This window comes from Ictidomys tridecemlineatus, chromosome 6 (genome assembly GCF_052094955.1).
Source record: "Ictidomys tridecemlineatus isolate mIctTri1 chromosome 6, mIctTri1.hap1, whole genome shotgun sequence".
Taxonomy (NCBI): domain Eukaryota; kingdom Metazoa; phylum Chordata; class Mammalia; order Rodentia; family Sciuridae; genus Ictidomys; species Ictidomys tridecemlineatus.
In genome coordinates, this window is record NC_135482.1 from 161,665,916 (window position 1) to 161,726,863 (window position 60,948).

Here is a 60,948-nt window from a genome sequence, read left to right on the forward strand (position 1 = left end):
GCTGGGATTACAGGCACTGTCCACTATGCCTTGCAGGAATTAACTTCTTGATCATGGATCAATTGCTCCAGACCAAAAACAATGCTTTAGGAGAGTCAAGGTCAACATAACAACTCCTAACAAAATTGTGTGGATGGATTGCTGAGTATGTGCCTGGGGAGATTAGCAGAAAGGAGATTGTGGACATCAACCTGATGAGCATCTAAAATATTGCCTAATTTAACCAATTCTTTGACAATGGGAGAAGTGTCAGCTTCAGAGTTACAGGGATTAGAGCCATTGTTTACCAGCTGTGTGGATTTAGGCAATTTATTTGGTTACCCCAAGCCTGTTTCCTTACCTACAAAGAAAGAATAATAATATATACTTCATGATTCATTTAGAGAAATAAAGGCAAAAAGATTAAAAGCACCTAATGCAGCATACAAATGCTAAATAGTTTCAACTTAATTTGAACATCAAAATAATCACAAGAGATCTAAGAGTGCTTTGATTATAAATGTCACCAAACTGGGCCCATTTTGCATGCCACACAGTACACCAGTCACTGAAATGATGAATCTTGCAAAAGAGAAGGTTTATTCCTGAGGTATGGTTCTCAAGCTAAGCTTACCTAGGGCCCACTTTGAGCTCAATTCTCTGGTAGGTGATGGGTATCATCTCAGAATGCTTGGCCAGCATTATTCCATTAGGACAAAGTTTACAACAAAAAACAACCAACAAGAGCAAAACAAATCCATAACTTTTAAAATAAATAATTTAGTTCTAGACCAAAAAGAAAACTGAGGTGACAAAACAAGGAAAACCTAATCCTATCACAATTTCCTATTAAAAGAAGATCAACACTCCAAGAAAACTATCATTTAAGCAGTTTTGCATCAATGTGCCTTCAATATCAATGCTCAGCCTCTAGAATAATCTATGAATAAAGTTGCCCACTTGATCATGCATCAAATCTTTCATAAGATTCACTTCCTCTCCAAACCCCTTTTATAACTTTCTACAACCTTTCATTCCATCTAACCATTAGTTTTGTTGACCTGTTTCCCTGTCTTGTGTTCTATAACTCTTTTATAAAACATGTCTCATTTTCTTCACAGCAACGGTCTGAATCACTCAGACCGTTGAAGCTTTGAGCCATAAACCAAGCTAGCTAGCCACTGTCCTTATGATATTGGGTAATCTTAACATAGGTGTGTTGGTGCTCAGAAGATTATTGGATATTTTTCTTAAACCAACATTAAGATAAGTCTTATTTTAAAACATTTGAGTTAAAAGCATGTGGGATTCAATTTATGAGTGCTCCTTTTTTTCTAAGTTGATCTGGTATCATGAAGACATAACACCCAATATACACGTACCCATAAAAATTCAGACAGTTCAAAAAATCTTAAAGCTTTCGTTTAGATTTTTCATTCGCTAGCTTTCAAAAAGTTTTTCTCTTTTTGCTGAAGGTGTCATAACATTCCCCACTTTAAAATGGTACACTCATATATTGCTGGTGGGACTGCAAATTGGTGCAACCACTCTGGAAAGTAGTATGGAGATTCCTCAGAAAATCTGGAATGGAACCACCATTTTACCCCTTTATCCCCTTCCTCGGTATAAACCCAAAGAACTTAAAATCAGTATACTATAGTGATGTGGCCACATCAATGTTTAGAGTGCCTCAATTCACAATAGCTAAGCTATGGAACAAACCTAGGTGCCCTTCAACAGATAAATGAATAAAAAAGAAAGTGGTACATATACCCAGTGAAATATTACTTGGCCATAAAGAAGAATAAAATTATGCCATTTGCCACTAAATGGATGGAACTGGAAACTATCACACTAAGTGAAATAAGCCGATCCTAAAAAAAAAAAAAAAAAAAAAGGCTGAATGTTCTGATATGCAAATGCTGACCCATAGTGGTGGGGGATGAGTGAGGGTTTCACTGGATTGGGTACGGTGGAGTGGGGGGGGAGGTGGAAATGGGAAAGATAAGCAGAATGAATTGGACATAACATTCTTATGTTCATAAATGAATACATGACCAGTGTAACTCTACATCATGTATAACCACAAAATTGGAAGTTAAACTCCATGTATATATGTCAAAATACTTTCTACTGTCATGTATAATTAAAAAAGAGTGAATAAATTTTTTTTAAATCCCCACTTTGATAAAAACTCAATGCTAACATTTCCTGCTAAGAAATCCCTACCAAGAAGGAGTGGTGTAGTGGAGACAAGCAGAAAGGAGAACCTAGAACAGGCCCCACTTGGAATGCTATGGGTTGCTCATAAGAAGATTCGAAACCCTCACTCTGAATGGCTTCAGCCCTCTAGGAGGACATTAATCTCCAGCAGTAGGTTAAAAACAGGAAAATGGATCCAGATGGAGTCTACCTGCCCAGGTTCATTACCTTTCAATCTCTCCTAAAGCATTTCTAATGAAACAGAGAAACTGCCTGTGAATTCTGGGGGCACTGCTATGGGAGGTTAAAAGGGTTGCCTTGAGGGGGTTAGAAAAGCAGGGACTCAGAGAGGGAAAAAAAACAGAGGGGCTCAGGGAGAAGCCAGACCTTTTCATCTGTATTACCAAAAACTGTCACGGTTCCCTAACTGGGAATCAAACCCAGTTCTGGCAGCAAGAGCACCGAATCTTAACCACCAGAACACCAGGGCATGGCAGGGGGCCACAGGGGCAGGAGGAGGATGCTAACTATTTTGAAGAAATTGTCATTTTACCAACAAATTTATAGGATTTATTTGCCAGTCTCATGCAGACTATATACCAAATTTTTCAGGTTAAGCAGGCCCATAATGGCTTGGCTTTTTTTCTTTCTTTAAAAAAGTCTCTTATAATAATAATATATTTTTAAGTCTCTTATAATAATATTTAAAAGTTAATTCTTAGATGTTTGAATTTCAGCTAAAACTGGCTCAAATAACAAACTTTCAAGCAAAAATTCAATAGACTCAGACGGCTAAAATCCTTTTGTGTTACCCCCACAATTGCTGTGTAAAAATTACCTTGAAGGGGACTGTTTTCTGCCTAGTAAAGCATGCACTGGCCCCACGCTTTGCCCCTAAGGCAAGATGGCATCTAGCTGTAGCTGTACTAGTAGCTTGGGTAGTGGGGCTAGGGAGGCCCAAAGTGGCTTTCTTTTTTGGAGCAAAACAATTACTCATAGATCAATCTTAATTTAAAGACCATAGAATTCTGCAGTTAGGACTGTTGGTCTGCTGCTATACTGAAGGCATTCACAATAAATATTTAAATTAAGCATGCCAATAAAAATATATAAAGAACCTGAAGTGAATTCACCAAAAAAAAAAAATTCCTGCCTAACAAAAGCAGAGCAGCCATGAGAACCCCCCACTAAAAGTATTCCTAGGAATTCTGGTGGCAGCTTACCTTGATGGGTTTAAATTGAATTCTGCCCAGTACCATCTCTAGGACTCATTCTCAGGCCATATGTCTCCTGATTCCAAAGAAAATGGAGGCCAGGAAGTAACGGAAATTCACTCCATTTTAGAGAATGCAATCCAATGGGCCGCATGTGGGGCTCAAGTTAACACTTCCTGTTGACTCAGAATTCAGACACTGTTCATCAAAAGTATATACTCATGTTACTTATGATGCACCTAGAACTAGATTCCAGAAACCAAATAAAACCAAGAGAACTTCTGTGAGTGGAGATTCCCTAATCCTTCCCAAACATTGGGCATCCCCAAACCAGGCCCCTCGCAAAGAAGGCCAGAGCAAGACTTCCTTTCAAAGTCAAATATCTAATGACCATTAACCAAGACCATCACAATAAAGTCTAAACCAGAGGGAATAGAAATAAGAATTCACTTATACTGAAGTTACTCACCAAATAAGATGTCTTCCAAATCCAAAAACCATCTCTCTATTGCAAAAGTGACATTGACTGAAGAGCAGGGGCACCAGGCTGGGAATGTCCTGGGATAAAAGACACAAGCAGAAATCATCTATAGATAATCAATACCAGGAAGAGGTCAACCAGCCACAGGCAAAATGTCTGTCAGGACTTGCTTCCTGAGAAATCATTACTGAACTAGGCAGGCCTACTTTGCCATATGAAGAGTCCTGCAAAAGAACAAGTTTGTTCACGAGACAGCCAAGTATGAGAAGACATGAAACTCAAGCCCCACATCTGCCTCCTTCAATATAGGACTTGGGAGTATTTGTGAGAGGAACAGGGAAAAGTGATTGGAAGTTAATTAAAAGGTGAAACCAGGCACGTGGCACGAACCTGCAATCCCAGCTGCTCAGGAGGCTGAGGCAAAAGGATCCCAAGTTTGAGGCCAGCCTGGACAATAACCAGACCCTATCTCAAAATAAAAAATTAAAAGGGCTGGGGGAATAGCTCAGTGGTAGAGTATCCTAGGTTCAATCCCCAGTGCCAAAAGAAGAAGGAGGAGAAGTAGGTAAAGTGAGTTAAGTTGAGAGGTTTATTCAGGGTTTACCTTGGTTTAAACAATGAATTTTTTGTGTTGTTGAGGTGGAGGTTTACCCACTCTGTGGAACCAGTCAACTTATCATATTGCATTTCCCTATGACATCTCAAGTTTAAAAAAAAAACACCCATAAATTATCTTACTTATCTTACTGCTATTACTAGAAAAGTGAGAGCCAAGAGTGTAACATACCATGGATGCCCTATCTAGACCCTCCCTCTAAAGCAGATAACAATAAACATTGTCTTTAGGATGTTTGGATTTGTTGAATGAGGAGTAGTAAGTATAGATATTTATCAATAATAAGCTATAAATAAGAAAGATCCAAAGAGGCCAAAAAGTTTATCAGACCACAGGAAGGGACTTCTAGATGTCAGGAAAGACAGGTGGGAAATATCTCTTTTTCTTCACTTTTAATAGAGCAACAATTTCTTATTTTATGAAATCCTGGACCTTCTAAAAAAAAAAAAAAAAACATTTTCTAGGATTGAGGTGGTACCTTGAACTAGCTCCACATCATCCATATAAAGAAGGCATTTTCAAAAGACAACAGATGTTTACTTTGAACACAACATGTCAGGGATTTGAGAAAGTGTCTTGTTAAGAGAAAAGGCCAAGCCAGGCTCGGTGGCGCTGCCTGTAATCCCAGAAACTCAGGAGGCTGAGACAGGAGAATCTTGAGTTCAAAGCCAGCCTCTGCAAAAGCGGGGCACTAAGCACCTCAGTGAGATGCTATCTCTAAATAAAATACAAAAATAGGGCTGGAGATGTGGCTCAGTGGTCAAGTGACCCTGAGTCCAATTCCCAGTACCCACCCCCAAAAAATAGAAAAGGCCAGTCTCTTGTAGTTTATGCATTGGATAAATCTTGGTTTAGGATTCCCAGGACTTATGACTTATGTAGGAATCTTTGAGTTATAACTGCCATTCTCTGAGGCTGAATGAATACGGCCAGAGAAATCACACCATTATGATTATGATTTGTAATCATATCTAGAGTGGAATTTTAGGAACACTTGTAAGCAATAACCCAAAATTAATTAAAATTTTATCTTGAAAAAATTATTCTGCTGTTAGAGGAACAATCTATCTGCAACCCCAAATTTTAGCCCACTTTTTGCTATGTGAAAGGACACAAGACTTCTTTAAACCATTGTAAATTGACAAAGTACACCTCAAGAAAAACAGTGTGCCCATAGGAAAATCATAGATACCCACCCAGTACAGGAAATCCCTTCACAACAGTCCTGCAAATCCTTTCAGATGACAAGAAGCAACCCACTAACTTGTAAGGTGTCCTTACCATCATCTGCTTTATTTCTATATCTACCATGCTTCTCAAGTAAAACAGAACAAGCCTATTTTTCAAAACAAAATAGCTTTTCAAATATATGACGATGGTCATCATGCCTGCCAGATATGATCTTCTTTACATCAATCTAGACTTTTGCAAGAGTCCCAACAGGATATTTTTTTCTAGGTCTCTTAACATCTGGCACACTTTCCTCTAAGCCGTGACCGTCTCTCCTGAAATTCCATGATGGGAACTGGATTTCAGCAGAGGATATGAAGCAACTGTCTGATGGTGGGTTGTGGTGTGAGCTTTCTTTAGTAACCACATCATACCCTTGGCTACTGCCTTAAAAACAGCAGAAAATGAACTGCTTTTCTTTGCAAAAGTACAATTATTTGCATTTTTCTTTAAAGTTACATGCACTTAAGTCATTACCTAATAATCCAGCATTGACCGTAAAGGAGCTGATTGCTGTTGCTGGTCAGGAAATAGTTCTTTTGTTGGCAAGAAGGTCATGAGAGGGCCTTTACATAAGTAAACTAAAGAAAATATCTTTCAAATTGGACATGTTTTTTAGTAGATGGAGAATAAGAAATGATGTAAACAGAAGTTTCCTATATTGGAGGAAAATAATGAACCATGAAAAGAGGTAAACTCACATTAAATTACATTTGCTGTGTTAATTAGGTGACATACTGCACCAGAGACTGAATAAAATAAAAAGGAATGAAAAGCAACATGTTGTTTTCTTTTCTTTTAATTGGCATACAATAATTGTATGCCCTTGTGGAGTATGCCGTGATAATTTGATGCATGTGTGCAATGTGTAATGATCAAATCAGGGTCATTGGCATTTCCATCTCCTTAAACCTCCTTAAACCCAAACACACCACTCCTGCAACTCACCTCCTGATTTAAAAGCAAGGGTCAGCTCAATCACCTCTCAGCCAGAGGATGTACTTCAAAGAAATATGCAGAAAGGAAGACTTGTTTTCTAATCAAACTGTGGATGTGGCCCCCACTATCCTAAAAAAGTTTACAGTGAGCAGCATACTCCTGGAAACTGCTCTTCAATTTATTAAAAAAAAAAATTCCAAAACATTCTCAATTATAGGTGGGTATGGTAGTCCACACATGTAATCCCAGCAATTTGGGAGGCTGAGGCAGGAGAATCCCAATTTAGATGACAGTCTCAGCAACGTAGCGAGATCCTGTCTCAAAATTAAAAATTAAAAAATAAAGGGCCAGAGATACATCTCAGTGGTTAAGCACTCCTGGATTCAATCCCCAACACCCAAAAACCAAAAATATTCTCATTCCTTTTTTCTATTTCTCCTTAAATATTTCTCAGCCACAATTGGTGAAACTATAGATAAAAGGATAAGAACTACTTTACAAAGAAGATTTCCTGATAAAACACAAGTATGCAGCATGAAAATCAGAATGATCTTTGTTACTTGTTGGTCAGATGTTATAGACTGTCCAACAATGATGACCTAGAGTGCTATGGAATTCTTCCAGAAGAGAACCAGGAAGCACGAAGTCTCACCAGACTCATACTCCTAGGAAACAAATAGGAGTTCTTGTAAACATGAAAGCAGCTCCTGGTTAGCCTAATGTCAAGAGAATTCCCTCAAGTTATTGTTTGGGAAGACACCTTTACCCTCTCCCCCGACACACATGTAAATCCACGTTTCAGCACTTCAAATAGGGAATATCTGAAGTTACAGAAAAACGTGTGTACCAAGAGTGATTTGAAGAAATGGTTATAACAGAAACACACTGTTTGGCAAAGATAGTAGTATGAAATTTTACGTTCTATATCCTGGGCTACCTTAGTAGTTAGCATCATCTCATAATTTTCTCTCCCAAATACCATTATTCTATCACTTTCTACTCTGTCATCTCTCTGTCATCTCCAGTGTCCTCTGGCACTAATCATTCCGGCTGTATCTCTACACCACAGCCCATGACATGAAATGTTCTATGTCCTTGAACAACTTAGAAAATTATAGTCATTCCCAGTTATGTCTCTGAAACCAGGGGCTTCCACCCAGCTGCACACTAGAATAACCTGAAGAGTTTTTAAAAATTTTATTTGTTCTAATTAATTATACATGTATAATTAGAACATATATTTGTTCTAATAATTATACATTATTTTGACACATCATACATAAATGGAGTATAACTTATTCTTCTGGTTATACACGATGTAGAGTTACAATCTGAAGAGCATTTTCAAAATGCTAATGTCACTGAACTCACCCTGAGAGATTCTAATTTAATCTGTGAGTCTTAAAAGCCTTTCAGGTGATTCTATTCTGTAGCCAAAGTTGGGATTTATTATTCTATTGCCCAGCATCCCTGAAAGACGTGAAGCACGTCATCAGTAAGAGGTTCCCATCTCTGTAGCTATTTTCATGGGGCAGAGGGAACAAGATTCATAGAGACTAACCCTTTCTAATAATGAATCCCAGAACATCCTCAAGAGTAAACACAATCAAGAATTTAAATGTCTGATAAAAGCTGATAATAAATGTAAACACACAAGAACGATCAAGAAAACACAAGTAGAGCTCAGAGGGGACTAATCCAACCAGATATTAAAACACATTAAAAGTCTCTATAATGAAAACAGTAGAGCACTGGCACATGAGGACATGAACAGATTGAAGAAATAGAAGGGAAGGTTCAGAAACAGATCTAAGCTACATTTAAAGATCAAGCAGATAATAAAGGTGATATGTCAAATCACTGAAGCAAAGAGTCATCTGTAGTGAATAATACTATAACACTTGAGATAACGCTGGGTAGCCATTGGGAAAATAAAACAAAATTAGGTCTTTCCTCAGACCCTAATGCTCCCTTGAGCCCCAGGCTTTCCTGGCTGCCAAGAAGCTTAGAAACGAGTGAGGAACACAGCTGCCTTCTCGTTTCACCACCCAGGAGCTGCCTCGCCCACCTCCATTGCCAAGACCTACTTCCAAACTAGATAAGGAGTCAGTTGCCTGTTACCTGAAGGGTTTCTCTCTCCAAAGCATCTCAGGTCACTCCCTGGCCAGTGAAGCCCTTTAACTGAGATACCATCATGGGGTAGATAACTTCTTCAAGATCGAGCTTCAAAAACCTTCCCGGGCCTGGACAGAGGCAGCACACACCTGAAATCCCAGATCCTCCAAAGGCTGAGGCAGGAGAATCTCAAAGTTCCCTAAACCATCCTGGGAAACATAGCCCAACCCTGTCAAAGTAGGGGGAGGGGAGGGGAAGGAGGGGGGAAAAGGAGAAAGAAAGCAAATGAAAGAAGGAAAGAGAAAAGGAATTGAAAGAATGAATGAAAGAGAAAGAAATAAATTATTTTAAAGATTTTCTGGTCTCCCGGAGTGGAGCACTGTGGGGTCTCTAGATGGCATCTCTTCTCCTCCAGCACCCTCATCCTGCTCTTGAACTTGTGGAAAATTACAGTAAAATCAGTGGATTATTTTTTCCTTCTTTCCCCTCTAACCTAGAGGGCGAGACCATGCCTTAGCCATCTTTGTACCCCCAGCTCCTACACAGCTCCTACTGTGTGTTGTTATAAGCCACCAGAAATCCTTTTGTGGAAAAAGACTGTAAATAAAATTGAAATATGAAACACAGTGGATATGAGCTGTAGCTCTCCTTCTCAGAAAGAGAAACAATCCTTCCTTACAAATGCCATTTTGATACTAATGTCACCAACCTAGCTAGGTGTCATAGTAGAAAATCAGAAAGAGAACTTTAACTGATAATGAACTACACAGTTTGATGAGAGGAAAATAAACTCTGGTGCTGTCTTGCAAGGAGACTGAGATTTTCACATGAGAAAAAGCAACTATTATTGGGTGCTTAATTGGAGCACTGTCTTGTCAAGAAGTGGAAAAGCAGTATATTGAGCAGTGCTGACCTAGGGTGACAGCATATAGTGACATGAAAGCAGGTTTTAGCCTTAAATCATATTTACTCCCCAGATGCATATTCTTTGCTGATGAAAGCTACAGTGGCCATGAGTTATTTGAGTTACTTTTAGCTGGAGATGGAAGTTTCTTATCCTTGCAAATTAAGGGACGATATATTTGATTTTGCCACCTTGGGGGAGTTCATGTCACCTTCCACCTCATGAGGTCTGGTGTTCTTCCTACTCTTGTGCAACATTAACAGCTTTTCTAGAATGTGATTATAAAACACCACCCCCTTGTAAGTTTGGTGTCTGTGTCCTTATAATACTTCAACTTTGCTATATTTACCAAGTATATTTTCCTTTTTTTCTCATCACCTCCTATCCTCTGGAGCATAAAATCTATAGCTGGAGCAATTTCCCCCAAATGTTTCCATTTGGTGACTTAACAAAAATGTTTATCATTGCAACCCCACCCCCTGCAAATTCAGAGGTGGGTAGGGTTTGGTCCCTGCTCCTGCCAATCTGAGGGGACTGACCTTACCAATCTATAAGATTAAAACCAATGTATTAGCAGAAGATGCCATGGTTCTCCTTATATTCAGAAAGGGGACATTTGGGGGTTGAGTTCAAGATTCTTCCAGTAATGATTATCAAAGGAAAAAATATCCTAAAGCCTAATATCATTTTCATTTGAAAACCAGTAAGGTTATGGAGGAGACGTGCAATAGAACAGTATGAAAACCACAGAACTGGAAGGGAGAGGACCTGGTTCAGGCCACAGCACTATGAGACTCTGGGTAAGTCACTTAACTTTCCATTTCTTCTCACCTGTTAAGTGGACAACAATTATGCAAGATTGTGGTTAGCACCAAATGACTATGCACATGAAAGGGTCAGTTTTTACTTCAGTCATGGGTGAAAAACAGTTAATATGCCTATAGTTCAAGGATTCTAAGAACTAAAGGATAAATCCACCCAACAAGCCAAATCAAGATACATGATTAAATTATATTCATGTACATTTTTAACAATTATTTCTACATATCAAAAAAACAAAATGCTCTTGAAAAAAAATGGGAAGCCTAAAAAGGGACATGTGTATTTTTCAAATATTCAAAGGGCCACCATATGCAAGAGGAATTAGGTATATACAGAGTGGTTCAGAGATAGATATTCAGACTACAGGGTAAAAGTTACAGGCAAAAAAGGCTTGGATCAATATAATAAGAATCTTTCCAATAATTAGAGCTGTTCAATAAGAGAATGAGCTGATAGTGAAATCGTTATACTGAAAGGATTGATCTACTGTCCGGAGACCATTAGATGTTGGGTCAAAACATGTAGTTCCACAGGGCAAGGATATACATCTGTTTTGTTCGCTGATATAATCCTGTGCCTTGTCCATACCGTGCACAAAGAAAGCCACTTTAATATGAAAAATAAAGAAATGACATACCCTGTGATCACTTTGAATCGAAGACTAAAATTTCATGACAGGTATGTTGGATGATAACTCTCAGTTCTTACTGAATCCATGTCAATTTAGCACCTCATTTGAGGGTCTCAAAGTCAACAACCATTTAAAGATTTTCAAATCCAATTCACAAACATACAAGGATGATTCTACAACCAGACAAATGGGTATCAGAAAGTCCCGACTGTTACATACAAAGAGTGTAGGATGAACAGCAGGTAAAATAGCCAAACTTACATAAATCAATCCACAAAGTCAAATGGAAATTAGGACAGGTATAGGTGTTATTTAGGTACATTCACTAGTAGATTAAAGGACAAGAATGTTCTCTCACTCGTCTCAGTATTTATAAGACTAAGCTTAGGACCTGGTACAAAGTCAATGCTCAAAAATCATTTTCTGAATTCAATTACACTGAAATTTATACTTGATGATTATTAATCTATTTTCCTTTTAGGTTCATAGTTCATTGGTCATATATTAATTCATATGCTGGTTTTGATTTAATTACTTAATGTCTTATCTCCCCCACTGCATTATAAACACCACGAGGGAGCCTATCTCTCATTGATCAGTGGCCCCTTGTGTGGTACATAGGAGTGTACAATTAATATTTGTCAAATGAATACTGGAAATCAATCTCTAAAATAATTCTGCACTTGAAAGAATTCTAGAATCATATGTCTTTCAGGAGAAGAGAACTTGGCAATTCTTTCAGATATTATTTTATTTTTATTAAGTCTGCCCATTATGTTGAACAATTTTTAGACTTGAGGCAATATAATCTACAGAAAATAATTGTAGATACATTAGTAATAACAAACTATTTCTTCTAAATTGATGTCAAAGTGCTAATGTCATCCAAATTGCTCAACTGGTGGTCAATCAACTATCAAATACGTTAGATGTTTGTGTTCAGTATGGCAACAAACAAACCAAATCAGAATGTTCAGGCCACCCTTGGCCCTTTCAATGCATCCTCCAACTTGCTAAGCTTAGTACTTTCTGTGTTACTATATTGGCATTGACTAGACTCTAGGGTATACAACAAATCATGCGGCTTTTTTGATTAATTGCTTTTTTGACAATTGCTTCACAGATTTACCACACAGTGAGTACCATAATGTTGACTACAAACTATTTGATGCCAAGCCTCTCATTCCCTAGATATATGTTTATGGCCTACTTCCTATTTGTGTGTTTACATCCTCATAAATTGAACTTGATGGAGCTTTCTTCAGTCCTGCTTAAAAAGAAATCTGTGGATTCTGCTGATTCACAAACAGCTCATAAGACTGCAAGAGATAAACAGATATTTAGATTTTTTTCCCCCTGGTTCTGGGGGAAAAAACCCAAGGACTCACACATGTTAAGCCTGTGTTCTACCACTGAGTTACATCCCCAGCCCAACATTTAAAAACATGTATAGCAATTTGATAGAGTAATTTTGTGCTATTGAATAAAAAATAAATTAGCTTATATTTTTCATACTTTTTAAAGTTTCAGTTTTCTAGTAATCACTTTTTTGTATTTTATTTTAAAAAGTGAAATATTTTTTTAAATTTCCAATTTTTTAATTTTATTTTTTGTTGTAGTTGGACATAATACCTATTTTTTATTAATTTATTTTTATGTGATGCTGAGCATCAAACCCAAGGACTCACATGTGCTAGGCAAGCACTCTACCACTGAGCCACAACCCCAGCCCCTAATTTCCAATTTTTAAATAAATACTTCCTCTCAGGTTGGGAGGAGCTGGCTTATAAAATTTACCTAGAGCAGCAACAGATATGATAGTATTCTTATTCCTTTACTTTTGTCTCTTCATTTTAAATCCAACTTTAAACAAAAACTGATTTACCTATCTTGTACTTTTCTTCATTTGGCAAACCTCTAAATCTTGTCTTTCACCACTACAAATTAAATTGCAGAAATCTGAAAATTGATTTTGCCACAGGAATTTTCTCACCCCTTTACTTTCCACAGGATGCATGTATAATTCTGATTACAGCACTCTATACTTGCCCCATTACCTAACATTTACACTTGTGATTTTTAAATTTCTTTAAATAGAATTATTTGCCAGACAGAAACTAATCACCATAATATTAACAGCTTCAATGTCCTGCTGGACTTGTGAAGTTTGGTTGCCTCTTCTGATTTTGCTTACTTCCCCCCTTAACATGTGTACCTGCTACAAATCACAATCAAGCAAACCTGGTATCGTATGCTTTGTAACTGTTAAGTTGATATAATAGTCAACTTAACAGTTAGGGCTGGAGGTATAGCTCAGCAGTCAAGCACTTGCCTAGCATACATACGTATGTTCCTGGGTTCAATACCCACAACAAAATTTAAAAAACTTTTTAAGGTCATAACTGGTTACAGTCTCTAATGAAGTTATAGTTGTCTGTATAGTTGAATCAGAGAATTCAAATGTAAAGTAGGGTTTTTTTCATCTGAACTAAATAATGTAATAGGGAAAAAAAATACCAACCTGCATAAAGAATACTGAAGGGTGAGCTGGAAGGGGTGGTGCACACCTGTAATCCAGACACTTGAGAGGCTAAGGCAGGAGGATGACAAATTTAAGGCCAGCTTCAGCAACTTAGTGAGGCCCTAGGTAACTGAGTGACCCATGTCTAAAAATAAAAACACAAAAAGGGCTGGGGATGTAGCTTAGTTGTAAAGAGGGAGGGAGGGAGGGAGGGAAGGAAGGAAGGAAGGAAGGAAGGAAGGAAGGGAGGGAGGGAGGGAGGGAGGAAAGGAGGGAGGGAGGGAGGGAGGAAGGAAATTTTTAAAATGAGAGGGAGGAAGGAAGGAAATAAAAGAAAGAGAGGAAAGAAGGAAAGAAATTAAAAAGAAGGAAGGGAGGAAAAGAGAAGGAAAGGAGGGAAGAAGAAGGGAAAAAAGGAAGGAAAGGAGGGAGGGAGAAAAAGAAAGAATACTGAAGAATACTGAAGAGGAATGTGTTTAGAGGATGGGGGGAGCACCAGGTATATAAAGAGCTACCAGCTCAAAAAAAAAAAACAATAAAATACTTGGAAATCAACCTAACAAAAAAGGTGAAAGACCTCTACAGTGAAAACTACAGAATGCTAAAGAAAGAAATTAAAGAAGAACTTAGAAGATGGAAAGATCTCCCTTGTTCTTTAATAGGCAGAATTAGTATTGTTAAAGTGACCATATATCAAAAGCACTATACAGATTTAATGCAATTCCAATCAAATTCCCAATGACATTCCTCATAAATAGAAAAAGCAATCATGAAATTCATCTGGAAAAATGAGAGACCCAGAATAGCCAAAGCAATCCTTAGCAATAAGAGTGAAGCAGGTAGCATCACTATATCAGACCTTAAACTATACTACAGAGCAATAGTAACAAAAACAGCATGGTATTGGCACCAAAATAGACTTGTAGAACAATGGTACAGAATAGAGGTCAGAAAGCAAACACATAAATACAGTTATCTCATACTAGACAAAAACATATATTGGAGAAAAGATAACCTCTTTAACAAATGGTGCTGGGATAACTGGAAATCCATATGCAGCAAACTGAAATTAAACCCCTATCTATTACTCTGCCCAAAACTCAACTTAGAGTGGATCAAGGACCTAAGAATTAGACCTGAGACCCTGCAACTAACAGAAGGAAAAGTAGGCCCAAATCTTCATCATGTTAGATTAGGATCTGACTTCCTTAACAAGATTCTTAAAGTGTAAGAAATAAAATCAAGAATTAATAAATGGGATGAGTTCAAACTAAAAAGCTTCTTCTCAGCAAAAGAAACAACCAATGGGGTGAAGACAGAGCCTACAGAATGGGAGCAAATCGTTACCACACGCACATCAGATAGAGCACTAATCTCCAGAATATATAAAGAACTCAAAAAACTTAACACCAAAAAAAAAAAAAAAAAAAACCAAATAACCCAACCAATAAATGGGCTAAGGACCTGAACAAATACTTCTCAGATGATATTCAATCAATCAACAAATATATGAAAAAATGTGCAAGATCTCTAGCAATTAGAGAAATGCAAATCAAAGCTACTATAAAATTTCATTTACTCCAGTCAGAATGGCAGTTATCAAGAATACAAACAACAATAAGTGTTGGCGAGGATGTGGGGGGGAAGGCACACTCTTAAATTGCTGGTGAAACTGCAAATTGGTGCAACCAATCTGGAAAGTAGTATGGAGATTCCTTAGAAAACTTGGAATGGAACCACCATTTGACCCAGCTATCCCACTCCTCGGTTCATGCCCGAAGGACAGCATACTATAGTGACGCAGCCACATCAATGTTTATAGCAGCACATTTCACAACAGCTAAATTGTGGGACTAACCTAGATGCCTTCAGTAGATGAATGAAGAAAATGTAGTATATATACACAATTGAATATTACTCAGCATTAAAAGAGAATATAATCATGGCATTTACAGGTTAGTGGATGGAGTTGGAGAACATTATGCTAAGTGAAGTAAGCCAATCCCCAAAACACAAATGCTGAATGTTTTCTCTGATAAGTAGATGCTGATCCATAACAGGGTGGGTGGGGGAGCATGGGAGAAATGGAAGAACTTTGGATAGGGCAAAGGGGAGAGAGAGGAAGGGAGGAGAAATGGGGGTAGGAAAGATGGTGGAATTATGGACATCATTACCCTAGGTACTTGTATGATGACATGAATGGTGTGACTCTGTGTATAATCAGAGAAATGAAAAATTGCACTCCATTTGTGTACTATGAATTGAAATGCATTCTGCTGCCATGTATAACTAATTAGAATAATAAAAAAAATAAAGACTACCAGGTAGTTGCTTCAACTTTTCATTCTATGCAACACTTTCTCCCCTATTGTTTCAGTATAATCATTCTTACCAAGATTAGTTATACCTTGTTTCAATTTTACTACAAACTTTTTACTCTTAATCTTGACATCTATATTTGACACTTTTTTTTTTTTTTTTTTTTGGAGAGGGGGTAGTGGGGATTTAACCCAGGGGCAATTTACCACTGAGATACATCCCCAGCAAACCACCACCACCACCACCCCCTTTTTGAGACAAGGTCTAAGTTGCCTGAGGCCTTGCCAAATTGCTATGGTTGTCCTTGAATTTATAATCCTCCCATCTCAATCCCTAGAATTACAGGCATGTATCACAGTATCTGGCAATTTGACACTATTGATCACTCAGTCCCTGAAACATCCTTCCTTGCCTTCCCTAATATTGTGTTCTTACAGCACTGCCCAAGCATCAGAAGTCTTCCAAGTTCCTAGATTCAAATTACTACCTAAATTCCAGTAGCTATAAAATTTCCAGGTTAAGTCAGAATTTACTATTTGTTTCTTCAATTTACCAACATGAGTTGTGATGGTTTTGAAACATGTTACAACTTCTTTTAGACATCACCCTTCAATAAGTGGAGCTTAATTCTTCCTGTTTATGAGCTGGACTTAGAAATTCATTTGTAATAAACTGTGACATACGTGACAGGTTAGAACATAAAAGGCGCTATGGCTTACTCTTTGTCCCTTTGGATTACATGCTGGGGAGAAGCCAGCTGTCATATTACAGACACCAAAGCAGCACTGTGAAAAGGCCCACATGGTAAGAAACCAAGACCTCCAACCATCAGCCATGTGAGTGAGCCATTTTGGAAGTGGGTTCTCCAGATTAACATCTTCAAATGACTGCAGTACCAGAACCATCTCAGTTACACTGCTTCCAAATTTATGATCCCGAGGAAATTAAATAAATCACTAACTTTTGGGACAGTTGTTCAAGAGTAGATAACCAAAACACTAGTGTTACCAATACTCTGTATTATACCCTCTCTGAATACCAAGCATTGCTCTTAGTTCCTGACTAAACCCCAACTAATACAAATGTCAGTGTTTTCTGGGATAATCACTGGCCAGCATTCTTTGGTATTCATTTTTAAAAATTAAGGCTAAAGGACTAGACTTTTAGTTATAGCTTTATCATAATTTTAAATGGTTTATGGCATAAACCATTCAACTTTCCATTCCTACAACATGATATATTTCATTATTTCAACTGAACTGTCAAACACATATTTGGCTTAAATATTTTTTCTTCCTTTTTTTTTTTTTTGATGTGCTTTGAATTGTGCCCTTCAGTAGATAAATAAAGAAAATTTCATCTCACTCCAGTCAGAATGGCACCAGGGATTGAACCCAGAGGCACTTAACACTAAGCCACATCCCCAACCCCTTTTATTTTTTTATTTTTGAGACAGAATCTCACTAAGTTGCTGAGGCTAGCTTTGAACTTGGGATCCTCCTGCCTCAGCCTCCAGAGCCTCTGGGATTATAGGCATGTAGCACCTGGCCATATTTTGTTTTCTCTATATGAATTATCTCATGTGTTCCTTCTCTCTCACTATTCTCTCTCTCTCTCTTCCTCTATAAGTAGTTCTATTGGTGAGAAAGAAGTTAAGGACACTAAGGTACACTAATATTACCACACCTAACCAAACTCTTATCTAGTAAGTAGTGAAGCCAAATTTTGTGCTCATAGTCACTCTGTGATACTCTCTCTCTCTCATAGTACAAACATCTAATCACACTTTAAGAACAACAAAATAGGGAGAAGTTCTCTTTTGTAGTATTAGTTAAATAATAACACTGTTTTATGCAATAAATAAAAACTATACACACATATGGGCACAAAGGACAGTGTTTCCTTTAGAAGATGTATCATATGGCATGCACCTAAATAGAAGAATTCCAGTGAACTCTGTAGATAGCTTTATAATATGTACTGTCATGTCATGTATATGATCTACAAATTGGTCCCTTAGACCTATTTAATGAAATGAGGAACATATTATCTTCTACTGTTTGCTTCAAATTAAAAAAAATAAAACAGAATAAAACCCCAAAACAAAAGCAAACATTAATACAAATCACATTGAGAAACTTTTATTAACTTAAATTGACATTTTAAATTTTATCTACCAAGTCCTTGGCAAAAATGCCTTTATTTGATACAAACCTACAGAAGTTTCTTACCACAGAATCACAGAGACTTGCAGTCATCATTGTTTTGTAATAATTAAAACAATGTTCAAATAATTAACAAGTTACTTCACTGAAATACTTAAAACAACATTCTGAGGAGTGTTTGAAAGCTCTGTTTATAAATAGTGATTGATACATTTATTATGTATTTGGTGCTGAAGATAAACACTTCTTATATAAAACATTGTTTTAATACACTGCTCTACTAATGAAGTTAGTTATTTGATATAATATATTTTAATGCTAAAGAATAAAGCTCTATCATCATATTTATTTTCTTTATAGGACTCTTATCAGGAAGAACTTTGTATCCAACAACAATAAACAGGCATAATCCAAGTGACATTCTGTAGAAGAAAGATGGCTGCCAACAAAAGAAACTCTGCATTATGCATTCTTTATGCAAGCAGTCCATTCTGAACAGCAGAATTAAATGTAGACCAAATGCTTTTAAAGTTTTGTGGGCCTACATGGCAATTACAATCTCCACATACTAAAAAGAACAATAACATAGGACACAGTATTTTTAAGGATTATAGCACATTTTAACACCATTAGCCCATCCGCTGGCATCTTAGATCAGATTGGCAACTGAAATTTCACATCCACATGAGCTTGCTTGGCTAAGGTCACTATTTCAGAGAGTTTTACAACCTGAAAAGAAAGAACAAAGCATCTTTGTCTCTATTTTCATAAAAGGGTAAATTCAGAACTATAGCTCAATGTAAATTAATCCACAATCTTTTCCATTTAAAACATCAGCGCTATTCTGACATTCTTATAAATCACATTGCATTCTTACAAGAAACTGACATTAAAATAGGACAGTCAAGTCTGATACACCCCATAACCCATACTGCAAATAAATACTTTCTGATAAAGATAGACATGTAGATGATTAAGTATGCATATATCTTTTTAAATTTTATCTTACAGAACAGTAAGTGTCTTTGTGGGATACTCCACAATTCAAAGCACATCTAAATAAAAATTTATTTTGAAAATGTGTACAATCTTAGCTTATTGGGTAGGAGTTCAAATAAAGGAGTATTCTACTTTCTATCAATAATTTAGTAATTTCTATGTAAAATATCAGTGCCCTCTACAATCTGAGAATATCTATTTCCATATAAAATATCACAAATTAGACATATTTAAATCAAAAAATGATTTAGCTTCTCTCTTTCCCAGAGTATTTACAAAAAAAAAAAAAAAAAGATTGGAGGCTTACGTATACTCAGTGGTAGAACACTTGCCCACCATGCACAAGGATTTGATCCCCAATGTTGCAAGAAAAAGAGTTTAAAGATAGACATCTTGGATTCAAATCATATTCTGATGATTATGACATATGACTCTGAATAGGTTAACTTACTGGTCTATAAAAAAATTTTATCACCAAACTTATATTAAATCTTAGAAAAAAATAACCTATTGCATGTACATAAATACTAAAAAAAATGGTAGCAGGTAGCAGTTGCTAATATCATCATCATCACATTTATTATTGACATGACTTCTATAAGAAAGAAACATTTCAGTGTTACTTTTAAAAATAAAACAAAATAAAAATGCCCCCAATCACTAAAAGCCTCAATTACAACTTAAATCAACTGTGCAATTTTCATCTCGTGTAGTCTATCTAATCAAGGTCCTACTGATTTTTTTCCTTTCTTTCCAAGGCCATCTAGCTTTTCAAAATTCAGGATTTCATTGTAAACATATGTTTTCAGAAATTATAATCTATTCCTTACCTTTGCCTTACTTTGTTTCTAATTATTACACTAAACAAAACCCTACTATCCCCCTCATGTCTTCTCCAACTTATCTCACACCTTGATGTCAAAAAACAAGCTTTCTGAAACACTTTCCCCCTACCATTTTCTTACTCATAATCTTTAATTTTAACTCAGGATTGAATATAAATTCCAAATTTTATTTGGTAATAAGTAACTTTCCAAAGAAGGACATAAAACATTATTATTCTTATGAAGTGACACATTAATTCAGCAAATCTCAAGAGTCTATTATTGATTAAACCACAGAGCCCTAAAGACGACTCAATAAAATATCCACGAAAATAGAAAAAAGTCAAAAGCTGTCATCTAGAAACATCCCTGTATTTGCTGTAAATGTTCTCCAAGATTTATTGTTGGTAAGCAAAAGTAAAGTATGTGCTACCATTCACTGAAGGTAAGGGAGGGGAGGGCTTCTCATCTATGCCCATCTATACATACATACATGCACAAACATGCATATATACACTTAAAATTTCCTTAGGTATAAAAATAACTACAGGACAAACCAAAAACTATTTTTAAAAAACAATGCTGGACGGCGCATGCCTGTAATCCCAGCAACTCAGGAGGATCACCACTTTGAGATCAGCCTCAGGGACTCAGCAGAGCCCTGTCTCAAGAGCTAGGGATGTGGCTCAGTGCTTAAGTGCTCCTGGGTTCAATCCCTCGTACCAAAAAAAAAAAAAACAAACAAACAAACAAAAAAAAAAAAACTAATGGTTACACACCTGTGAAAAAAGGAAAATACGAAAGATATAATAAGCTAAATTCTCTAAACATACCTTGATTTTGGATTCATGTAAATATTTACATAAAACAAAGGTTTTATTTTTTAAAGCAACCTTTAAAAATAAAATTAACTAGATCAAGCTGAGGCAAAACTCAGAGAACTATTCCACATGAATTTAAAAATCCAATAAAGTTGTGAGAAATACCCTAAAAGACACAAAGAACCTCCGATAAAATTAAAATGTACTTTGATATTTCTATTGTAAAACTGTCATATCTGTGCTGAGAGACAAAGCAATTAAATAATGATTATGGTATGGCATAGGAGAAATACATGTCAGACAAAAACCTGTCTTCCTACATTTGCTTTGGAAATATTAGCATGAATTTACGTTAGAATCTATCTCCTTAAAAAATGTTTCCTAGGCTTAAAAAACCCTGAAACAATAACTAAACTAAGTAGACATGAATACTCATTAAGTTGAATTGTGGTCTCTACATCTGGCTCATTGTAGGCCTGAACCAATAATACAAAGATGAACCTGAAACATCTCATCATACCAGAAAGCATATCAGAGAGTATGTTAGAAGCACTGAGGTACCAACCTGAAGAGGTTCCCACTGACCAAAAAAAGACAATTTGCATCAATAACAATAAATGAAATTTATCAACCTCACGTAATATATTAATACATGACAACATGGTCTGCCACCAGAATGGAAATGAACACATGAAAACAAACAAACAAAAAAACCCCAAAATACAAAAAGTAAAAACTAAAAGAGCTGGGTCACCTTTATAGGATATAATGGAGCAAAACCACTATTTTGAAACCTGGCCAATAAAGGCAAAGAGTCAAGTAATTATCATGAATTTTCTATTTAAAAAAAAAAAAAGCAGTTCATGGTAACAAATAGTTTATCTAAGAAAGTTTAACTTTTTAGACACATTCTAAAAGAAGAATGATAATTAGACTATCACTGCCTTAGAACGAAAAACAAAATACTAGCTCTAAAGTATGATCATCAGTGGTTGCTAACACCACTAAAAGAGAAATAATTATACATTATATACCTCCTATGGAATTGAAAAATACCAACCAACTATAAAATATTAGTGTTCCCTACTCCCCCTAGTCTAATACAAACATGGCCAATATTATAGATTGAACTACCAGTTTAGAGGAGATACAGGAGGCAGAGTAACATGCTAAATGCATGACACCCAGGAATGTAACCATTAAAATTGAGATTATGGAAAACTCTACAGGATCATTGACATGAATTTTCTGACAAGTATGCTGGAGAAGAATTTTAAAAGGAGGGAAGGACCTATAGATTAAGAAATGTAGCTGGGCATGGTAGCACAGGCCTATAATCCCAGCAGCTCAGGAGGCTGAGACAGCGGGGATCTCAAGTTTAAGACTAGCCTAAGCAACTCAGTTAAGACTCTGTTTCAAAATAAAAAACATGGGCTGGGGCTGTAGCTCAGTGGTAGAGTGCTCGCCTAGCCCACATGAGGCCCTGGGTTCAATCTTTAGCACCACATAAAAATAAAATATTGTGTCCACCTACAACTAAAAAATAAATAAAAAATATTTTTTAAAAATAAAAATAAAAAACAAAAAGGGCTAAGGATGTGGCTCAGTGGTAAAATACCCCTAGGTTAAATCTCCAACACCAAAAAAAGAAAGAAAGAAATGTAATGACCTATTAACCAACTGCAATGAGAGACATTTTGATCCAATAAGAATGTGGACAAAAAAAATAAGATAAACAGAGATATTGCAATACTGAGTAGATTCTTTTTAATAAAATATAACCCTAATACCATTATTCTCCTTAAAACAAATAACAGTAATTCTTTCATATCATGACCAACATTTTATCTTTTACAGATACGAGATAAAATGATAAAACATGTGGGACTTACTTCAAAATTATCATAGTAGGGGAAAAGTAGAAAAGAATACAGATGAGATCATACTGGGCATGAATTATTGTCTAACATGGATCATAGGTACTAGAGGTTCTGAGAAAGATACTCTTCTTCAGCAAATTCTCATAGGCTCCTCCAAACTCTTTTTAGCTGGGCACTGACTTTTGGACTTCCATGTCTGACTCTGCATTGTCCAATCTGAGTAACAGTTTAGCCAAAATTCAACCTTACCCATAATGTTTAAGTAATTTTCCATCTACTGACCCCCACCCTACTCCTTGGTTATAAATTCTCACTTTTTCTTGTTGTGTCTGGAGTTGAGCACCATCTTTATTTCCCCCTGCAAAACGTCATCTCATCAGTCTCTGTATTTATTGTAATACTCCTCCTGAATAAAATTTGCCTTACCATTTTTAACCAACATGAATAATTTTAACAGTTCATTATATAATATTTAGCTGAAGCGATAATTATTAGTAATATTAACAATTAGCTGGTCCATTTTAGAATCAAAGGGCTTATAAATTCTTTACACACTAAAAATTTGTCCTTGGATCAACAAAGCCCATTTACCATTCTAGCAGCTTCATCCAAGTCATCACAAGCAAGAATTTTAAGTCCACTGTCTGCTATCAGTGCCTTAGCATCATCAACTCGTGTACCTAAAAATGATTTTTGCAAATATAAATAAATATTGTTTTAAATATATACACAAAAGCATTTAAAATCTCTGCTACAACAAGTATGAAACTTCAACATACAAATACTTCCATCATTTATCATAAATCAAAGAAAATACTACAAAAGCCTGGAATTATCTCATAAAATATTTCACCTCACCATGTTCATGGTAAATAAGGCAAGTCAAAATTCCAGATAAATCACAATAAAAAATATATCAAATTACATTAATTAAAACTATAAACATTTTGGCCCCAATGTACAAATTGTTTTGAAAACATAGCTTTTGAATTTCATATTATATAATGCTTTCACCTAAAAGACATGACTATTTGTAAACTGTAATGAACTGAACTCCTTGGAATTATGAATTTCTTAGCAATTAGGAAAAATAATTACCAAATATCATTAATACTCACCTTGTAACCGTACCACAACAGGTATTTTAATTTCTAAATCTTTTACTGCCATGACAATACCCTGTGCAATGACATCACATCGCATGATTCCTCCAAAAATGTTGACCAGAATGGCCTGTACCTGTAATAAAGTGTTTTTAGTAAATTAAAAATTTAAAGGAGCCAGGAATAATGGCGCACACCTGTAATCCCAACAGCTCAAGAGGCTGAGATAGGAAGACCATGAATTCAAAGCCAGCCTTCAGCAAAAGCAAGGTGATAAGCAACTCAGTAAGACCCTGTCTCTAAATAAAATACAAAATAGGGCTGGGGTTGTGGCTTGGTGGCTGAGTGCCCGAGTTCAAACCCTGATACCCGACGCCCCCCAAAAAAAAAAAATTTAAAGGACTAAGTATTTGTCCTTGCCTCCCAAGAAAATACTAGGTTCTGTGCCTTATAAAAATTTATTCCATGGAAATATTTTCATACCAAACCACCATTTCATCATCTAGCTCTTAGTCCACTGCCCACCAGAACTTATTTCCACTTTCTTGGGTAATTTCAACACCTGGTTTATATTCTCTTTTCTACTGGATCTCCCTAGTTTCACTTACTTTTTCCTATTAAATATAACCATTCACCAACATGCATGATCTCCATTAGAGTCCATTACCTATCATCTCTTCACTGCCCATCAGAATCACAACTTCTGTATGCCCACTCTTGGCTACACTAAAGCTCTAAACCTCGGGGCCTATTTGGGTCAACATTCTTTTACCATCACACTGATACTTCTGAATCAGTGTTCTTCTGCTCCACCACCTCCCCAAAAAGAATTTTAAAGAGGTTTAGTTCAATTAGCTATTACTGAGCCTCTCAAGTGGTAAATACAAATGTCTACAGATATGTCAAAATACTGTTTCCCTCAACTTTATGGCTGCTAGGAAGGCTCTGGGACAGCTGAAGAATTTAGGCCAAAGGATTCTACTATTAGCAACCTTCCCAATCTCTAGGACCCACTGAAATATTTTCTATGATTGTCATGTTGTGAAAATCAATAAAACACAATGACCTATATTACACCTTCCTTTTCTTTGCCGCTATTATTTCTAGACCTTCAGAAAATGAGCTCTAGAATTTCCAATAGACTAGAACTTGTAGTGGACTTTGGCTCCTTTCTTATTCCTTCCCATTTCATTCTGGATACATCAATATTCATCATAAAACATCATCTAATACTCTGAGCTTAAAAGTTATTGGATCTCTACCACGCCACTTTTACCTCAGTCCATTTCTACTTGCTAAATACTACCAAGGATTAATTCTAGACTTGACCAAAATGAACATCTCCAGAATATCAAATGTGTAAATCTCACTCTCTGCTTAATGTCCTCCACTTTCACCTATAGTGCCTTTCCCCTCTAACTCCATCAAACCCAATCTTTTCTTCTTAAAATTCTTTCTCTAGCCCCTCAATACCTTTCCAATCTCCTGGTCTATCAGCTCTCAACTGACCTTTCTTCACTCTAGAGCATGTATCCTATAAAGCAGTCATTCAATGACACTGTCCCTTGCCTGATCAATACTGTCACACCATTTCCTTCACTGACCCAGTTCAAACACTACATCTTTGAACAATTCTAGCCAACTTTATCCATCCTAACTTCAAGTAAAAGCAAAAATGTTTAAAAATGAATAAACCCTGAAACACTAGCATTACCTGAAGAATCAACAATGATTCATCTGCAATTCTTTCAGCAGTCTGCCTCATGACTTCAACTCTCTCCATAAACATCTGTCCCACTTTTAGCATATAATTTTCCTTACAAAATTCACACTGGTCACACAATAGATGTACTCCTTAACAAATATCTGATGGGTAACAATATATGTGTCTTCTAGATTATGATGCTTCATATCCCTTTTATTTCAATAATTGTTTATAAATGCATAATTGTAAATAATGGCACATCTATAAGATAGATACAGACATCAAAATAAGTTTTGGAAAATACATTAGTGTTGCAAAAAGTGTTCAAGATATGTTAGTAATAAAAATAAAGACTCTCTCTCTCTCTCTGTATGTGTGTGTGTGTGTGTGTGTGTGTGTGTGTGTGTGTGTGTGTGTGTGTATTAAAAGATATATACAAGTTGCGCATGGTGGTACATGCTGGTAATCCCAGGGACTAGGAGGATGAGAAAGGAGGATCACAAATTCAAGGTCAGCCTCAGTAACTCAGTGAGATCTTGTCTCAAAATAAAAAATAAAAAGGGTTGGGGATGTACCTCAGTGATAAAATATCCTGGGTTAAATCCTCAGTACCACAAAAACAAACAAACATACAAACGTGTAAACTGCGTACTATGTGAATTATATCTTATGATAGTTGTTTATAAAGTAATATGTGATGTGTTTGTGTGTGAAATACATATCTATTAACAAGCCTTAAAGAAAACATCAAATCAATAATAATTAAAGTTATCTCTAGATAGAATTAAAGGTGATTTTTTAAAATATTTTTTTAGTTATTGATGGACCTTTATTTTTTTTGCTTATTTATACGTGGTGCTGGAAATTGAACCCAGTGCCTCACACGTACAAGGCAAATGCTCTACCTCTGAGCTACAACGCCAGACCAAAGGTGATTTTTTTTTTTAAACTTTCTTCTTTGTAGCTTTATATATTTTTCTAATTCCTGGGCTTTCATGATCAACTAAATGGGAGTTACAGAAGAAAACAAATAGGAATTATGAAATTATCTCCTATATGGAAAGCTCCCATGCCAGATCATCATCACCACTTAGAATATCACCTAGTAATTCTTTACCTGGTTTGCTAAATCACAAAGCTAACTGGGCAACTTTGCCAAAAGTTCTCTTTTATTGCACTAATTTCAATTCCTTTTTCCAAACTGTTGAGGTCTTTCGAATTTTAGCCCAACTATCACAATGATAACATCTAATAATTAATCAAGTTAACTTCTCACAATTCAAATTCTAAAACATAAGCCCTGCGCTTACCTTTTTATCTGAAGTGATAAGCTTAAATGCCTCTGTTACTTGATGAACCGTGGCGCCACCACCAACATCAAGAAAGTTGGCTGGAGTCCCTCCATGAAGTTTTATTATATCCATTGTGGCCATAGCCAAACCAGCACCATTTACTATTAGGAGGAAAAAAGATTTGTATAAGCAACAAACACAGAGAAAACAAATTAAGATTAGCAAGACCAACTCCAACATAAAGACTTGTGATACCTAGACAGCCTATATTTCCATCAAGGCCAATATAGTTGAGATCTGCCTTAGCTGCATCTTTGTCCCTCTCATCTTCTTGGGTCCAGTCCCGAAGGTCAAAGATTTTCTTTTGGCGATAGGCTGAATTAGAATCAAAATTGATCTTTGCGTCCATACATAACACTTTGAAGGGGAAAAAAAAGAAAACAATTAATGTCAAGACAGACACAATGAACTATCCAATAACCTTGTTTAGGGAGAAAGCACATTGTAATTTAGCTTCTTAAGTATTTCAATGTATGTTCACAATGAATTTTTTTTTTTTTTTTTGGTACTGGGGATATTAAATCAAAGGGTGCTTAATGCAACCTTGAGCCACATCACCATCCCCGCTTTTTTAATTATTTTTTATTTTGAGACAGTGTCTTGCTAAGTTCCTTAGGGCTTTGCTAAATTGTTGAGTCTGGCCTCGAATTTTCAATCCTCAAGCCTCAGCCTCCCAAATTGCTGGGATTATAATCATGTGCCACTACTTCATGCTCCACAGTTGCTGTTTCTATATCCTGAGCACTAGATAAAGATGCAAATAATTTTTTAAAAATCTCCAAAACATTTAAAATTTTTAAAAACTTTCCAGGATTTACTGCCCATGTTCTTAGCTACCCCTTCACTTGGGCCCCATATCATATATCGCCTCTCATCACTCAGGTGCACTGTTCTAGCAATTCTCTTTGCCAATTAAAAATCCCCTCCCTCACCATGAGAGAGGTGGTGCATGCCTATAATCCCAGTGGCTTTTGAGGCTGAGACAGAAGGATTGTGAGTTCAAGGTCAGCCTCAGAAACTTCAGGAGGCCCTAAGCAACTCAATCATACCTTCTTAATAAACAAAAAAAGGGGGGGGGATGGGAATGTGGTAGCAGTTAAGTACCCCTGGGTTCAATCCTCAGTTCCAGAGGGGCAGTACAGACTCCCCTCTCTCCACTTTTCTAGTGGTTAAATCCCTCTGACTTGTAAAAATACTATTATTTCTCCACCTTAATATAAAGAAAAAATATTACCCAACTCTACCTTCCCCTTCTTCTTTGCTTCCTAAAGAGCAGAACTCCTTAGAAAACTTACCTGTTTAAAAGAGGGGTCAACAAACTGTAGCCTATGGGCCAGATTAGACCTGTGCCTGTTTTTATTATGGCCTATGAAATAAGAATAGGACTTATATTTTTAAAGGATTATAAAGAAAAAAGAGGTGGAAAGGAAGAAAAACAAAAGTAAGGGAAAAAATAGTAGAATGCAAAATCATATGTGGCCCATGTAATCTCAAATACTTATAAACTACTAACTCCTATGCTGAGACTTCTTATACCAAAACCCTCTATTGCCATTCTCTCTCACACCCACTCCTATTAGCTTTTACCTCCAGCACACAATCAAAATGGCTCTCCTGAAGGTCACTCCTCTAATCTCATTTTTTAGTAAGTACTCTGACCTTTCCTCATTCCCTTTTTTTTTTAAGTTGTAGATAGACACAATACCTTTATTTATTTATCTTTATGTGGTGCTGAGGATCGAACTCAGGGCCTCACATGTGCAAGGTAGACACTCTACCACTAAGCCACAACCCCAGCCCTCATTTCCTTTTTAATTACAATAGTCTCTGCAGTTCCTGAACGACAGATGGCTGAAGACATGAACAGTTTCAATTGCCACACAACACTGGAGATAGTTAATAGCCAACGATAGAAAAAAAAAATCAATATTCTTTCAGAGGAAGATGACAGAATCCATTTCTCCCCAAACATACAATATATAATTAAAAGCAGTCATATGAAACCAAACCCATGATGACCCAGATTTGAAATTATCAGGACTACAAAATAATTATTTTACATGTTTAGGATTTAAGGGAAAAGATGGTCATAACAAATGAATAGTTAGATAATCTCAGCAGAAAACCAAATGAAAAATTTAGAACTAAAAAGTACAATATCTTGAAGTGAAAAATTCATTGGATAGCCTTAACAGATTTGTAATGGGTCAGTGAATGTAGAGAAGTTGTCCTATCTGAAGAAGGAGGAAAAAAACATACCTTGGTGACCTATTGCATAGTATCAAGAAGTCTATATAAAACTTGAAAGCAAAGGGAGAAGAATAGAGGAGAAAAAGGGTGAAAGAAAAATTTATCAAGCTAGAATTCTATATCCACTCAAAATATGCTTTAAAAAAAAGGCAAAGTAAAAACACTTTCAAGTAAACGGAAACAAAATCCATCACTAGCAGATTTACATTAAGAGAAATGCTTACAGGAAATTCTTCAGGCTCAAGGGATATAACATGTGAAAACTCAGATCATAGCAGTGGTTCTCACAATCAGGAGCAATTCTGACTCACAGGGGACATCTATAAATGTCTTAAGTGCCATTTAGTAAACATCCTGTTAAATACCCTAAAATGCATAGAATAGCCCTCCCTAACAAAAAATAATCTATCCCAAAATTTCAATAGTGCCAAGACTAATAACTCTCTGGTAGGAAAAAAGACCAGAAGTAGATAAGCAAATGAAGATAATGAAAGTCAGTTTTATAAATGTTGTATAACAGAATGTCAAATATCAAAAATGGCAGAACTAGAATGAACCTCTAGGAATTAGATTAGAATTAGAGATATCAGTATAAATTTCAGATATTTTGGCCTGGGGTGGTGGTGCATGCCTATAATCCCAACTACTTGGGAGGTTGATTCAAGAGGATCACACGCTCCAGGTCAGCCTCAGCAACTTGGCAAGACCCTTAGCAACTAAGCAAAATTCTGTCATTCATAGATAGATAAACAGACAGATGATAGGGCTAGAATGTAACTCAGTAGGTAAAGCACCCCAGGGTTTAATCTCCAGAAACACACACACACACACACACACACACACACACACACACACACGCGCAAAAATGTAAATTTTAAAAAAGAGATAGACATAAACATGTCTATATGGTATTTTCTTTTAGAGACCTTTATGACGATGGTGGGAGTGCATTTATAAAAGATCACATGGCAGGATAGGAAACCAGAGGGATTCAGGGGCCAAACTTTTTTTTATTATATTTCACTTTCAGAGGTACTAACTAGTGTTCCATGAGAACTATGTTAATTAATTGTTCATCCTGTTGGAGGTCACTGCCACCAGTGACCTAACTAAATTTGATTATAGACACCACCTTTTAAAGGACTTTTAGCATTTAAAACTGTGAACTAAGCAAACTTCTCTTCTTTATACATTATTACTCAGTGTCAGGTATTTTGTTTTAGAATCAGAAAGACTAAACACAACGGATTAGTAATTTCACATCAAGAAACAATTATAGGACTACAGGTTTCAAGAGTTTCTGCATGTGTACAAGCTCACATGAAAATACTGGTGCATTTTCCTTGGGTGACGTTACTTGGTTTCATGCAGTTTTCATCTATTTTTCTAAAAGTTATTGACCTATAAATCTAGAAGAGTAAATAAAACCTGGCCCTCCTTTAAATATTTTTTTGTTGGGTTGGTTTTGAGGGGAATAGGGATTTATCTTTTCCAGCTTTATGGAAGTATAACTGACAAATAAAAATTATACATATTTAAGGTATACACATGACATTTTGATATTTGTATACACTGTGAAATGATTACCACAATCAAGCTAATAAATATATCCATCAATTCACACACACATTTTTGTGTGTGATAAGAATATTTAAGATCTAGTATCTAAGCAAATTTTGAGTATGCATTATTATTAACTATAGTTATCATGCTGTACATTAGGCTCCAAATTATTCATTTTAAAACTAAAAGTCTGTACTATTTAACCAGCATCTCCCAATTTTCCCCATCCCCTGACCCTGGTAACCATCCCTCTCTTTTTCTATAAGCTCAACATTTTGAAAGTTCCATATGTAAGTAAAATCAAGCAATACTGTCTTTCTGTGTCTGACTTATTTCACTTAACAGAATGTACTAGAGGTTCATCTGTGTTGTCAAAGATAATTTCTAAAGAAGGAAATTACCGTACAAAAACAATCAGATCTGTGAAATAATACTTGAAAATGAAGGGAGAGGGCACCAAAAATCAGTTGGGAAAGTATACTGTGTTTAACACTTTATTTGACAATAATTTTAAAAGCTGGCTGTTAGAAAAAAGAAGTAATGCTAAAGTGAAATCTTTAAATCTAGTTAAAGTCTTAAACAAAAACACACACATTGAGGATGAACAGTTGCTGATCTTAGGAAAAAATAACAGCATGAGAAACTAATGGAAGTCAAAGTGAGATCTGACTATATGCAAAACAAAAAGGTTTAGTATGTACCCCCCTCAAAAAAAAGCAAACAATATTAAACAACAAAGGACAAACTCAGAAAAGAAAAATATTCATGCCATGTGCCAGACAACAAGTAACAGTCTTAATAAATAAAAGCCCATTCACATGGGAAAATCACCAGAATCTGTCATTAGATAAATAAAGCAAGATGCAAATTGTATAGTTTGCAAGCTTTTCTGTACTTGCTAAAATAAACACTAGGTAAAAATAAACAAGAAACAAACAAACAAAAAAAGACAGGGGGGTGGATAAAGAGAATGGAAGTAAATAAGGATGGGAAGACTAAATTTCCCAGTAAAGGAATAAGATGGGCAGAAATTCATTATATGTATTTTTTAATCATATAAATAAATTAAAATAAAAAAGAAATAACAACCTCATGATATTAATGAGAAAAACTACCCATGTTGTGTGTGTGTGTATGCGTGTGTGTGTGTGTGCGTGTGTGTGTGTGTTTACTATAGGAAGCTACATAATGACCACCCAAAGATTCCAGGTCCTAATCATTGAACCTATGAATGTTACTTTATATATAAGGCAACATTTCTACAGATCTGATTAAAATAGGATTTTGAGAAGAAGAGATTTCCCTGGATTATCTAAGAGGGCTCTAAAAGACATCACAGATATCCTTGTAAGACAGAGGCAGAGATTGAAATGAAGAGACCAGGGCAAAGGAATGCCACCAGAAGCTGGAAGGAGCAAGGAACAGATTCTTTCCCTAGTGCCTCTAGACAGTGATACTTTGAATTCATGTCATACCAAGTTTTGACTTCTGGCCTCCAGAACTGCGAGAGAAAAAATTTGTTGTTTTAAGTGACCTAAATTTATACTAACGTGTTACAACAACCATAGGGAACTAAAACATGTAGCTAAGGATATCAACAGAAAATTCACAGAAGAAAGAGTTCAATGAAAAAGTCTCAACATCCTAAAATCAAAGAACTAAACAAACAAACAAACAAAAACCCACCCAAACAAGTCACTCTTTCTTCATTATCAGATTGATGGAGATTAAACTCAATGTCTGTCAGAGTATGCAACGAGACAGACACTCTGGGTATATATATTATAACAACAAGCGAAGGGAAGGGGAAAGAAGAAAAAACTACCTGGTAAAATATATCTAAAATGTTATAAGTCTGACATAAAAATTAAACATATATTAAAAATACTACTACTCTTTGATCCAAAAATCTTGCTTGTAAGAATTTATATGAGGGGCTGGGGATGTGGTTCAAGTGGTAGCGCGATCGCCTGGCATGCGTGCAGCCCAGGTTCGATCCTCAGCACCACATACCAACAAAGGTGTTGTGTCCGCCGAAAACTAAAAAATAAATATTAAAAAATTCTCTCTCTCTCTCTCTTTAAAAAAACAAAATAAGGGTTTTTTAATACCTATATTTCTTTATATCTATATCTGCATTCTGAAAATTTTCTATAATAAACATATTCCTGTATTAGGGAAAAAATTACCTCTAAACATATATAAATGTGTACTAGAAAAAGGAAAAAACCTGGATACATAGAAAAAATAGTTATTAAGAGGACAAAAACATTCCTTATGTGACTACTGAATTTCACAGTTGTAAAGTATTCTGTGGGCTTGCTTTCAATGTTAATTGGTCTCTCTAAAGTTACATAATCAGGAAAATGGTAAAAAATGTGTTTTACACAGGTAATTCTTCACTGAATGCATTTTTAGAATGTGTCTTATACCACACTCTTCAAAAAGTTTAATTATGTTCAGTTTTATAGACTATATTATCACAACAGAATTTACTCATTATTTATACTATCATATTATAACCAACTGAAAGTTGATTTCTTTGATAAAGAACAGAACTTATTAGAAATATAAAAGTGAAAAACAGGCTACAACTGCTTAAGAAGATTAGAATTGCCCAAAGAAACATGAAATGAACAATAAATTAAAGCAGAATCAGATAATATAAAACAACAAGAAAAATAGACTAGAATAGAGCAACATATTAAAAAAAAAAACTACACATGGAAGGGATGATGATTCAAATCTGATTTACCTTTTAAGCATATGCAAGAGAAAAGCCATCAAAGTGACAAGCTAAACTTATTTCTCTAGTAGCTAAAAATACTACTCCAGCATCTGAACATATCCTTTTGAACAGCAAAGATCCATCATCTCTGAAGTATAAATCTCACGGAGACCCAGATGGCTAATTCCCCCAAACTAAAGCTATTTACTACCACCACACTTAATATTCTAACCCAGCATTGCCCAATAAAACCTTCTGCAATGATGGAAATGTTTTCTATATATGCTACCCAGTTTAGTTACTGAACTCTTCAAATATGACTAGTGTGACTAAGGAAGTGAATTTTTAAATCTTATATAATTTTAATTAAAATAGCCACATGTGGATGATGGTTAACATATTAAACAAAGAACTCTGATCTGTGTATGTGTATACAGTGTTTATTTTAATGGGTTTCTCTCAGATTTATTCACTTTCAATTCATTATAAAATAAGCTTCTACATAGGAATGAGTTTACTTCCTTATGAGTTCAACTTCCTTAGTGAAGCATGTGACAAAGACATAAATGCATAATCAATGTTTGATAAAAGAAGATACTTTACCAGCGCCATCTGAATCTTCTACCATTGGATTTATTTCTACCATAGTTGCATCGTATTTCAGAAACAGATTATAAAGCTTGACCATGTTTTCTGCTGCAGAATCCACAATATTAGGTGGAAATCCCATCTTCTGTGCAAGCTGAAACAATTTGTCTTTTTTATTTTAAGTACTCTGTATATGCTCAGTCAGCATTAAAGTACTATAAATAAAAAACCTTGTAATTTATCATTTAAAAAAAATAAGCATGAGTCACTCATAGTCAAACATTAATCACTGGAATTGCAGCTTCTATCACTACATGGTTAAACAAAACTTAATATTTAAAAGTATTAATACCTGACAAGGCAGGTATTATGTTCATTTCACAAATGATAAATGAAAAGTCAAGTGACTTGCCATTCACCTAGACTACAATTTGTTTTCATAGACTCCATACTGCCACTAAGCCTGATGGCCAACCTAAACTAAAAAGAGAGGCTTTTATTTTTTTAAAATACATATAAAGAATTATTTGACAATCCCAATGGTTCTAACAATAGACAAAATATTAAAACACTCTATTTCCCCTTTTAGGTAATTTAGGACACATACAGTCAAATGAATATTATCCTGTTCATTTAAAAATCTACTGAATACCTAACATATGCCAGGCACTGTGCCAAAAACCAAAAGATAAAGGAATTTAACCATTTAACCTAGTAGAAGAGTTTACAGTTTTGAGCAGAGATTTCTAATTAGAGTATTAGACACTGATTATACACAAAGTATTTTCACACCATTCAGAGTCTTCATACATATACTTAGGATAATGATGTCTAACTCCTTCCACCATATTTTATAGCTTTTTAAACAAAATATCAATATCCCAACCCATAAGTTCTGGTTCAAAATTCTACAGCAGACCAAGCATCTATCACTTTAAAGTTCCACAAGCAATTTTGAAACACTGCTACAGAGAATATGTATCTGTATGTTTATCCTAATGGTGCCATCACTGCTCAAGAACACCACTGAGAATTCCTTCCTCATTTTCAACTGCTACTTAAGCCTCCAACACATTCTTTTGACTTTCAGTAGCAGAAAATATGAAACTATGAGAGTAAGTATGATTTTTGCAAAGAGTCAAATGCCAATAAATAACTGGCTGACCAAGCAAAAAAATATAATTTTTGGTTAAGATATTTTGAATAAAGAATAATAAAAAATAAAATGCCATTTCATTACAAGGTTGTGACTTATTACTTTCATAGGTTTAAATATTTGAAAATTGCAACATAATTCTGATAAATCATTATGACATTAATTTGCAAACACTGTGCTAGGCATCATTTCTGCTCATTAGTCAAGATGATATATAATCTCACTAGATTATTCTTTGAAGTATTCTTGTAAATCAAGTATTTTCTTCCTCATATAAATTTTCCTCTGCAGGCATACTCTCATACAACTACCTAATGAGTCAAATCTCTGTCCCTTTCAAACACTTACACTATTCATTTGCCTAAATTATTGGCTTCACTATTCATCAGGAAAATATCACTATCTCCTTTAAATCTTGTGCCAGTCAAAATTCTTGCTCTTGCTGTACTTCAATACCATAAACTTATTCTGACATTGTTTTCTAACAGAGGTTAATTTCATTCAAAGTTTAATATTCAAACTTTTATGATTAGTCACTTATTTTTATAATCAAACTGAATAATTTAATTCAATAGCAGAATTAAAATATTATCATGATTTTTGAGAGGGGCTAGAGAAGGACAATACAGAAAAATAGTGAAATTATAAGCATAAATTTATTGTATATGTGGATACCTTGAAAGAAAATCCATACACTTCATGAAATTCTTAATAGTATCCGTAACACCCCCAAAATAAAACCACTGATCTCTCACAAAGATATATGAGAGAGTCTTCCTACCATTCTGTACAATTTACAGGAAATAAAGGGGACACAGGAACATTTAATGGCATACTGGGAATGTAAAGCTCAAAAATCTATAAATGATGAATGATAATCACCTCAGTTTCTTCAACAATTAAATGGAAAAAGGATGGAAAGAGTGAGAAAAGGGAAACCTATAAATTTGGAAAAGACCTACAAGACATATTAGCCAATAGCAATGGAAAGCTTACATGAATCCTGACTCAAACTATATAAGAAGCAATAATCTGAGACAATTAGGAAAAACTGAATGGCAGGATAAGCAATGATATTAAGGAATTATTGTTAATGTTACGAGACACGGTAATGGTACAGTGACACTTTTAAAGGAATCCTTATAATTTCATGATATAAACTGAAATATTTATGGAGGATATAAAGAAAAATATTGTGGATACTTCTAAAAATTGCAATTTCAATATACTTATCCTGACAACTGAGGTTTGACAATTATTTCATTCACAGAAAGTTGATTATCTTTACTTACAATTATCTAGTTACAAACTAAACATTTTTCAGAATATAACATACCCGAACAGCTTGTTCCTTTTTGATGCCTTCTATAATATCAACAGGTTCTTTAACTATGGCATCAGGAGTCTCAGCAGCAACATCTTCAATGTTAACACCACCTTGTGAACTTCCTATTAATACAGGACCCTGACAAAGGGGAAATAGCCAAAATATTTAGATTTTATTTTGGATTCATCAATAAAATTTTTTAAATTATCTGTACACACTATTAGACTTAAACATCTACTATTTCCTACTCTCATTTTAAAATTTCCTTAGAATTTGTCTCATCTCCCACACAGTGTCCTTATAAATGCTTAAATGAAACCATGGAGAAGTAAAAAAGAAGACAAAGATGATGACTTGCCTGAGAAGGAAAAAAAGATTAAAAATACACACAAAAACTTACAGAAAAATACATAAAAATAAAATATTAAATACAACCTACATATTTTTCTTAAGAACTAAAGAGACATTAAAGTAGTACTTAAAGTAGAAACATCAGAAAATCATGTATAAGGGATTGATATTTGAAAGAGAAATTATAAGGAAAAAGTTGTAGGTTTTTTCTGAGCTTTAGCTCTACTATAACTCATAAGAAAGAAAGCTAAACACCTTGAAAGAAAAGGAATATCTCTGGCTATTATCTTGAACAATGTAAAAAGTGAAGATGTAAATACAAAGTCCTCTAAAACCAATCAAACAAATCTTAAAGCAAATTATCTAGTAGATTTGCTAATCCATGCAAAACAGGGAAATGGTAAAATTCCATTACTAAATATTATCAAATCACATAGGAAAATACTTATCAATGGTGGGAGATATATATGTACACACAGAGTTATGTAAAAAAAGATAAAATCCTAGAGTATATTCTCAACTGTTTTTTAACATAGTGTTTGACACAAAGGAGAGAAATAAAATATAAAAAGATAGATGTTATTTTTAAAGTATTTTCAAAAAATATTTATAATAAACAGTTTTGCACTCAGAAAAGAAGAACATGACTTCTATTAAATTTAAAGACTAATCTCAGGGTTCTATTCTAGGATCTACTATTTCCATAACATACTCAGCTTGGGATCACAAAAGAAAACACAAGCCTTCTCCCCTGAGAGTGAAAGAAAAGAGTGGAACATATTTTCAACACTCTGGCTCTTCAGGAGCTGTCCAAGGGACTGGTTTCTGTCTCACCTGACTCCACATGCAGATGGAGAACCAGCACACTTTGGATGTCTGGGGGCCACTGAGAACAAAAGAGAATGTAGAGGTTTGTGGCAGCACCAGAAAACTTTCATATCCTCACCAGAAACTGACACAGCTCACCATAATTGAGAAAAAGCACCAGCTCATGACTTTTTATTTATACCACAAGGAAATAGAAAAAGAACAACTAAGCTTAAAGCTAGCAAAGGAGGCAAATCATAAAAGAAACAAAGATTCAAAAAATAGGAAAAAAAATCAACAAAACAAAAAGCTGACTTGGTGAAAGACCCAACTAACTCAATCAACCTTTAACTAGATAAACTGAGAAAACAAAAGACTCAATTAACAAAAATCAGAAATAAAAGAGGAGATATTACTACTAATAATATAGAAATAGAAAGAACATGAATAAGATTACTATGAACAATTATACACCAAAAAACACTGCATAACCTAAAAGAAATAGATAAATTCCTAGAAATACAGTCTACTGCTATTGTTTGGATGAGTGTCCCCGAAAAAGTCTGGGTGTTGAAGGCCTGGTCCCCCACGGCAGTGCTTTTGGAAGGTGGTAGAACCTTGTGGAGGTGAGGCGTTGTGGCAGGCCCAGAGGTCATTGATGATATGTTCTTAGAGGGGATCACCGGCCCTTGGTATTCTTCTCTTGCTCTGCTTCCTAACTGGTAATGTTAGCAGTTCACTGTCACCCCACTCCCCATTGTTGCTGTCTGGCCCAAAACAATTTAGCTGCCAGATCTTAGACTGGAAACTCCAAAACAATGAACTAAATAAAGCTTTTCTCTTTATAAATTGATTATCTCAGGCATTTCATTATAGTAATATGAAACTGACATACTATGAAGACTAAACCAAGAAGAGATAAAAAAGAAAAAGAGAGAACAGACCGAATAAGAGGAATGACATTGCATCAACTAATCAAAAACCTCCCAGCAAAGAAAAGTCTAGGAAAGGACTGCTTCACTACAGAATTCTGCCAAACATTTAAAGAAGAATTAATACCAACTCTTTTCAAACTCTTCAAAATAAGTGAAAAGGATGGAAAACTTATATACCCATTTTATGAAGCAAACAGTACCCTGAATCAGACAAAGACACTACAAGAAAACAAAACCATAGGCCAATATCCCTCATGAACACTGGTGCATAAATCCTCAACAAAATAACAGCAAACCCAATTAAATAACAAGTAAAGAATTATACATCATAATCAAGTGAAATTTATTCCTGGAATGCAAGAATGGTTTGATATATGAAAACCAAAAGATAAATATGCTATAGTAACAGAACGAAGGACAAACACCACAAACATTTTAATTGATGCAGAAAAAAACAGTAGACAAAATTCAACACTTTCAGGATAAAATACAATATAGTAATGACTATATGCAAAAAGCTCAGTCAACATCACACTAAGTCATACAAAACTTTTTGAAAGCTTTCCCTCTAACATCAGATACAAAGGTTGTCAGCTCTCTGTACTTGTATTCAACATAGTACTAGAAGTCCTGGACAGAAAAATCTGATAAGAAAAAGAAACAAAAAACACCGCCCCCCCCAAAAAAAGAAAATTAAAATGATCTCTTTCACAAGTGTACATAAAAAATTATCTTTTTCACAAATGTATATAAAAACTCCTGACAATCCCAACAGGAAAAAAAAAAAAAAACTAAACAAGTTCAGCAAAATTGTAGGAAATAAAACAAACAACCAAAAATCAGTTACATTAACATATTAACACTATGACCAAGTTGGTTTTATTCCACAGATGCAAGGATTGTTTAATATATTCAAATGAATGTAATTCATCAAGTAAACAGAATTAAGGACAAAAATCAGTTGGTTATCTCAACAGATGCAGAGAAGGCCTTTGACAAAATTTAGCACCCATTCATGATAAAAACACTGAAGAAACTAGGGACAGACAGAACCTACCTCAACATCATAAAAGCTATAGATGAAAAACCAAAGCCAACCTTATAGTAAATGGGGAAAAACTGAAAGCATTTCCTTTAAAATCTAGGACAAGACAAGGATGTCCACTCTTACCACTCCTATTTAATATAGTGCTAGAAATTCTAGCCAGAGAAATTAGGCAAGAAGGAAATAAAGGGATTAAAAAAATAGGGAAAAACAGGGATAAAAACAGGAAAGGAAGAAGTAAAATTATCACTGTTTGCACAGGATATGGTTCTATACATAAAAGATCCAAAAAATTCTAACAAAAGGAGTTAATAAACAAATTTGGTGAAGTAGCAAGTTACAAAAATCAACATACAAAAATCAATACTTTCCTATATACCAACAATGAATCTGCTGAGAAAGAAATCAGGAAAACAATTCAAATCACAATAGACTAAAAAACAAATATCTAGGAATAACACTAAGCAAAGAGGTGACAGATCTCTGCAATGAAAACTACAGAACATTTAAGAAAGAAATTGAATAAGACCTCAGAAGATGGAAGACCTCTCATGTACACGGATAGGCAGAATATTATGGCCATACTACCAAAAGCAATCTACAAATTCAATGCAATCCCCATCAAATACCAATGATATTCTTCACAAAAATTAAAAAAAAAAAACAGTCCTAAAGTTCATTTGAAAGAATAAAAGGCCCACAAGAGCCAAAGCAACTTTAAGCAAAAAAAGCAATGTTGACAGCATCACAATACCTGACTTCAAATTACACTACAGAGCTATAGTAACAAAATCTGCATGGTACTGGCAAAAAAAAAAAAAAAGGGACACATAAACCAATGGTACAGAATCAAAGACACAGAGACAAGCCCACACATCTATAGTCATCTGATCCTTGACAAAGGTGCCAAAAACATACAATGGAGAAAAAACAGACTTTTTAATAAATGGTGCTGGGACAACTGGTTATCCACAAGTAGAAGAATGACACTAGACACTTATCTCTCACCCTCCACAAAAATCAACTCAAAATGAATCAAAGGCTAGATGTGGTGGTGCACACCTACAATCCCAGTACCCAGCACTCAGGAACCGGAGGCAGGAGGACCTCAGCAGTTCAGCAAGGCCCTTAGGAACTTAGCAAGACCCTGTCTCAAAATTAAAAAAAAAAAAAAAAAAGGGTGGGGGGGTTACGATGTGGCTCCATAGTTAAGCACCCCTAGGTTCAATCCCCAGTAGCAAAATACCAAAAAAAAAAAAAAAAAAAAAAAGCAAAGACCTAGGAATTAGACTAGAAACTATGCAACTCCTAGAAGAAAATGTAGGGTTAACAAACCCCAGCATAAAGGCACAGACAGCAACTTCCTCAATAGGACCCCTCAAGAAATAATGCCAAGTGTTAATAAATTAGATGCCATCAAATTAAAAAGCCTCTACACTGCAAAGGAGAAAAATAAGAATGTGAAGGGAGATCATACAGAATGGGAGAAAATCTTTGTTACTCTTCTGATACAGGATTAATAGCTAGAATACATAAAGAACTCACAATATTTATACCAAAAAAATCAAATAACCCAATGAATAAATGGGCAAAAAGAATTAAACAGATACTTCTCTAAAGGAGAACTACAAATGGCCAACAAACAAATTTTAAAATGTTCAACATCATTAGCAGTTAGGAAAGTACAAATTAAAACAACACTGAGCTTTTACAACACACAAGTCAGAATAGCAGTTATCAATAACACAAACAATAATAAATGTTGGGGAGGATGTGGGGAAACAGGGACACTTTGACACTGTTGGTGAGATTATAAATTAATACAACAACTATGGAAATCAGTATGGTGGTTCCTCAAAAGAGGAACCATGTGACCCAGCTATACCACTCCTTGGTACTTATCCTGAAGAATTAAAGTCACCATACTACAGTGATACACGCAGCACAATTCACAATAGCCAGACTACGAAACCAAGCCTAGGTGTCCTTCGATGGATGAATGGATAAAGAAAATGTGATACACACACACACACACACACACACACACACACACACACACAGGAGTTTTATTCAGCCAGAAAGAAAAATTAAATTATGACATATGCAGGAAAATGAGTGAAACTTGAGACCATGATGTTAAACAAAATAAGTCAAACTCAGAAGGTCAACAGATATATGTGGATGCTAGAGAGAAAAAGGAAAAGAAAGGTGGAAGCAGATCTCATGAAAATCAAGGGGAGATCAGAAGAGGAAAGAAACCAGTCACTGTCATGTATTTAAAAAAAATAAAATCAACTAAAAAAAACCAAAAAACTAAAAAAAAAAAAAAAAAAAAAAAAAAAACAGAAAAAAACTAAACCCAAAATTAGTAAAAAAATAATAATAATAATAAAGACTGGAACAAAAAAAAAAAGAAAGAGAGAGACCAGTCAGTGGGAGAAACAGAGGGAGGAGGGAAGTGCTGGGGAGTTATACTGGCCAAATTATATTGTTAATATTATGTGCATGTGTAAATATATAACAACAAATACCATCAGTATGTACAACTATAATGTAACAATAAAAAATGTGAAAAAAATGAAAAAAATTAATTGTATTTCAGTATATTAACAACAAACAATTTGAAAAGGTAATTAAGGAAACAATCCTATTTACATAAATTCAAGAAGAATAAAATATTTAAAAATAAATTTAACCAACATGGCTTATGCACTGAAAACTACAAAAGATTATTGCAAGAAATCAAAGAAGACACAAACAAATGAAAAGATTCCTGTTTTCATGGATAGGAAGGTGCATGTTGTTAAAATGTGCATATTACCATTTTTAATCTACACATTCTAGGCAATCCCTATGAAAAGCCCAAAGGCATTTTTTGTAGAAACAGGAAAAAACCCACCCTAAAATTCATAGGTAATCTCAAAAAGACTTAGAACAGTCAAAAAACTCATAAGAAATAAAAAGCTGGAGGCCTCACACTTTCTGGTTTCAACAACATAACACAAACTACAGTACTCAAAACAGTATCATACTGGCATAAAGACAGATGTAAAGACCAACGAAAGAGAAAAGAGCCCAGAAATAATCTCTCACATATATTATTAAATGATTTCAACAAGGTGGTAAGGATACACAATGAGGAAGAAAATAAGTCTCTTCAACAAATGGTGGAGGAAAAATTGGGTATCCATATACCAAAGAATGATGCTGGACCTGTACTTTATACTATATTCAAAAATTGACTTAAAATAATTAAAGATTTAAACATAAAAACCCCAAACTATAAAATTGCTAGAAGAAAACAAGAAAAGCTCCATGATATTGGATTTTGGTAATGATTTCTTATATATGACATCAAAAGCAATAATAAACCAATATGATTATATCACTTAATAACTTCTACACAGCAAAGTGAAAAAGCAATCTACAGAATGGAAGAAAATATTTGCAAACCACACAGTCCAATTAAAAAATGAGCTAAAGACTTGAACATTTGGAATGAGATTGACCAAATTATTTTATGTGCATGTATAAATATGACATAATGAATCCCACTATTATGTAGTTATAATGTATCAATAAAAATAATTTTTTGAAATGGGTAGGATGATAAATTTTACGTTGTGTTTTTAACCACAATTTAAAACATTTTCTTTAAATAAGAAAACCTCTGGGCTAGGGTTGTGGCTCAGTGGTAGAGCATTTGTCTGGCGTGTGTAAGGCCTGGGGTTCAATCCTCAGTACCACATATAAATAAACAAATAAAGTAAAAAAAATCTATTGACAACTAAAAATATTTTAAAAAGAAAAAAGAAAAGAAAAACAAAACTTCTGAACCCCAGAAGTCTGGTGATATTGTCACACATCTAGAAGCCAAGGGGGTAATATATTTTTGAGAACAAAGAAAGCTTCATATCGGAGACTCTCCCAGACATTGCCCTATATGTCCCTCCAATTAGCTGATTCTGATTTGTATCCTTTGGCTACAATAAAACTATAATCCTAACAATAGCATTTTCTTGAGCTCTTGAAGTCCTTAAATCAGAGGGATAGTGGGTACCCCAGAATTTGTGGTCAGCTGGTCAGAAGTGGGGATCCCCAAACTTGAGGCTGGTGTCTGACATGAGAGGTGTCATATGCATTATCCTCTGAAGTTTGGTCTAACTCTGGGTATTTGGTATCTGAAGTCATTACAGTTAAGTGCTCTCCTACCAAGGTTTTAAGAATTCACTGAGCCTTTTGAAACTAAAGGAGAAAATATACTAGCAAGTCTAAGGAAAGAGAATGCTTGCAATTATGGTCTAATTTGAAGATCCTCTATAAATTTCAAATGGAAGGGTATTTGTCATTTCCTCTCTTGCAAGGCAGTTCATAATTATAGGCTTTTACAGAGATCTAGAGAACAGGAAGAGTCATATTTAAGAAGAGCCTATCCAATTGTTAACATGCTACTGAAGTAGGATACAGATACATTAAATCTACAAATAACTACAAAATATGTTCAATATGAGAGGTAGAGACCAACAAACTTTCAAAGAATTTGAACATTTATTTTAGTTTTATTTTTTAAATAAACTGATAAAAGAAATAAAGGGTCTCACTACTGGCACTAAGGGCAGCACTACTGGCAGGAAAAAGATAATATTAAAGTCTCACTAAAATAATAAGTATCTAACAAAGCTAGGGTTAAGGCTTTAAAAAATATATAAAATTATATAAAAGAAAGTGAACAACCTTTATTTATGCTAATTCTACAACCACTTGCATTGATTAAATAAAGGATCAGTTAAAACAATGAGTATAGATCTGAATTTGAAAATCAATACAGAATATTAGTTTAATTTTTAAACCTTAGAAATAAATTTTCAAACCAAATTAGTTTAAGCAAATAGTTATAATTTAAAATAAACTAGTAATGCTATTTTCATAATCTTAACCTAAATTTTTCTTATTGGTTTTGCAAAAAATGTTTGCCTTAAACGAGATCTGAATTTAAAAGTGTATGCTAGGGGGCTGGGGTTGTGACTCAGTGGTAGAGCTCAAACAAAGCACATGCGAGATCCTGGATTCGAGCCTCAGAACCACATAAAAATAAATAAATAAAGGTATTGTGTCCAACTACAACTAAAAAATAAATATATTTTTTTTAAATGTATGATAAACCTGATACAGTGATACACGCCTGTAATCCTAATGGCGTGGGAGGCCGTGGCAGGAGGATCACAAGTTCAAAGCCAGCCTCAGAAATGTAGAGAGGCCCTAAGCAACTTAGCAAGACCCTGACTCAAAATAAAAAAGGGCTGAGGATGAGGCTCAGTGATTAAGCACCACTGGATTCATTCCCTGGTAACAAAATTTTTTTTTAATAAAAAAAAAGTATATGATAAAGCAGCCACTTAATATAATAAAGATACTTTTTTAAAAAGAAAGTTTTGGCATTGCTGTAGCACACTTTATATCTATTTTAAGCAAAGTTAAAAACTGACACAGTTAAATGTGCCACTCATTTTCAGCAGACCATAATGTTTCAGTAGAAAATGAAAATAGCAAATGTGGTTTGTTAAATTAGATTTGTCTAAGACCCAAAGTAAGTACTAACAGGCACTAGGCAAGTGTTAACAAATCTGATTTAACAAAAGTGCCAAAAAGAGTAGGCACTTAAATTGATCTTTTTGGTACACCAACCCTATTATAGATACATACCCAGGTATGATATGGATACTAAAGAAGACCAGTTGAGCTTATGATTCATCTCTTAGAAACAGGTAACAAAAGCAATTTTTAGTGATCAGTAAATTTGTATGCATAGGATTTTAATTAAATCAAAAATTCTCTTTCTGTTTTGGTTTAAATAGTAAACTGATTTTTGTCATTTAAAAGAGACCTTTTTCATAGAGATTCCAAAAAAAAAAAAAGGTTGGCTATACCCCAAAAAGCAACAACCACAATTCTACTCTGAACTAGTGTGACAATATCAAAGAACATTATAATATCTTTGGCCAAATAGTTTTACTAATATTATGCTAGTTAGCCTGAATTATTACAATCATGTAATCATGTAATGCTTTTATAACTGAAATAACATTTTTTTCCTCAACAAGACTCAAATAGTTCTCTGAAAATTCAAGTTCTTAAAATGAACTCAAATTTGATCTACCTCCCAAACATTCTAATGTATATTTAATAACATTCCATTTGCTACATTGACTGCAATCAAGATGATTACTCTGGATAGAACACCTATCTCAATTTGTCCAGACATTTTCACCTTGGTTCTGGCTATAACAAATATAAAAACATAACTAAGAAAATGATAGGTGCTGATAAATAACATTAATGAAAAGGAAAAGAAATTGTTGTGAAAATAAATAAGTGTAAAAAATATGATTTCTGCAAATTTGTATAATATATAAGATTTGTGTCATTTAATTTCTAAAATAACTTATAAAACTAAATTCTACCACATAAAAACCTATAGAGATAAAATTATTGCTTAAGAATAAAACATTTTATCTTGTATTCTGAGTGGGTTTTTACTACCACCTAGTGTATATCTTTAGAAATACTTTCCTATAAAAATTGAAAATTGCAAAGGACACTTTTACTTGAAAATATAATTGCAAGGGGAAAAACAATATAGAAAAAAATTATGGAGTTTTTTTGGATTTTTTTTTTGGTTTGGTTTGGTTTTAAACAGGGTCTTGCTAAATTGTTAAGGCTGACCTCCACTCCAACTTGAGAAAGATCCTCCTGCCTCCACTCCTAAGTCTCTGTGCACCACTGAACCTGGTCTAAAAATTGCTATTTAAAAAAAGTTGTTTTAATATAAGACCTGTATGTAACTCTTGAAACTCTGAAACAACTAGAGGAAAACAAAAGGGAATCATTTCAAGATATTGATATAGGCCAGGTAAACGCCTGCAATCCCAGCAGCTCAGGAGGCTGAGGAAGGAGGACTGAGAGTTCAAAGCCAACCTCAGCAATGTAATGAGGCCCTAAGCAAATCAGTGAGACCCTGTCTCTAAATAAAATACAAAAAACAGCTGGGAATATGGCTCAGAGGTTAAGTGCCCCTGAGTTCAATTCTTAGTACCAAAAAAAAAAAAAAAGAAAAAAGAAAAAAGATATTGGTATAGACAATAAAGAAATTGTTGTGAAATTTCTTCTGACAGCAAAATAAACAATCAACATAATAAAAAGACCACCTACAGAATGGGAGAAAATATTCTGCCAGCTATTCACCAGACAGAGGGCAATATACAGAATATATAATATAGAACTCAAAAACCTTAACAACAAAAATCAATTATTCCAGTTAAAAAATGGGCAAAAGATCTGAACACACATGCTCAAAAGCAGTGCAAAAGCCAATAAGTCTATGGGAAAAAATCCTCAATATCATTAGTCATAGGGAAATGCAAGCCAAAGCTATAATGAGACACCATCTCACCCAAATTAGAATGGCTATTATCAATCAATCAATAAATAAATAACAAATGCTGACAAAAACATGGAAAAAAAAACATTATCACTGTTGGTAGGAATGTAAATTAGTAAGGCACTATGGAAAACAGTATAGAGGTTCCTCAAAACACTAAAAATGGAACTACCATGTGATCTAGCTATCACACATATATATACAAAGTAAATGAAGTCAGCTCAGTGTAAAAAAAAAGACTCCTACATACCCATGTTTACTGGGGCACTATTGACAATAGTTTGGAAATAAATGCCTGTCTAGAGATGAATAGATAAAGACATAAAGAATGAAATCCTGTCATTTTCAACAAAATGGATGGAACTGAAGGACTTCATGTTAATGCAAAATAAGCCAGACACAGAGAGACAAGTTAACTCATTTTCTCTTACATGTAGAAACCGGAGGGAAAAAAGGAAAAAAAGGGCAACCTGAAAGTAGAAGAGGGATTATTAGGGAATAGAGACTAGGAAAGATATCAGTAGGTGTAGGGGATGGAATTTAGAAGAAATTTAGATGGACATGATAGATACGTAATTATACATGTATGAAAATATCCCAATGAATCCCATTTATATATATAATTAACGTGTTAATAACAATAAGGAAAATCTACTTAAAAATTTAATAATGAACATCAGTATTTATTGTATAGGAAAGATGCCTGTTATATGATAAGTTTAAGAAAAAATGATTAAAAAAATATTTTTTAAAAGTTTTTTCGGGGGGCTGGGGTTGTGGCTCAGTGGTAGAGCACTTGGCTAGCATGTGTGAGGCACTGGGTTCAATCCTTAGCACCGCATACCAATAAATGAATAAAATAAAGGCCCATCAATATTTTATTTTTTAAAAAAGTAGTTTTTTTTTTTACATAAGAAACTATTTTCAGGACCCTCAAAATTTATTATTCTAAATTAAATATAGTAATATTCTACATCAAATTATGAAGACTTCCTCATATGTACCGTTTGTTTCCAAGAAAAGCTAGTTAACAGAGATTCAGCTTATAACACCTGATGAATGCACTCAAGGAGGCAGATAATTATAGTATAAAATGATTATTAATACTCTCTCTAAACACCAGGTCTAGAAAGGATTTTCATTGAGCTTGATGACTATATCCAATGCTAGAATTTTAGTCTCCATAAAGAAAAAATAGCAGGGCTACAGTCATGTTCTTTAAAACTATACTGTTTGCTACTTAATGTCACCTTCAATTTACCAAGTACCAAATCATGTGGTGAAACAGAAACCAAAATATAAAAAATACCAAGAGGTGGAAAAAGAAAAAGATGAAGCCATAGATACACCTTACTAGATTCTTTGCTAGAAATTACGTTCCGTCAACAAAATCTCAGAACCAAAGATGATCCAGAGATGATTTAAGTTGATCTCAGTGAATTAATAATTTGGAAATTCCATATTTATTACAGCAGGGGTTTTCCTATAGTTTAAGTACCAAGGATTGAACCCAGCAGCACTTAACCATTGAGTCACATCCCCAGCCCTTTTTGAAACTTTATTTAGAGACAGGGTGTCACTAAGTTGCTGAGGTTGGCTTTGAACTTGCAATCCTCCAGCCTCAGCCTCCCAAGCCTCTGGGGATTATAGGCGTGTTCCCCCACACCTGGCTTAGTGTTTTTAATCACAATATTATATATCAAATTTTATAGCATTTATCATGCTGTTTTTTAAAATAACATAAATATTATGCTCATGACATAAACAAATGGATTCATGCATAACACTTACTTTTGGTAAAGATATTTCTTTTTTTAATTTTTTATTTTAGTTATATATGACAGTAAAATGCATTTATGGACTTTGATATATTATACATAGATGGAATGTAATTTATCATTTTTCTGAGTGTACATGTTGCAGAATCATATTGGTCATGCAGTCACGTATATACATATAGTATATGTCTATTTCATTCTACTATCTTTCCTATTCCCATATCCTCTCCTCTCCCCTCCCCTCCCTTCACTTCCCTCTTCCTAATCTAAGGTAACATTATTCTTCTCTAGTGCCCCCCCACCTTAGCATCCACATATTAGAGAAAACATTTGGTTTTTGGTTTTCGGGATTTGATTATTTCGCTTAGCATGATATTCTCCAACTCCATCCATTTACTGGCAAATGCCATAATTTCATTCTTCTTTAAAGTTGAATAATATTCCATTGAATATATATACCACATTTTCTTTATCCATTCATCTTTCAAAGGACACCTAGGTTGGTTCCATAGTTTAGCTATTGTGAATTGAGCTGCTATACATATTGATTGCATAATACTTTAAAAATCTAAAAATCTTTCCCATATATTCAATTTTAGAAAAGAATGTCATAAATTTGTCCTAATTGTGTCATGTCTATAGTTACTCACCTGAAATGACCTTTCCATTGTTATTGCAAAGTAGTATTCTCTCCTGGGATATTTTCGCTCACAGACCAAAACTTGATTGCATATTCTGCCCTTTTCTCCTGTTTGCTTGGTAAACAATTTTTTCCCAATCATCTGTGAGGAAACAGCTTTTGCTTCTTCTGGACTAAAATAAAAAAAAGAACTCAAATTCCTTTGTCTTCCAATTGAGACATCACAGCCAAAACCTATCTCATTTAAAATTTAAATCTCAGTTTTTTATCAGCTAAGTTAATCAATCTTTAATAATGATGATTTTTCTTTAAAAAAAAAAATGTGACTTACGAGAAAACTATCTTTACTCCACCTTTAAGGCCACTTTCAAATGTTCCTTTTCCTCTACCACCAGCTAAAACCTGTGCCTTTATTACAACATCTTTTGAACCTAGAAGAAAAACACTCCTATTAGATATCAAGCAGGGAGCCACATGCAAGACACAGTATTTTATTTAATATACACAGCAATAGATGTTAATAGTCTTATTTAGTCATAATATCAAAAAATGAGGCATTCAATGTACACAGATTTTCTTGAATCAAAAAGTATAACATTCATCATCTAAAAGATCCATGACTTTTAAAAAATTAGTCACTCAAATCATTTCTTAAAGTACTATATATTGAAAATAATTTAACCACTCCTTAACATTTCAAACTGCTAGTGCTTTGGAAGGTATTAAAAGTACAAAACTGATACTCAGATGTTTTCTTAATGCCTCCCTGTCTCTCACATGTAAACTTGCTATCCTGAGACAATCTGAACAAATATGACAGACAGGACATTACAAAAATGGGACAGAATTCTTGTAAATCTAGACTTTATCACTGCTCTTACAAAAACTCAGAATTGAAAATTTGGGCCCATAATCCTGCAACGAGAGCAGGATTGTGATTAAAAGCATTTTGTTTAGATAAGATCAATCTTTTCAATAGGCCACATTCTCTATCATTCACAAGTATTTCAACATCCAATATTTATAGGTAAAGATTAGAGGCAATTTAAAAATTTCATTAAAACCAACAATAACTTTCTTATTGAGAAGACAACTAGTAGTCTCAGGGGCTACAGAAAATTAGAGAAATAATGTGTGGGAGGCCAACCTTACAGGTGACTGAGTTACACTCCCCAGCTGGGTGCTGAGGTGTTCAGTCACAGAAATGGGTGTGTCTTGCTACAGCCCCATGGGTGAAGCTATGCTCACCTGTTCCTTTGTAATATAACCTCTTGCCCTGTTTAGGATAGAATCTTCCATGGAAGTGCCTTGTGTGTGTCCCCTTCTCTTACTGTGCCCTTGGGTGTGGCCTACCCAGGTGTCAGTCAACCTGCTGACAGTGGACATCATGAAGACAGACTCAGCCCCCTGAAACCTGACCCCTTGCCTCATTTGAATAGCTTCTCCTCAATAAAAGAGGTCAGCGCGTGCTCTCTCTCTCTCTTTCTGCAGACCCTTAAGGTCAGAGGAGCCGTCACAGCGACCCCAAAGAAAAAGGTATTTGTGTCTCTTGTGTGGTTATTTCGTGCAGCCCAGTTAGACCAGTTTAACTAGAGTGACCCCTGAGCCTTTTAGTCGCGAGAACAGAAACCTGGCAATAATGTCCAAAAAGGAGCAGGCACTATTTATTTTACCTGTTGCTGGTTACCTGCCAAGTCCTGATTTTCTAGTACTTTAAAAATATTCACTTACATCCAAAGAAGATAACTGAAATACAAACAATGTAAACGTAACATAGCCACATTTACATGTGGCGGCACCTGCCTGTAGTATTTTTAAAGACAGTATTGGGATCTAAAAAAAGATCCTGGACCTTGTCTGACTAGAGAGTAGTGCCAAATCTGTAGTGTACTAGAAGACTATAAGCTCACAAGACTGTAAGCAACTTGGAAGGCTGAGGCAGAAGATTCCAAGTCCAAAGCTAGCCTCAGCAACTTAGAGAGAGAGGCCTTAAGTAACTTAGCAAGGCCCTGTCTCAAAAAATAAAAAATATAAAGGGCTGGGGATATTCAACCCCCAATACTGAAAAATAAAAAATAAATGTAATATGGCAATTGGTCATTAAATCAGTGAACTGAACCAAATTCAATCATTCTTAATCATAAAATTGGGAACTTAACATACTGACCTGTTGAGTAAGGAAGCTCTTTTTTCATAAACATTTTATAAGACAAAAGAACTCTTCATCAAAAATGTCAATTTTTTTTATTTAGGAATATAAAGTCTTTAGGGGCAAAAGATGGTTCTTCAAAGTACCTTCTAAAACAGTCCTTCAGTGGGTGGGGGATGTGGCTCAGTGGTAGGTAGAGGGCTTCCCTAGCAAAGGTTCAACCCCTGCAAAAAATAAATAAAACAGCCCTTGATAGCTAAATAAAAGCCTAAAATAAATAAGAATTAATGACAGAATCTCATCAATTGTTAAGGGGAGGATTAGAAGTCAGAGGACAACTAATTAAAACAAATATTGTATTCAACTCCATTAATTCATTCAACAGATTCACGTACATACCAGATACTGTGCTGGAAATGTAAACACAACAATGAGCAAGAGAGGCCTAACAGGCCCTCCTAGAGCTTGTAGTCTTCTGCTTATACTACAGATTTGGCACGACGCTTTAGTCAGACAAGGTCCAAGATCTTTTTTGGATCCCAACACTGTCTTTAAAATATATTCACTATCCATCTTAGCTTTAATCTTTTGAATACTCTTTAAATATTCCTCATAATATAGTCATCTAGCAAAATACTGAAAAGAAAAAAGAAAGCAAAGTTCTGTATTAAGCCATTAAAAATTTCCCTCCAAGCTGACATTCATTAATTTGCACATTTACTAAACTAGAGACTCTAATTACAGCAGAAGCCAAACTATCTTTCTACAGTCAATTCAGAACTCTGCCAAATGCTTTACTGAAATCCTATTTGTGTGAACTAGCAAGTAACTTTGAGAAAGTGATAGTAAATTGCTCTTAACAACTGACCCCAAATTACAAGTCCTTCATTTATCTGCGCTTAACAATTAATCCCTCTAAAAATTCCAGAAATTTCTTAATAATCCTCAAGTTCACCAACTTACATTTTGTGGACTCATATATATGTCTTTTTAAAATTAGCATTAGATTCTTTCTAACCATTCTTCCATTCCTAACCTCTTGCAAGACAATACTTCCCAACTTTTTTATATAATAAGACACACAAAAAATGATAAAATTTATAGGAAATACTGAGGAAGGAGGTCCATCTCAGAAGCCCACTTGTAGAATCTGATGGCCACAGACTCCATGCTACCTCAGCATCTCCTACCACCTACAGGACTGAAAGGAAACAATGGTTTGGCAAATCTGCAATCATTTATGCCCTGTTATATCCTTTGATGACTAGAACTTTTGGTAAAAGTTTTTAATATGGGCTGGGGTTGTGGCTCGGCAATAGAGCACTCACCTAGCACATGCGAGGCCCTGGGTTTGATCCTCAACTCCACATAAAAATAAATAAATAAAACAAAAATATTGTGTCCAACTGTAAATAAAAAATAAATATATAAAAAAGTTTAAAAAAAAGTTTTTAATAAATGAGAATTAGCATTACGTCAGTTTTGCAGTAACTTAAGAAGCCAAAATAATCCTGAAATGGCCAAAAATCAGCATTGGGAATTACTATATAGATCGTTAAAACCATACCACACTCTTGTGCATTTAGATCCCATAATGAGTATCTTCTGATACATAATGGCACACCAAAAATACAAACTGTCCTCAATGTCTTCAAATTAGTTACTAAATATGTCTCTTAAAAAGCAGCACTTTTGCTCCTCAAGATTCAAAGGTCTGGGGGCTGGGGATGTGGCTCAAGTGGTAACACGCTCGCCTGGCATGCGCAGGGCGCTGGGTTCGATCCTCAGCACCACATAAAAAAATAAAATAAAGATGTTGTGTCCACCAAAAACTACAAAATAAATATTAAAAAATTCTCAAAAAAAAAAAGATTTAATGGTCTTCATTATTCAATAATCCCATACCCATACTATAAACATTTTTACAGTATTTTGTGACAAGAACACACTTTCTCAATTAATAAGATATCCCCCTGTTCCAAGGGGCTCAAAATCAGAGCTCCTACCTGCTCCTGTTCCTTACTACTTACAAATCCTGGTCCCAGAGAACTTGCCAGAAATACTCAGTTATAGTTTATCCTGCATGCATTAACTGTTCTTTCTTCTGTGCCTAAGAATTATTAAAGGTTTTTATAAAGAGTAAATAAATCAAAAGACTGGCATCAGAATAAATCCTGTGCATTTTTATGAACAAATTTTTACAAAAATTATTTTTTCTGACAGAACAATAAAATTTGACTAAAGGTAAAACATACAGAAAAGTAGCTAAAGAAAACCAATTATAAGTGATTTGGAAATAGAGAAAGTTTTTACTGACCTCATGATATATAAACCAAGTCCTATTAATATTAACCACACACAAATTCAAACTATAGGTCACCTTCAGTTAACAAAAATTTCACTAACATTAATATGAACTTAAAGCTTTTACTGAAGAAAAAAGAACTTTGTTTCTAAACTGAATAAAAGGGTGATTATTAATCACAATAAAAAATTATAAAAGAAAAATTATGCTTCCATATCAAGGAAATCATGGACAACTCATTCAAAAACAGAGCTTATGTAATAATTTTCTGAAGTTGTATATGCCCTCACTGTTCAGAGAAAATCCCATTCAAGAAACAAATACATACAAATCAAGATGAAAACTTTAAAGTTTAAACATTTCTTAAATTTTCTGTATCTTTATTGAAAAACTAGTAAGAGCAAAGTCTTAACCAAAGCATACTTAAAGCCATATTAATCAAATGTGTTTTCAAGAGAGATTAATTTTGCTAAACTGTGTACATAAGGTGGGATGAAAGGCAGTGCATAACTAGTACATTATTTCATTATTATGTTCTCATGTTAAATGTAAACAACCTTATTTTCTAAAGTCAAAAATTGGCTTTTTAAGAGATTAATACAAGTTCAAAATAACAAAGTTATTAAAGTTTCTGTCATCAATAAAAGAATCTTCTAATATACATAAGTATGTATTTAATTAATTTAATATATATTAATATCTGATTTCCTAAGTGTCAGGCATTCTTCTAGGACTCTGATATATATTAGTGAATGAATAAGACAAAAAAACCCTGCTCTCATGGAGCTTACATTCTAGAATTCAACTACTTTTTTCTCCCATGAGTTCATGTTTTTCACATCAAAAACAAGGAGGAAACCAGGCATGCCTATATTTCCCAGAAACTGGGGCAGGAGAATCACAAGCTTAAAGCCAGCCTGGGCAACTTTTTCAGACACTGCTCAAAATAAAAGGGCTGCGAAGTGGTTCAGTGGTAGAGCACTTGCCTAGCATACATTGAGTCCCTGTGTTCAATACCTAGCTCCACAAAAAATAAATTTTAAAAAGGAGGGCAGGGCTGGAGATGTAGCTCAGTGGTACTGTACTCCTAGGGGGACCCAAGGAGGAATGTACTGGGGCCTCTCTTTATAACCACATAAACAACTAAGATTTTTCCTTCATCATTTCCCTGAAAATCATCACAGCCACCAATCCCTCATGCAACAAAGTAGTAAGCAAAATATTTTTCCCCATAATTATATTCCGACTAAAAACAGGATTTCAACTTCCTAATGCCAACAGAAGTGACTCCTGAAGTCACCAGCACTACAGGAGCTCAAAATTGTTTCATAATAATTTTAGAATTTCAAGTAACATGAAACTCTTCCTTTTAAGTAAATGAAATTTATTTTTTAAATAAAAGCTAAAAGTTGTCATCAAACCAAAAGTAAAGTTCACATCTTTTCAAAATTTCATATCAAAGCTAGTATTGGTGGTACATGCCCATAATCCCAGCAACTCATGAGGCTGAGGCAAGAGCATCACAAGTTTTAGGCAAGGCTCAGTGACTTAGCAAGGTCCTAAGAGGTCCAACTTGGTGAGACCCTGTCTCAAAATAAAAAATAAGTAAGGCTAGGGATGTGGCTCTATGGTTAAGCCACTCCTGGATTCAATCCCTGGTACCAAAAAAAGAAAAAAAAAAATATATCCACTTCAAGGTGGCATAAGTTTTGTTTTGTTTTTTGTTTGTTTTTTAATTTAGTACCTAATTTTTTGGCAATTGCATAAGCTTCATCTGATGACTTTGCCACATATCCTTTGGGAACGGAGACACCAGCTTCTTGCAACAATTCCATACTCATGTATTCATGTAATGAGAGATTCCTTTGCTGTTGCTGCTGTATTTGGAGTCCATGGTTATTAAACAATCCAGAACTTCCCAGAACCTAGAGAAATTAGGAACATATTATATATGACAATGACTGGGCAGTTATTGTTAGAAACACCTTTTGAAATACTTTATTATATAGAGTACTTGGTTCTTCATAAGCATAATAAAACTGTTATATTAAATCATCAACTAGAAAATGGAAAGCTAATCTATTAGCTAATTATCAAACATTATTCTTACAGTTTTAACTATTTCCCCATTATCTCAAGTTCTTATCTTACATTTGAGCTTTACTATCATCTCTAATGACTGGTAATTTTTACCTGAATGGCAAATTCAGCAGATCTAACAACAATTTCATCTTTTACACCAAACCAAAAAATCCTTCCCAACTTTCCCCTCTACCATTTCCCCAGCACCTAACAAATCATCTGGCACTAAATATGTAATGACTGAATGATTTGGTACGATCACTTTTCAAACACTCAAAAACTCAGAAACCTTGGCTTCACTTGTAGTGCATACTGTGGTGTACTGCCCAGATCCTTCCTTCAGGACTAGGCACTTATAGCCATAGCTGCTGGGAGCGCTGACTGCTGACAGCTCTAAGGTAAGTCCTCTCATTGGCAACTCTTTGGCCAAAATCACACCTTCTTCCTACTGGCAGCTTGCATACACTGACATACATCAATAGGAGTAGAGGGAGGAATATAAAGACCTGGCACCTCATTCCAACTAGGGACAATTTAGAATAGCCATCCTGGTTTCAAATCTCCCACAGGAATGGCAGGTCTGTTACAACTGCCTGACAATTCTACTCCCACTAGTCAACTCTCCAACAGGTTTTGATTCAGGAACCACTTTCCAATAAATTTCTTCCACACAACTCTCTACCTCAGTCTTCAAAGCTCAGCACCAATCTGCAACACCATCTTTAAGGTATCCTTCCAAATTATCCCTTACCTAGTACCTCTTTTACAGGACCAGTCCAGGTGTTTGTCCTTCACAATCGGAGTAGAAAAGCTTCCAAGAAGGCCAAGTAAAAACTCTTTGCTTTTCAATCTATGTTGAACATGCATTCATCATATCAAATATTTATTGAGCATCTAGATACTAGAAATAGAGCAGTAAACCAAACTATATAACTCTATCCCTTAAGATTTACATTCTAGTGTGTACATTTAGAATACTGGGGACAGGGACAGACCATAAATAAACATTATGCCAGATGGCAGTAAGAAACAGTAAAAAGAAAATAAAGATGAGGGAGTGCTGTTTTGATACAGGGAAAAGAAAACTAATATTTCCCTGAGTATAGCTGAGTCAGAATTACTCTTACAAAAAGAAGTAGGAAATAGTTTATCTTACTGCCTAAAGAAAAAAGAATATGAGGGTTAGACTTTCAGTTTCCCATATCAGGGCCACAACATGGAAAACCTAAAGAAGGATGACCATCAGCAAGATCTCCATCATCTATTCGTCCCAAAGTCTCCACCAAGGTACAGCCCAGGCTTAACATATCATATAACATGTTGAAACACCTTCATTCTTTTTTCAAACTCCTCAATCCTATCACCTTTGCAAAGCAATATACAGAACAAATTAAGTACTATGCAAGAAGACTACAGTGGAATCACTTTAAGGTTTAGCCACATACTTTCATTATGTCCACACAGAATGCAGTATACTGAAACATGGTTCATATGAAACACACAATATCACAAGAACTGAATTTAAAGAAGTCTAATATAAAGTCTGTTTCTTAGAGTAGGATCATGATCCATTGCATCAAAATTAAATCTGTTTCTAAAAATGCAGATTCCTGGGCCCAGGCCTCATTTAAAAAATTAGAATCTCTGAACTGGGCCTAAGGAAACCTGCATTAGTAACAATTCACTCAGTTGATTCTTAAGGACCCTACAGTATATACCAGCTCATTTATGATTCATTTGGTATGCTAAAATCCTAACTAACATTTCAGCTGGAGAACTCAATTCCTTGATACTGTCACTTCAATATTAAAGGTCAGCACCTCCCAAGCTTTTCTTAACATCTATCTTCTGATCCAGAAATTTCATTCCAGGGTATGTATCACCAGAAATGAGACAGATGTCTACCAAAAGACATATATAAGAATGACCATAGTAAGCTTTTACGAAAGAGACAAAAGGTAAATGACCTGACTGTCCATCAACAAGGGAATGGATAGTTTGTGTTACATTCATATAATAGAATACTAAAGAGCAATAAACAAACAACAAAAAAAGAACTATTGCTCATCTATCAGTAGATTAATCACACAAATATAATATTGAAGGAAAGATGCCAGACACAAAAATACACTCCTATATATCTTTTTATATAGTTCAAAATCAGTCAATAATAATCTATGATGGTAGAAGTTATAATTAGTGGTGACCTTCTGTAGGAGAATATTGATAAAGAGAGGGAACCTAGAAGTTTTCTGAGCTGAAAACATTATATATCTTGATCTGGATTGTGGTTAAAGAGGCAGGGGCAGGGGGCAGCAAGTGAGTACTTAGTATAAGCCTGGCGAAAATGATCATATACTCAAATAGTTTTTGAATATCAGTATAACAGAAAGTGTGCTAAAAACCAAGGGCAACTTGGTCCCAGCCATAGAGTTCACAGATACGTAAACAAAAAACAATAGTAATATATACAGAACGCTCTGTCAGTAGTAGATAAGTTACTGGTTGCACCTAATTAGCTAAATGGATCAGAAGAAAAGATTCCTGCCCCCAGAAAGAAGAGGTTGCTCAACCAGTACAAAGTTACAATTAGATAGTAGGAGTATGTTCTAGTGACTATCACACAGCAGGGTGATTGTGATTAACAACAATGTATTATTTATTTTAAAACAGCTAGAAGAGAGGATTTTTTAATGTTCTTACCACAAAGAAATGAAAAATGTATATGGTGATGGATATGCTACTTACCCTGGTGGGACTTATATTGAATGTGTGTGTGTGTGTATGTGTGTGTGTGTGTGTATATATGTGTATATATATATACTCAAACATATACTCAAACATACACTCAAACATCACACTAAACCCCAAAAATATATAAAATTATGTGCCAACTAAATAGAAAATAAAACTTTAAAAAAATCCCACTGCTAAAAGGTTAACAATTCCTGGTCAAATTCAAGAAAATCTCTTAATTACATGCTCATAACATGGACTATTTCAACAACTATGCAAAAAAAAAAAAAAAAACCAGAATGAGGACTACACAAAATGTTGAAGAGAAATACTAAACTCAATGTGTGACCTTGAACACATTTCCTGGGACTATGCACTGTGTCCCCATTCAAAAATCGAGAGTTTAGACCAATGTCTTTGGAAACTCTAAAGCTAAATATCTTAATGCCAGGGTGGCAACGAAGCAAAGCTGTTATAAAGACAATATATTAGGCATCACCATATGGAGAAACAAAGATTTTTTTAAAGGAATTTCCAAAAGGACAAAGATTATGATTAAAATGAAAACATACTTGTTCTCCAAATCCCTATTATCTACAAACTAAGCAGCACTCTTTAAGATAAAGTTCGAGGCCAAAAAGAAATTTAAAAAAAAAATCACTTCTATTAGGAAACAAACTCATAGAACTCACTACCCCTAAACTGAAAGTACAAATAGCTTGGGGGGGGGGGAAGCCTAAGTCTATTCATTCATGGTATGTCTGAAAAGTTCTTTCAAAAAATAACCTAATACTCTGGAAGTGGTTCATACTCTTCCATCGATCTTGGTGTTAAGTATGGGAAACAATAGGCCAATTTTATTATGTTCCTGCTGTTTTAGAGCAGACTCAAGCACTTTGGCTTCTGAACCAGACAGTTCTGAAATTAAAAGTTCTCAGCTTTCACCTTACCTGCTAGGTTACCTGACCCAAATTACTTGTTCTCTTAGCCACAGTCACAGTATCAACCACGCAGGTCTTACTGTCTCTCTCAGTGCTGCTGAAAAAGCTAATGCGCTTAGTATTAGTAGCACACTATCTGACACACTATGAACACTTAAAAACAAAACAACAAAAGTGGCTACTAAGTTACAGTCTGTCCAGAAATTATGTGATTCAAAAGATTATTTTCCTTCCCCAACTGTTGAACTTCTACTAACCAACAGAACAATAATATCAATACTTCGGGGAGGGCAACTCGGCAGTCACTGCTGGTCGTCTTCAGTCTCTCCCATCTGTGACAGCTCCCCAGAGACACAGAGTACACTTGAAGGGCATTCCCCCACACACACCCAAAGAGGGGCCACAGAGGCGTCGGCCCGCCGCCCGGGACGGGGAGTGGCGGCAGAAACTACCCCGGCCCCTTCACTTCCATTCCGAGCCCGCCCACTCCCCCACGGTCTCCTCAGAAAGTACCGGAGCGGCAGAGGCGGGACCTCCTAGCCGACCGAGGGCTGGAGACAAGCGACGCCAACATGGGCCTGCTCGCAGTCCTGGCTAGCAGCACTCCCGGGCAAGCCGCCCACGGGCCCGCCTGGGCACCCAGGAAATGTCATCGCCAGCGAAGTGACCCCGAGCCGGGCCCTGGGTCCCCTCATATTCCGGCCACAGGGCCACGAGTCCCACCTCGCCCTTTCTCCTGTCGACCCCTGAGGTGAAAGCGGTCTAGGCAGCAATACCTGGGCGGCGGCCCGAAGCGCCGTCCGGGGCCGGTGGCTCCTAAGGGCGGCGGCGGCCAACAGCCGGCTGTAGAACATGGAGGCCGCCATTTCTGAGTTCGACTGGGTACCCTGGCTCCTAACGCAGGCGCAAAGGCGCGCTGCGGCCCGAGGCGCTCGCTGCCCCGCCCACCACGCGTCGGAGGCGGGGCCTCGGGTTAACTGCTGCAGCCAGGCTTCCAGTGCCTGGGAAAAGCAGTGTCTTCCCTGCTCAAATTAAGCTGGATTTGACCTGCGCAAAGCTAGCTTTGACCTTTGGAACTTTCACTGCAGCCTCTTATTAAACGTGAAGCCTGAAGGCGAGGTGAACGTTTCCTAACGAATGGCAGTGAAAAGATGACCAGCGTCGCTACTTGGGCGACCTTAACTTCGAGCCTCGGTTGCATCTTCCGTAAAATGGGGTTCATTCAAGGAATGATTACTGAATGTCTGCTTTGTGTTAAACACCGCGCTGATGCTGTTAGAATAGTTAGGGAGGGGGGAAAAAACAGC

At 35.3% G+C, this 60,948-nt stretch overlaps 1 protein-coding gene across 2 annotated transcripts; it reads right to left on the bottom strand.

Annotated features, from left to right (window-relative positions):
• Positions 1-18,098: 18,098 nt before the first annotated feature.
• Positions 18,099-60,571, bottom strand: Sucla2 (succinate-CoA ligase ADP-forming subunit beta). 2 transcript variants are annotated; one of them, XM_078015996.1, is made up of 12 exons: positions 60,418-60,571; positions 55,627-55,807; positions 52,906-52,983; positions 49,760-49,859; positions 49,439-49,601; positions 36,444-36,572; positions 33,967-34,105; positions 27,018-27,179; positions 26,781-26,923; positions 23,781-23,901; positions 23,254-23,342; positions 18,099-18,867 (listed from the first exon to the last, which is right to left on the bottom strand). In XM_078015996.1, exons 1-12 carry the CDS (start codon positions 60,505-60,507, stop codon positions 18,793-18,795), a joined length of 1,470 nt encoding a protein of 489 aa, XP_077872122.1. In that variant the 5' UTR covers positions 60,508-60,571; the 3' UTR covers positions 18,099-18,792. The 2 variants fall into 2 exon arrangements, with proteins under 2 accessions (XP_077872122.1, XP_005330249.1); XM_005330192.4 differs by lacking the exon at positions 52,906-52,983.
• Positions 60,572-60,948: the final 377 nt, after the last annotated feature.

Excerpts from the sequence above, each read along its gene's own strand:
- Sucla2 (XM_078015996.1), bottom strand. The coding sequence starts at position 60,507 with ATGGCGGCCTCCATGTTCTACAGCCGGCTGTTGGCCGCCGCCGCCCTT. Across the intron at positions 55,808-60,417 it reads CGCTTCGGGCCGCCGCCCAG|GTTCTGGGAAGTTCTGGATT; the intron begins GTATTGCTGCCT and ends TAATTTCTCTAG. Across the intron at positions 49,860-52,905 it reads CAGGGCCTCGCATGTGCTAG|GTTCAAAAGATGTTGTAATA; the intron begins GTGAGTGCTCTA and ends TTTTTCTTCTAG.